At 43.3% G+C, this 72089-nt stretch overlaps 2 protein-coding genes across 3 annotated transcripts in view; one reads left to right on the forward strand and one right to left on the reverse strand.

Moving 5' to 3' along the window:
* The first annotated feature begins 2634 nt into the window (after positions 1 to 2634).
* LOC144673613 (adenosylhomocysteinase A) lies at positions 2635 to 53421 on the forward strand. The gene is made up of 9 exons (XM_078535362.1): positions 2635 to 2860; positions 4945 to 5020; positions 18268 to 18420; positions 19543 to 19655; positions 21774 to 21981; positions 37792 to 37879; positions 40212 to 40329; positions 45163 to 45357; positions 53074 to 53421. The coding sequence occupies exons 1-9, from the start codon at positions 2726 to 2728 to the stop codon at positions 53203 to 53205; spliced, it is 1218 nt and encodes a 405-aa protein (XP_078391488.1). The 5' UTR covers positions 2635 to 2725; the 3' UTR covers positions 53206 to 53421.
* An 11862-nt stretch (positions 53422 to 65283) lies between these two features.
* The window catches only part of fer1l4 (fer-1 like family member 4), a 291481-nt gene continuing 284675 nt past the window's right edge, over positions 65284 to 72089 (reverse strand). For both annotated transcript variants that reach the window (XM_078535361.1, XM_078535360.1), the window contains 3 exons: positions 71410 to 71510; positions 67686 to 67763; positions 65284 to 66743 (listed from right to left, as the gene is read on the reverse strand). In XM_078535361.1, coding sequence (XP_078391487.1) covers positions 66365 to 66743; positions 67686 to 67763; positions 71410 to 71510 — 558 coding nt within the window. In that variant the 3' untranslated portion in view covers positions 65284 to 66364. The remainder of the gene's footprint in view (positions 66744 to 67685; positions 67764 to 71409; positions 71511 to 72089) is intronic.

The following is a 72089-nucleotide window of genomic DNA, read 5'->3' on the forward strand; positions in this document are numbered from 1 at the left end:
ACTTCCTTAAGTACTCTGGGATGTAGATTATCAGGCCCTGGGGATTTATCAGCCTTTAACCCCATCAATTTCCCCAACACCATTTCCCTACTAATACTGATTTCTTTCAGTTCCTCCCTCTCACTAAACCCTGTGTTCCCCAACATTTCTGGTATGTTATTTGTGTCCTCCTTTGTGGAGACAGAACCAAAGTATGTATTTAGTTGGTCAGCCATTTCTTTGTTCCCCATTATAAATTCCCCTGTTTCTGACTATAAAGGACCTACATTTGTCTTCACCAATCTTTTTCCCTTCACATACCTATAGAAACTTTTACAGTCAGTTTTTATGTTCCCTGCAAGCTTACTCTCGTACTCTATTTTCCCCTTCTTAATCAATCCCTTGGCCCTCCTTTGCTGAATTCTAAACTGCTCCCAATCCTCAGGTCTGTTGTTTTTTTTTAGCCAATTTGTATGCCTCTTCCTTGGATCTAATACTATCTCTAATTTCCCTTGTAAGCCAAGGTTTGGCCACCTTCCCTGTTTTTACTTTTGTGCCAGACAGGAATAAACAATTGTTGAAGTTCACCCATGCGCTCTTTGAATGTTTGCCATTGCCTATCCACCGTCATCCCTTTAAGTAACATTTTTCAATCCATCATATCCAACTCGCGCCTAATACCATCGTAATTTCCTTTATTAAGATTCAGGACCTTAGTCTCAGAATCAACTATGTCACACTCCATCTTGATAAAGAATTCTATCATATTATGGTCGCTCATCCCCAAGGGGCCTCGCACAACTAGACTGCCAATTATTCCTTTCTCATTCCCCAATACCCAGTCTAGGATGGCCTCTTCTCTAGTTGGTTCCTCAGCGTATTGGTCCAAAAAACCATCCCGTATACACTCCAGGAATTCCTCCTGTACGGTATTGTTACTAATTTGATTTGCCCAATCTACATGCAGATTAAAGTCACCCATAATTACAGATGTTCCTTTATTGCATGAGCCTCTAGTTTCCTGTTTAATGCCATTCCCAACATCACCACTACAGTTTGGGGGTCTATATACAAACCCCACTAATGTTTTTTGCCCCTTAATGTTTCTCAGCTCTACCCATAGAGGCTCCACACTGTTGGAGCTAATATCTTTCCTCACTATTGCATTAATTTCCCCTTCAACCAGCAGTGCAACTCCACCACCTTTTCCTTTTTGTCTGTCCTTCCTAAATACTGAATACCCCTGGATATTCAGTTCCCACCCCTGGTCACCCTGCAGCCATGTCTCCTTAATCCTCACTATATCATACCTGTTTACATCTATTTGCGTGGTTAATTCATCCACTTTGTTGCGAAAGCTCCTCGTGTTAAGGCACAAAACTTTAAGGCTTGTCTTTTTAACATGTACAAGATGGTTTTTTAGTCCAATTTGTTGAGATGACTAGGGAACAGGCTATCTTAGATTTGGTGTTGTGCAATGAGGGGGGGGGGTTAATTAATAATCTTGTCAGGTGTCTTTTAGGGAACAGTGACCATAACATGATAGAATTCTTCATTAGGATGGAAAGTGAAGTAGTCCGATCTGAAACTAGGGTCCTAAATCTAAACTAAAGAAACTACGAAGGTATGAGGTACGAGTTGACTAAGTTAGATTGGGGAAATCCATTAAAAGGCATGATGGTGGATAGGCAATAGCTGATATTTAATCGCACAGAATCACAGAATTTTTAAAAAAACAGTAAGAGGCCATTTGGCTCATCTTGTCTGCACCGGCTCTCCAAATAAGCATTATGACCTAGTGCCATTGCCCTGCCTTTTCCCAGTACCCCTGCACATTGTTTCTATTCAAATAATCATCTAATGTCCTCTTGAATGCCTTGATTGCACCTGCTCCCACCACACTTCCAGGCAGTGCATTCAAGAGCTTTGTGTGAAAAGCTTTTTCTCACGTCACATTTGCTTCTTTTGCAAATCACTTAAAATCTGTGCCCTCTCGTTCTTGATCCTTTTACGAGTGGGAACAGTTTTTCCCTATCTAGACTGTCTAGCCCCCTCATGATTTTGAACATTTCTATCATATCTTCTTTTAGCCACCCTCTCTCCAAGGAGAACAGTCCCAACCTCTCCAATCTATCCTCATAGCTGAAGTTTCTCATCCCTGGAACCATTCTTTAAGGAACGAACGTTGAGTCCCATACTTTTGCATAAACCAGCTGATGCTAATAAGGGGGATTTTGTAGAGTCAACAGGACTAGTGTGCTGTTGTCATTTCTGTTGCCAAAGTCGATGCCAAGTGGCCTATCTGATTTTACTCCTTTTTGACTTTTCTATAACGGGTCGGTACAATCGAGTGGATTGCTCAGCCATTTCAGATGGAATTTGAGGTCTGGAGCCGCATGTCGGCCAGACCAGGTAAGGGCAGCAGATTTCCTTCCCTGAAGGGCACTAGTGAACCAGATGGGTTTTTACAACAATTGATAGTTTCATGGCATCATTACTGAAACTAGCTTTCAATTCTGAACTTCTTTTACTTATTGAATGTGAATTGCAGCAGTTGCTGTGGTGGAGTTTGAACCTGTGAACAGAGGGCATTAGACTGGACCTCCGGATTACTAGCCCAATGACTTTCTCGTTGTCACTGTCTCCCCGTATATGCCAGTTTTGATTAATTTTGTTTCTCTGCATTATAGCTGACATCACTTTGGCTGAATGGGGTCGCAAGGCAATTGAGATTGCGGAGAATGAGATGCCTGGTTTGTTGATGATGAGGAAGGAGCATGGAAATTCCAAACCACTGAAAGGGGCCCGGATCGCAGGCTGCCTCCATATGACTCTTCAAACCGCTGTTCTGATTGAAACCCTGACAGCACTTGGGGCAGAGGTAATGCCAGCAAATGGCCTTCAAATCTTGAGCAGCAAATGATTTATCCCAGCCAAGTTCTCCAATGGCTTAGAGTGTGAGGCATCACGTGGTGAGCAACTGCACCTTGCAGTCCAGAAAGGGTCCAGTAAGATGCTGCACAGGTTGCCTTAGTAGTCAATTTAGAGAACCTTTGAAATGTATTTTATGAATGGTTTAAATGATATTTTCAACAAAAATAAAGAAATCTGAATTTATTTGTAGAATCAAAATCCAAGAATCTCCTCTGACACAAAGTTTGGGGTTGGGGAGAAACTTGTTTGAAGGGTGGTAGGGAGGCTGCTGCTGGGGGAGTTGGAATAAAGTGTGAAGGAAACCATGTGCAGGAATGGGGACACCCTTGTAGAAAGCACAGGGGAAGAGTCCGTGCTGGAGGATGCAGGACAGTGTGTGAAGTGGGAGGCGGCCTGGTTGTAGGGCTGGAGGATGTAAGAGATGTAAGGTAATGCCATGAAAATGTTTAAACACACGAGAATTTTAAGTCTGAGATGTTGGATGCTTGGTAGCCAATGTAAACTATCCTGAAAACATTGTATGATTTCCTCATCTACGCTACCTTTGTCCATCTGATTTTTCCAGTCTATATGTAGTTTAAAATCCTCCATGATTATTGCTGTACCTTTCTGACAAGCTCCCATTATCTCTTCTTTCATACTCTGTCCTACCGTGTAGTTAGGTAGAGGGCCGGTACACCACTCCCACAAGTGACTTCTTGCCTTTATCATTCCTCAGCTCAACCCAAACTGATTCTGCATCCTGGTTTCCTGAACTTATGTCATCCCTCTCTAATGTGCTAATATCATCTGTAATTAACAGAGCCACCTCTCCACCTTTTCCTAACTTTCTCTCCAACATACCCTTAATATTGTGCAATCTATGTCATCCTGTAGCCATGCCTCTGTAATGTCTATCAGATCGTACTTATTTATTTCTATTTGCACTATCAGCTCATCAGTTTTGTTTCGAATGCTGTGTGCTTAGATCCAGAGCCTTTAGTTTTGTCTTATTATTTTTGTAGCATCTAGCCTTGTCTGCTGATTTTTTTTTCTCAGATTTGTCCTCTCTGTCCGTTCCTGTCACAGTCTGTTTATCATTTCCCATATTAATACCTGCCTCTCTTGCCTTGTTTCTACTCTTTGGTTTACCACATCTTCCCAAATTTGATCCCTTGACCCCACTATTCAGTTTAAAACCCTTTACTTTCTAGTTATGTGGCTCGCGAGGACACCAGCTCCAGCACAGGACACACGGATAAGGGGCCGATCATTTAAGACCGAGATGAAGATAAATAATTTCACTTAAAGGATTGTGAACCTTTGGAATTCTCAGCCCTAGTGTGTTGTGAATGCTCCATTGTTGAATTATGACGCTTGGGAAGTGGGTGAGAAAGTGTAGTTGAAGCCTGAGATCGGCCGTGATCATATTGAATGGCGGAACAGGTTTGACTTCTTGCCTTTATCATTCCTACTGCTGCTCCTATTTCTCGTGTTCTTGTATCCCCAGAACTATTCTGGCAAACACTTCCCTCGTTGCCTCCAGTGCTTTCACAACTTGAATGGTACCCAGAATTGGACACAGTATGCCATTTGAGGCCTAACCACTGTTTTTATAAAGGTTCATAATTTCCTTGCTTTTGTCAGGATCCCATATGCCTTATTAACCATGTTCTCAACCTGCCCTGTCACCTTTTAGTGATTCCTACACATATACCCCGGCTCCCTCTGCTCCTGCACCCTCTTTAGGCATGTCCTTGAATGTTTGAGAACAAGTTGCTAACGAACAATTTGTCATTGGAATGCGTAAGCAGTGTGCAACTTCCATTCGTGATTTTAAATAGACCTTTAAATGCTCATAGTGAGGAATGTTTGTCTTGGGAAAGGGAGGAATTCTCGCTTTGAGATTTTTAATAAAACACACATCTGATCCTGCTTCAGGGAATGGATGATCAAATGTAGTTGGTTTTTTCACCTTCTGTCATGTGCTATTGCCTAGTGCAGGTTGAAGTCCATATTGTCATTGTAACCAAGCCTTTGATGTCATTTCAGGTCCAATGGTCCAGCTGCAATATTTTTTCTACTCAGGATCATGCAGCTGCAGCAATTGCCAAATCTGGAGTTCCTGGTCAGTATCCCATCCTGTACACAAACTAACACAATTCGAACACTATTGAAGGACATAGACAGGACTTAGAACACTGTCACTAGGACTTCACTGAAGCATACTTGGTGTGTGACATCCTTGCTTTAAACTTGAAAGATTACCCAACAAGGTATAACATTTTGCCATCTAAACATACAGCCATGGGGAACCATAGATTGCCAGATAAAACAAGCCTTCAGGGCAACTGCTTTCCAACCAGGAACCTTTACTAATTGTAAACTTTTCTATTCCACTAATGTTTAGCTCATGTAGTCATAATCTGAGTGGAAGCACAGGAGGAGGCCATTCAGTACATTGGGCCTGTGCCAGCTCTTTCATAGAACTATTCAATTAGCCTCACTCCCTGGCTCTACATCCGTAACTCTGCAGGTTTTTTTCATTTTTCAGTATTTATGTCCAATTTTTAAAGTTGCTATCTAAACCAGCTTTCTCCACCTTTTCAGGCAGCGCATTCCAGACCACAAGAGCTCTTTCCAGCTTCGCCTGCTCCACCTCCTTAAACAGTATAAATTTAATCTAATTTCTACCTCTTTAGCTCTGAAGAAGGGTCATACAGACTCAATGTTAATTCTGTTTCTCTCCACAGATGCTGTCAGACCTGAACTTTTCCAGCATTTTCTATTTTTATCACAAGAGCTCATCTTTTTCTAAAGAAAAGCTTCCTCATCTCTGGTTCATTTACCAATTATCTTCAATCTCTCCCCTCTGATTACTAATTGACCTGCCACTGGAAACAATTTCTCATTTAGTACATATGAACATAGGAACATAGGAATTAGGAGCAGGAGTAAGCCACTCAGCCCCTTGAGTCTCCTCTGCCATTTAATAAGAACATGGCTGAAACCATATCAAAACCATTCGTAATTTTGAAACCCTTTAATAAATCCCCCCTTAACCGAAATAAAAAAACAAAATACTACAGATGCTGGGAATCTGAAATAATACTGGAAATACTCAGCAGATGTGGCAGTGCCTATGGAGACAAACGGGGTTAACATTTCATAAGAGTTGACGTTGACCTGAAACATTAACTCTGTTAACTCTCTTCACAAATGTTGCTAATCCTGCAGTGTATTTCCATAATTTTCCATTTTTGTAGATCTTCTCTGTTCTAAGGAAAATAACCTCAGCTTTTTAGACTCTCCAAATAACTGAAGTCCCTCCCCTTGGTGCCATTTATCTAAATCATCCCCACAAAGGCCTGAAATGTGATGCCCAAAATTGAACCCACAGCTGCAGTGTTTTTTTAAAGGTTCAATATAGTATTTTGCTTTTGTACCCCATGGGCTGGGCCTGCCCCCCACCCGATGCATATTCAGTGGGTGGGGTGGGAGGGCATGTTAAATATGTTGGGTGCCCAGTCCACCACCTTCCCGTCCACCCTCAACCTGTTCCCAACTATATGGGGGCGGCGGGGAAGGTGCCCACTAGGCCACCCACCCTTAGGCCTATTGAGGACCTTAACTGCCCGACTAAGTGGCAATTAAGGGCCTCAATCCCCCTCCATTGCTGTAGAACACTGGGCAGTGGCTGGCAAACCACAGTGTAAAGGCTGAAAAAATGGGAAGGAAGGGGAGGTCTCATCAAGTGGGAGGTGCCCTGTTGCGGGCATCCCCAGCTCCTCTCTTCCACCCCCCCCTCCACCACCAACCTTTGTTCCTCCCCACCTGCCCTCCAAAACAGGCCCCCCCACTCCAGTCCACATCTCACTCTAAAAGCCTTCATCCCAGGGCCTCTTTCCTGTCCCAGCAGTACCCACTACTGAGCACTGGTGCTGCTGGGACTGCTAGAGTTACCAATTCGATTGGCTGGCAGCTCTGGAGGGTAGGACTTCCTGTCTACTCACTGGCCCTGAGCCTGTTTAGGCTGTCTCCAGCGTATTATCACTGCAGGGTAGTCTTTTCTAGATATATATCACTCAAGTACAAGTCACATCATCCTGACATCTTGGATGCATCTCATCTGGTTCCTATGCTGTATCAACTTTAAGTACATACAGCTTATCCAATACCACCACATCCTTATCAATTGGAAATCTTTCTAGTGCTTGAACTATCTCCCCTTTCACCATGACCTGCTCAGGATGATCTTCCTTGGTAAAGACAGATGCAAAATATTCATTTAATACCTCAGCTATACCCCTGCCTCCATGTGCAAATCCCCTTTGCTTGTTAATCGGCCCTACTACTCTTTTACCACCCTTTTACTATTTGAGACTTTGGGATTCCTTTTTATGTTAGCTGCCTGTCTCTTTTCATACTTGCTCTTTGCTTCTCTTATTTGCATTCTCAGCTCCCCATTGAATTTTATATTCAGCCTGGTGCTCTGTTGGACATCTGTCATAAGCACAATTTTTCTTCTTTATCTTAATTTCTAACTCTTTTATCATCCAGGGAGCTCTGGATTTGTTTACCCTCCCTTTCCCTTTTGAGGAAATATACCTTGACTGTGCCTGAACACACTCCCAATTGAACGTAGTCCGTTGTTCAGCTTCCACTTTTCCTGCCAACTTTTGACTCCAATTTATTCGGCCCAGATCTATTCTTGAAGTTGGCTTTCCCCCAGTTAATCATTCTCACTCTGGGTTGTTCTTTATCCTTTTCCATAGCCAACCTAAACCTTATGATATAATGATCGCTGTTCCTAAAATATTCTCCTACTGACACTTGATCTGCTTGATTCACCTCATTCCCAAGAACCAAGTCTAGCCGTGCCTCCTTTCTCGTTGGACTGGAAGCTCTGCAGTAGACGATTTTCCTGAACAAACTCTAGGAACTCTTGTCCCTCACTGCCCTTTTATATTAGTACTATCCCAATCTATATTTGGAAATGAAAGTCATCCATTATAGCTACTGTATTTTTTGCACCTCTATGTAATTTATTTGCAAATTTGTGTCTCTACAATCTTCCCAATAGCTGGTGGTCTATAGATTACACCAAACAATGTAATTGCAGCTTTTTTGCTGCTTAGCTCTAGCCAAATGGATTCTGTCCTTGACCACTATGAGACATCCTGTTTCTCCAGAACAACAATGCTCTCCATCTAATAAACATCTCATGTCATTACTGTTAAAGAAAAAATGCATTCTGTGAAAGAAATCTTGTACTTGTAATCCTATTAACTTGTGTCAAGAAACCGTAAACCACATCAAAGGGGCAATCTGTAATTACAACTTCTTGAAACTGCCATTTATATTCAGATGAATGGAACACTACTGTGCTGAAACCCACTAACACCTGAAACTCAGCCAAACATTGATAATGGGCACAGCTGTCCAAATAATAGGTTACTCTTTGGGAAGGAATGTAAGGGTCAACTTTAAAGCTCAGATCCCTATGGTAAATCACTGTATTCAAAACACATCTATGTTACAATACAACACTTAATAGTCACATTTGAAGGTGTGAAAACGCTTTACACTTACCTTTCAGAATTTTCCAGACTCCTCAGTAGTCTTTCCATTTTCTTCATGAACTCTTAAACCTTACATGCTTTTAAAGGGCTTCCAAAGCCCTGCACTACCAGATGAAACTGGGTGTGTGGAAGGAAATTCTATTTTCATCCACTATATAAATTTGGGAACCTGACCTCAGTGGGGTCGGGTTTGCGTTTTGCACATGAGGCATTCCCAAACTTCAAAAAAGCCAGAGACAAGTGGCATGGTATCCGGAAAATCATTTTCCTCCAAAGAAAAACGTAAGTGTGGCCACTCATGCACTGAAAACACTCCTCCATACCCAGACAAAAGTTTTGCCCCATGTCTCTGTAATAGGGATTAGATATATTTATCTCTCTTTGTGCTGCTAGCTTGTCTATTTTGTGAATGCTCTGTGTATTCAAATAAAGAGCCTTTGGGACTTTACTGAATCACAGGATTGTTATGGTGCCAAAGGAGGCCATTCAGCCCATCGTGTCTGCACCAGCTCTCCAAATGAGCATTATGACTCAGTGCCACTCTCCTGCCTTTTCCCCATAACCCTGCACATTGTTTTCTATTTAAATAATCTATAATGCCCTCTTGAACACCTTGACTGAACCTGCCTCCACCAAACTTCCAGGCAGTGCATTCCAGACCTGAACCACTTGCTGTGTGAAAAAGATTTTTCTTGCATCACATTTGCTTCTTTTACAAACTGGGGTGAGGGTTTAAAGCTGCGGAGAGACTATTTATGGTCTTTTCATTAGAGTAGTGAAAGTTGAGAGATGCCCTGATAAAGACCATCAAAGGTCATGAAGGGTTGTGCCAAGTTAAATAGTGATGGATTGTTGCTACAGGTCAGCAAGCTAGTGACCAGAGAATAAGTTATAAGGTACTCAAGATAATGAAGGGAGGTTGTAACAATTTTTACACAGGATGGTTAGAATGTGGAATTCCCTGAAACACTGGGAATTAGTTGCCTGAAAATCCTTTTATTAAAGGGCATAGAAGCAGAGTGGCTTACACTTGTGAAGTGTGTCTAGATTGGTTGCTACTCATGAATACCTGGCTCTTTCCACTGAGAAAGGGGCATCCTATGAAATTCTGTGACCAGTAAACTATCCCTCCTTGGCCTTCTCAAACTTTCTGTAACATTTTTACACAATTGGCCGCACCATCCTCCTTCAGCACCTCTGTATTTCTCTCCGTCGGTAAACTGGGACTGCATTTGCCTGGTTCCAGAATATATCTGTCTATTCATAGCCAGGTATCACCTGCAATGGCTTTTATTCCTTTTCCTGCACCGTTACCTCTAGGGAGCACCAGAATTTATTCTTGGCTCCTTCCTAATTCTTGTCAATGGGGAGCAACATGTAGACATCAGCCAGAAACATATCAGTTTTCACGTGTACGTTGACGACACCAGTTCTTCACCACACCTCTCTTGAGTCCTTCACTGTTTCTGCAGCATCCAATATTAGATAATACCAGTGAGCAAGCAAAAGACATAAACTGCTCACGTGAGTGCACCTAGTCAGTGGGAACTTGGTGAGTAAGGGAATTTTAAGGGTTAAATTTAAGGATTAATCTCTTTCCAAAATCTAATCTAGTTTGCATTTAGAATTTAACTAAAGTTTACTGTTAAAGTTAAGTTTCTTTCAGTCAGCCAGGGATAACCAGCTTCCTACAGGAGAGGTAGCTGGAGTTGGTTAATTGTAGCTAGATTGAACTAGTTTCTCTAACCAGCAGTGCTGACTCATCTCTGTAAAATTTCAGCTAGTATAAATATAGGCAAGTGCCTGCAGCTTGAATAGCTTCAGCTCAGTGTCATTGAACTGGAGACTGAGCTGCAGACACTGTGACGGGAGGTGGACTGGGTGATGGGATCAGTGGGTAACAATGTGGTACTAGAGCAGGATAGCAATTTAGGTAAAGAATTCTGGCAGGCAGAGACTTTAGTGCACCAGCAGATAAGGCCAGAGATTGCAAAAACGGTAAAAAGATACAGTTAAAGGTTCTGTATCTGCACAGCATTCGTAACAAAATGAATAAATTGTTAGCACAGATAAATATGTGACCTGATAACCATCATAGAGACATGGTTGCAGGGTCACCAAGTCTAGGACCTGAATATTGAAGGTTATTTGACATTTCGTAAAGATAGGAAGCAAGGAGAAGATGGTGGGGTAGCTCTGTTAATTAAGGATGTCATTTGTACAGCCGTGAGAATGACCTTAGCTTGGAAGAGCAGGTAAGAGGTCACATGTCAGCATAGTTTATAGGCCTCCTAACAGTAGTTACGTTGTAGGACAGTGTATACAGGAAGAAAAAAAAATTAGGTGTGTAAGAAAGGTACCAAATTAAGTAGGGGTATATACACCCCACCCCGCCAATGCCATTTATTAAAACTTTGGCTTTTAATGCACTTTCTGGTGGAAAAGCAATGCCTTCCCCCAGTAAGTGTTTGAGTGGCTCCTGTACCTCAAGATAATTATAGATTTAGCTGTCTCGTTTGAGGGATAAGGAGTTACTTTTCCTCGCAATAAAAATTCTTTGTAACTCTCATGTATCATCTTCACCCCTCCTGAGCTCACAGCAGTGTTAGTTTCACAGTTGCAATTATTGCTGCAACTTGATCTGTTGTATTTTTAGTCAGGGTTCTTTTTCCTGAATCGCTTTTGCATATACCAATAAATCCCACCTTGTTACAATGGAAACACCTGGGCCTTTGAATATCACTTCCACCCTCAGCACCTCCCTTTCTGGCCTGAGGAGGGGTTTCCAGGGAATTCCCAGTTGTTCCTTCTCTTCCCTGGCTACTTGCCTTCCTTTCACCTTCCCATCTTCTATCCTTCTCGGGTTTGTCGGGGTGCTGTCCCTCAAATGAGACAGCTAAATCTATAATTATCTTGAGGTACAGGAGCCACTCAAACACTTTTACTGAGGGAAGGCATTGCTTTTCCACCAGAAAGTGCATTAAAAGCCAAAGTTTTAATAAATGACTACTTGATTTGGTACCTTTCTCTCTCTCAATTTTTTCTTCCTGTATACACTGTCCTACAACATAACTACTGTTAGGAGGCCTATGAACTACACTGACATGCGACCTCTTACCTGCTCTTTCAAGCTAAGGTCATCTCTCATGGCTGTACGAATGACATCCTTAATTAACAGAGCTTTTAGATTTATGGACCAGCTCATGATTGTCAGCCATCTCCGCTGCCTGTGTAGCTGTCACAACCCTCTGGTCTTCAGCATGGGTTCTAACTATTGGAGGGAGTGAATATTTAAATTTTTCCAGGAGAATTATTTTCCTAAGAGCTTCATATATTGTCTCTACCTTTAATGCCTGTATCCAACGATCAAAATTACTTTGCTTTACCCTCTCAAATTCAATATAGGTCTGCCCAGGCTGTTTCCTTACGCTTTGAAATTTCTGCCTATATGCTTCAGAGACCAACTCATACACACTAAGAATTGCCTTTTTTACTGCATCGTAATCCACAGAAAGCTCTTCTGAAAGTTATGCATAAACCTTATGAGCTCTACCCACCAACCTGCTCCATAGGAGAAAAAAGCAAAACACTGCAGATGCTGGAAATCCAAAACAAAAACAAAAATACCTGGAAAAACTCAGCTGGTCTGACAGCATCTGCGGAGAGGAATACAGTTAACCTTTCGAGTCCGAATGACTCTTCATCAGAACTAAGAAATATAGAAATGAGGTGGAATATAAGCTGGTTGAAGGGAGGGGTGGGACAGGTAGAGCTGGATTGAGGGCCAGTGATAGGTGGAGGCAAAGAAGAGATTGCCAAAAATGTCATAGACAAAAGGACAAAGAGGTGTTGACGGTGGTGATATTATCTAAGGAATGTGCTAATGGTGACATTAAGGGTAGAAAGCAGGGCGAGCAAGGTACAGATAGCCCTGGTGGGGTGGGGGGAAGGGATCGAAATAGGCTAAAAGTTAGAGATAAAACAATGGATAGAAATATATCTTAAAAATGGAAATAGGTGGGAAAAGAAAAATATATATTAAAAAAGTATTAAAATTATAAATTATTGGAAAAAGGGGGTGGGGATGGAGGAGAGAGTTCATGATCTGAAGTTGTTGAACTCAATATTCAGTCCGGAAGGCTGTAAGGTGCCTAGTCGGAAAATGAGGTGCTGTTCCTCCAGTTTGCATTGAGCTTCACTGGAACATTGCAGCAGGCCAAGGATGGACATGTGGGAATGAGAGCAGGGTAGTGTGTTGAAATGGCAAGCGACAAGGAGGTCTGGGTCATGTTTGCGGACAGACTGAGGGTGTTCTGTGGGAACTTAGCTACCTTTTCGAAATGAAGAATATCTCTATATCCCCTTCCTTAAACTTTGGGAGAACTTGTGCAAATTTAAACACATCCCCACTGGGCTTTGGGTTGGAGGTGGTTTTTATACATTATAACCTACCCCAATATCTGAGACTTTTTTTTAAATTCTAGCCTTTTAAGCTGCTATTCCCTTTCTCATTCCTTCTCTCTCCTTTGCCTCTCTCTATCCTTCTCCATTTCCTCCCTTGCTAACTTCTCTCTTTGTAGGTCAAGTTTCTGCATTTCCAATTCTTTCTTTTTCTTACCTTTTCTTCCCTTTCTTTTTATTTTCCTTTTGCCTCCAGTTCAAGTGTTTTGGGTTCCTTTTTCTGTTCAAGCTGTTTCGTTCGCAACAGAATCCTTGTTGACTCACCCCCTGGAGAAAGTGGTCTCTCTTGTATCCCTTCCAATTTCAAATGCTGCGCTATTACCTCAACCATGTGTCTGCTCTCCTCACACCTACAGTTAATTCTAACTCCAATTTATTCACCAATCTGTATAGCTTAGTCTTTGTTACTTCTTGTAAACCAGTCAAGGTTGAGTCTTCCATCCCTAGAAAAGTTTTAGCAACTTCCAAAGCCGTTAGGCTTACTAACGTATAAGAAACCTGGTCTCTGTCCTTTCACCCTTTTTTACCAATTATTATTCTGCATCCAATTACCCGCTGTCTGTATTCCAAATCCTTCAAGAGCCGCTAACCTGTGTTATGACTGGGGTGGGAGGAGTGTGCAGTTTGACTAGCCATACAACTCCACAGGTTGCGCCATTACTTTAAAAGTTTTTGTTTCACCCACTAAAATGGCCAATTGTTTACTTTCGTTACTGTTACCCAGAATAAGAGACTTTAACCAGGCTTCTTTCAATAAACAACAAACCTTTTAGTTTATTATAAAACCAGCCTTTTCAAAAAGAAAGGGAAAGCTTATTAACATACAGTATGAAATATGAAAGTCTACTAATTACTCTTTCAAGATACCCTAAGTCAGTCAGGTGCACGCATACCAAAAAATAATAAAAATCGAGGAATTCTGCCAAAGGTTAAAAATCAATGGCCAAGGGAAAAGGAAAAATTGAGTCTTTGAAATGGCGTCTGGGTTATATGGTTAGTGTCTCGGTGCTGATCTGCGAAACGGTCAATGACACGCGCACTGTTTTTGAGGCAGACTCGAGGAACACCTGTAGATACTCAATTCCAGCACATAGAGCAACTTAGAAGCTTCCGGCTTTGGACTGCAAAAAGGCTGCTGCCATCTTCTCGAGCAGTTGGTCCTCCTGCTCAAAGCAAAACCAAAACCAACTTTTAAACACAGATCCAGGTATTTTTTTTTTATTCAGAGCCATAAACTACCATGTGTCCCCTTTTGCACACAGTCCACCAGGGTCAAGAGATTTCCAGCTTTATAACTGCTTAATTACATTTTCTTATAAATGGATGTCTCTTCCAAGCAAAGCAATCCGAGTTATTGCATTTACCCTTTAAGGTAATGTCTATTAAAGCACAAATTCTTCCAGAATGTTCTTAGTCCTTGAAGATAAACCATTTTCTGTGATTAAGGTGTTCACCTCAAATTGCATATCCAGCTATCACTATTTCCACTTCCATAATGTCACTAGACTCTGCCTCTGCCTCAGATCATTTGATGCTGAAGCTCTCATCCATTACTTTGTTACCTCTAGACTTTAGAATTCCAACGTATCATGGCTGGCCTCTCATATTAAGGTATCCCATAATAGGCTAATGGCTAAGGTCAGGGAATGAAGAGTTGGGGACAAATAGAATGGATTGCTAGCTGGTTTCTGGATAGAAAGCAGAGAGTAGGAGTAAAGGGTAGTTATTCAGAGTGGCAGAAGGTGGAAAGTGGTGTTCCATAAGGATCAGTGCTGGGACCACTGCCGTTCACAATTTACATTTTTGATTTTAGAATCAAAAACACAATCCTCAATTTGTTAATGACACCAAATTGGGGGGAATAGTCAATACTGAGGATGACTTCAACAAATCATTGGAGGACATTAATTAACTTGTAGAAGTGTGAGGTGATGCATTCTGGTAGGAAGAACATGGAGAGACAATATAAAATGAGGGGTACAATTCTTAAGAGGGTGCAGGAGTAGAGGGACCTGGGCGTTTATGTGCATAGATCATTGAAGGTGGCAGGACAGGTGGAGAGAGCAGTTAATGAAGCCGATAGTACCCTGGGCTTTATCAATAGGGGCATAGAGTACAAGAGCAAGGAAGTTATGCTGAACTTATATCAGACATTAGTTAGACCTCAGCTGGAATATTGTGTACAGTTCTGGGTGCCACACTGTAGGAAGGATGTGAACACATTGGAGAGAGTGCAGAAGAAATTTGCAAGAATGGTTCCAGGGATGAGAAACGTCAGCTATGAGGATAGATTGGAGAGGTTGGGACTGTTCTCCTTGGCGAGGAGAAGACTGAGAGGAGATTTGATAGAAGTGTTCAAAATCATGAGGGGACTGGATAGAGTAGATAGGGAGAAACTGTTCCTGCTCGAGAATGAGAGGGCACAGATTTCAAGTGATTTGCAAAAGAAGCAAATGTGATGAGAGAGAAATTTTCCACACAGCGAGTGGTTCAGGTCTGGAATGCACTGCCTGGAAATGTGGTGGAGGCAGATTTAATCGAGGCATTCAAGAGCATTGGATCATTATTTGAATAGAAACAATGTGCAAGGGTATGGAGAAAAGGAGGGGCAATGGCACTAGGTCATAATGCTCATTTAGAGAGCTAGTGCAGACACAGTGGGCTGAATGGCCGCCTCCTGCATTGTAACATTCCTGTGATAATTAGCAGATGAAGTTCAACACAGAAATGTGAGGTAGTATATTTTGGTCAGAAGAATAAGGAAGTCACTTATTATTTGAAAGGTACGAGTCTGGATGAGGGTGGAGGAACAAAAAAATGTTGGGGGTACAAATATACCGATCATTATAAGTTGCTCCAGAGATTAACCAGGCCTTTTTAAAAAAAAAAACACTAGGCTTTATTACTAGTGGGATGGAATGGAAAATTAGGGAAGTTGTGCTAAATCTGTGTTGATCCTTAGACCACATTTAGAATGCTATATGCAGTTCTGGTTGCATTATTAAAAAGACATAGAGGTACTGGAGAGGATGCAAAGAAAATTTACACGGATGATACCAGAAATGCGTGGGCATGCACACCAGGAAAGAATCGATAAGCTAGGTTTCTTTTCTCTTGAAAAAAGAAGGCCGAGGGGTGCCTCAATAAGATATTTAAAATTATGCAAGTTTTTTGATAGAGTGGATACAGAGGGAATGTTTCTTTTGGGGAAGAGGCCATCAATAGAAGGTAGTCACCAAGAAATTCCGTGGTGAATTCAGAAGAAGCTTCTTTATGCATTTAAGTGGAAGTTAGACAAACATGTGAGGGAGAAGGGAATAGATGGTTATGCTGGTAGATTTAGCTGAGGGAAGATGGGAGGAGGCGCGAGTGGCATAAACACCATGAACTGATTGGGTCTGTTCCTATGTTGTATATCCTATGTAATTCTACCCTCCATAAACTTGAGGTAATCCAAAACTCTGCTGCCCATGTCTTGCTCACACTTGTTTAATTCATCACCACTGTGTTCAATAACCGACGTTGGCTCCTGGTTAAGCAATTCTTCGATTTCTAAAATTCTCATCCTTATTATTTTCAAATCCTTCCTGACTTTTCTCCTTGCTGACATTTTGTAATCGCAGGCCCAGAACCTTCCAATATCTGAGCTCATCTAATTCTGGCCTCTTGAGCATCCACAATTGTAATTGTTTCATGAGTGGCGGTTGTGCTTTGAGCTGCCTGGGCTCACAGCTCTGGAATTTCCTACATGACCTCTCTCTCCCTTTCTTTCCTCTTTTAAGATGCTCATTAAAACCTACCTCTTTGATCAATATCACCTTATATGGCTTGGTGTCAGTTTGCTTTATTCCTGTGAAACACCTTGGGACATTTTATTGTGTTAAAGGTACTATATTTATACAAGTTATTGTTGATGAATATGTTGTAAAATCCTTAAATGTTCAGTTGTGATTTGTTCTTTCACTCTCCCATCACTATGCTTTAATATTAGTCCTAGATTTGTACCCCTTTTAACAGTAGAGATGATCTTTTGCTAGTTATGTTCTCAAATCTTTTCACAAATTTGAACTCCATGCATCAATACAATTTGGCCTTTTCAATCGACTGTGCTCCAGTTTATCACTCTTTGTGATTGAGACTTCATTTGTTTTCTTCAAATTACTCTGGATTATGACTATACAAACTTAAACTGAGTTATTAGCATTAAGTTGAATTGCCAGTTCTACAAGCCTCTGCTTGCTAGCAGATTTCTGAATGGCTATCACCTGTGCATCTGCACAAATCTATTCGTTCATATGAAAATGCCAAAGATAACTAAAAATTTACACTTATGAAGTTGTGGACAATTCATTGATGGGAGTCTTTAATGATGGTTTGCTTTGCTTGATAAATGTGACAGGTTTTTAAGATCACTGGGCGGAATTTTTAGCTCGGTGTACAGGCGTGTGCCCGACCTGCTTGAGCATAAAATAGCGCGTGATGACTTCGGGCGAGCATCCCGACGTCGTCCCATGCTCACGTGATATTTTGGTCATTGCACGCGTGCAAAAGTTGGAAGCACGCCCACCAACAATTAAGAGGGCAATTAAGCCTATTAAAGTTCCAATTGTCCCCAATTTTTCATGGTCCATCCAGTCTTACAGTTGGCGGACTGGTGCATCTACCAGACGGGCTTTGCGTTTTTGATGAAACCTCATCCAAGGGCGAGATGAGTTTCTATTATTAAATTTAAAAAATTATATGGACAGAATTTTCATCATGTATATGTTCAGGTGACTGATTCTGACGTGTGGACATTTTTTTCCCAGATTTTAAAATAGTTATTTATTGGTTTTAAATTCTTCAACTCCCTGAGGCAGCTTTCTGCTTTCAGGGAGCTTTGATTCCGCACTCGCCCTGCGCCCACACTTTCTTTAGCGCCCACCTTCCTCCCGCCCTCACCCCAGCAGCGCTGAGCATTTCAGCATGCGTTTCATGCTGGCTGGCCGTTAATTGGCCAGCCAAAGTGAAATCATGGTCTGGAGCCAATTGAGTGGTGGTCTGTTCCCCGGCCGCTCCTGGGCCCACCAATCGTGCCCGCACGTCGACCAAAAATTCCTGCCCACTCCCGAGTTGCACTGCATCTGCTGTGCCATCCAACATGAAAACTGCAGCAATGCACAACTACAATGTAGTTGATATGAGAGTACAACTGTAATTGCAACTTTTTTGAAGTGGAACGGGTGAGGGAAAAGTAATGGTAAGTATGCTGCAGGCTTATTTACTGATAAGTGCATTGAGCTGCACGGTTTGTGGTTAGTGCCTCATTTAAGAATGTTTGTTTTATTTGCAGTGTACGCTTGGAAGGGGGAGACAGATGAAGAATACATTTGGTGCATTGAACAGACACTGTACTTCCGTGATGGAAAACCCCTCAATATGATTTTGGATGATGGCGGAGACCTTACAAACTTGGTTCACAATAAGCATCCTAAACTCTTACAAGGTGACTAACCTCTTCCATCATCTTTGGGTGACATATGTTGCTGTGGGTCATTTTATGTGACCTTTGGTGCCCATTTGCTGTTCATATCACACATATTGCAAGCTAACTGGTCTTTGCAGGTAGCAAAATGTAAGTCTGATAATGGATGTGCCTCCGGGATGAGGTCTGGAACTGGGCAGCCCCCAACATTGGAAAAGATCTATAGTCCATTGAGTTGACTCCTTTAGGACAATTATGCACATTCAATTCTTGTGTAGGCACTGTTATAGTTTCACTGCAGTCTCCAAATAATCACTGGAATGTAACTGAGACCAGTTTGAAAAATGAAGATGTTTCTTCATTTGGTTAAATGAAAGTATTTCTATGAAGAAATGGGTGTATGGTAGAGAAACAGTTCAGTAATACTGTCCACATCAGAATAAGATTATTTGAGGTCCTGGACATTAGCAAGTGCTGTTGTGCTGGGTTATTTGGAGTATAACAAGTATCAACCAAGCAGGGACCAGGTTCCAGATCATGCTAAAGGCAACAAGATTTCTACTCGTGCTCGGCACTGCCATTTGATTTTTAGTTGTTCTATGTTATGACTTCCAGAGAAAAGAGTGAAATAATTAAAGCTATCATGGCCTTAACCCCTGTGCTCTCAGCTACCTTGTTCCAGAGCAGGCCGGTCTTGTCCTGCCAAAACTTGCTCTGCCTGCAGTATCTCTTCATAGAATGGTTCCAGCACTAGAGACGATGATTCGGCCCTTTGTCTGTGCTGGCTCTCTGAAGGAGCAATTCACCTAGTGCCACTCTCCTGCCTTTTCCCCATAGTCCTTTTCAGATAATGATCCAATTTTATTTCAAATGCTTTGATTGAACCTGCCTCTACCACATTCTCAGGTACTGCATTGCAGATCCTATCCACTTGCTGTGTGAAAATGGTTTTCCTCGTGGTGATTGCTTCTTTTGCCAATTATCTTAAATCTGTGCACTCTGGTTCTCGATCCTTCCAATGGGAACAGTCTCTCCCTGCTACTTTGTCCAGATCCCTCATAACTGTAACTTATCATTGTTTATTTGATTATGGCATGCTTAACTAGAGAAAAATGGTGTGATTAGTGTCTGCTGATTCTGCAGATATCAAGGGAATCTCTGAAGAGACTACAACTGGAGTCCACAATCTCTATAAGATGCACAAGAACAAAGAACTTAAAGTTCCTGCCTTTAATGTGAATGACTCTGTCACTAAGGTAATGTGTTCTAATGAGATTTCTGATGTACTGTGCATTTAACTAACTCTGCATTTTTAGGGGGAGATGGTGTAATGGTAATGTCACTGGACTAAAAATCTAAACAATGGTTCAAGTCCCACCATGGCAACAGGTGGAATTTAAATTCAAATAATTAATCTGGAGTTGAAAGATAGTTTTAGTGATGGTGACCATGAAACTATTATTAAGTCATTGAAGATGGCAGGGCATGTTGAGAGAGCAGTTAATAAAGCTAATAGAATCTTAGGTTTTATTAATAGGGGCATTGATTGCAAGAATAAGGAGGCCATGTTAAACTTGTATAAGACACTTATTTAGGCCTCATCTGGGGAACTGCATCCAGTTCTGGGTGCCATAAATTGAGGAAGGATGTGAAGGCATTGGAGAGAGTACAGAGGAGATTCACAAGAATGATTCCAGGGATAATGAACTGTAGCTATGAGGATAGATTGGGACTGTTTTCCTTGGAGAAAAAAAGACTGAGAGGAGACTTGATAGAGGTATTCAAGATCCTGATGGATATGGACAGGGTAAGTAAAGAGAAACCGTTCCCACTCAAGAGAACATCAAGAACTAGAGGGCACAGATTCAAACTAATTGGCAAAAGGAGTAAAAGTGATGTGAAGAAAACTTTTTTCATCCAGAGGGTTATTGGTGTCTGAACTGAACTCTCTGAAGGTGGTGAAGGCAGGTTTGGTCGAGGTATTTAAAAGGGAATTGGATTGCTACCTGAAAAGAGAGAATGTACAGGTTACAGGGATAAGGCAGGGGAGTAGGACTAGGTAAAATGCTCTTTTTGAGAGCCAGGCATCTTTTGAGAGTTGGGCTAAATGGCCTCCGCTATAAAGATTCAGATTTCCTTCCCTAAAAAACATTAGTGAACCAAATAGGTCTTTATGACAATCGATGATTGAGTAATTTTTAAAAAATTCTTTCATGAGATGTGGGCATCGCTGGCTGGGCCAGCATTTATTGCCCATCCCTAATTGCCCTTGTTCAGAGGGCATTAAGAGTCAACCACATTGCTGTGGGCCTGGAGTCACATGAAGGACAAACTAGGTAAGGTCAGTTCCGAATGAATCCCGCCATGGCAGATGGTGGAATTTGAATTCTGTCTCTACCATTCTTTCAGACAGTGAGTTCCAGGCTCTCTCTACCTTCTGGATGAAAACATTTCTCAACCCTCCTCTAATTCTCCTGCCAGCGACTTTAATCCTCTGCTACTGACCTCATTGCTAACAGAAATAGGTCCTTCCTATTCGCTATCTAGGCCCCACACAACTTCATATACCTCAAATCTTCACTCGGCCTCCCCTGTGGTAAAAGAACCAGCCCCTATCTGATATGCCTATCCGACATTTCCACATAGTATTCATGGCAGCTTCCTTGTAATTTTTTTCTGTAACCTCTCCAGTGCAACCACATCCTTCTAGTATATTGTTTCAATGTGTTCATATATTATGGGGACCAGGTGGGTTAATTGGGTTATTTTGCTGGTGAATTCTAATCCAAAAATTATAACCAGACCTTTTAGGAGTGAAAGTAGGACACTACTTCATGCAAAGAACGATAGAAGTTTGGAACTTTCTTCAGAGCTGACAATTGATAGTAGATTGATAATTTTAAATTTGAGATGGGTAGATTTTTGTTATCCAAAAGATCGAGTTAGATCACAGATCAACCATGATCTAATTGAATGGTGGAACAGGTGTGTGTGGGTGTTTGATTGCTGAGTATGTTTAAGGCTGAGGTGGACAGATTTTTGATCTCTTGGGAATCCAGGGATATTGGGAGTGAGTGTGAAAGTGGATAGGGTTGAGGCAGATGATCAGCCATGATTGTATTGAATGATGGAGCAGGCTCAAGGGGCTGTGTGGTCTCCCTCTTTCTATTTCTTATGGTCTGCATAATGTGCAGCTTTTCTAGGGTCTCCTGGCCATTGGCCTATAAATTGAAGTGTTAATCTATCCTTAATGGAGTCTACCCCAGCAAAGAGTTGATGCCTAAGAGAGAACCAGGGAAGAATGATTGGGTGGAAGGGGCGGTGGTGGGCAGCAAAGTTTTGGTTTCTCATTTCTGTTTCAACCTTTTCTCCAGAGCAAGTTTGATAACCTGTATGGATGCCGAGAATCGCTTATTGATGGTATCAAGCGCGCCACAGATGTTATGATTGCTGGAAAAGTGGCAGTGGTGGCAGGATACGGTGATGTTGGCAAGGGCTGTGCCCAGGCTCTTCGAGGTTTTGGAGCCAGAGTTATTATAACAGAAATCGACCCCATCAATGCTCTTCAGGCTGCTATGGAAGGTAAGCAGGAAAGGAGGCTAGAGTCCACTGGACTGTGAAGGTTAAATGTGAGAAATATCCTTTCCCCTCTACTCTATTTCTTGTAACTGAGAGGTAGTGCGTTTGCATGTAGTGTATCTATTTCCAATGTAGAATCACCAGAATGTTATAACGACTCCCAAAGTTTAGATTATCAGGAGCGATTATAAAAACTCGGCTTGTATTCCCTGAAAATTGAGGTTTTGAGGATTTTGGAAGGAATTGCTGGGGAAGATAAAATCAGAGCCTGGTCATTCAGAAAAGTTAGGTAAAGTTTCTTCATGTAAAGAATGGTGGAGGGATGATTCTCTCAAACAGCAGCAGATGCTGGCTTAATGATCATTGTAATTCTGAGGTGGATAGATTTTCTTGTGAGCCAAGTGTAATAAGGGAGATGGAGCTAATGTTGGAAAGTGAGAATGGGTTGAACTTGGGTGTGATGTCTGCATTGTCAAACAGTCTCATACTCGCTGGCTTTCACATGGAGATTGAAACATACCAGCAATTATCAACAGACTGACTTTGGCACAAGACAGCAGACCTTTGCATCCATGTAAAAAAGAGTTGCATTTCTATAGCACTTTTAATGACCACCAAGCATCCCAAAATGTTTTACAGCCAATGAAGTACTTTTGAAGTGCAGTCACTATTGTAATGTAGGAAATGTGGCAGCTAAGTTGCACACAGCAAGCTCCCACAAACAGGAATGTGATGATGACCAGATCATTGTTTTTTAATGATGTTTGAGGGGAAGCTATTGGGCAGGACACCAGGGAGAAAATCCCCTGCTCTTGTTCAAAGTAGTGCCATAGGATCTTTTACATGCACCTGAGAGGGAGGTCAGGGCCTCCTTTTAACATCTCATCCCAAAGAAAGCACCTTTAACAGTGCAATTCTCCCCCAGTGTTGTACTGGAGTTGAGATTATATCCAGGTTAAGATAAGGAGCAAGGCAGAGACAAATAAGAGAGTTTTACCAGGATGTAGTGTGAGGGTATCAAATGGACGCACACAAGGATAGGATCTTTGCACGGACACAATGCTGGCTCTGACCAGGCTTTCAAAGGCACAGGCAGTAATTTTGATTTTAATTGCTTTATGAGAAAATAAATAATATTGGACAATAAGACACCTTGTCAAAACGGGTACAGGACAAGGTACAGACCAGACTGCCCAGTATAAAAATGAATAAATGGCCACCCTAGGTGGTGGTGAAATAAAAACAGAAAATGCTGGAAAAACTCAGCAGGTCTGACAGCATCTGTGGAGAGAGAAACAGAGTTAACGTTTCGAGTCTGTATGACCCTTCAGAGGGAAAGAGAAGTAGAAATGTGATGAAATTTAGTGTTTAAGATGGTGGAGCAGGTGAAGCTGGATAGAAGGCCAGCGATAGGTGGGGACAAAGGGGAAGTTGACAAAGATGTCGTGGACAAAAAGACGAAGGGAGTGTTAATGGTAGTGATCAGGGCTAAAGAAGGTGCTGATAGTGGCATAAAGGTAAGAAAGCAGAATGTTTTAAAAGCAGAACAAGGGTCAGTGCTCTGAAAGAACAACATGGAACAGTAACATAAAATAAAAGCAAAATAATGTGGATACTGGAAATCTGAAACAAAAACAAAAATAGCTGGAAAAATTCAGCAGGTCTGACAGCCTCTGTGGGTTCTGATGAAGAGTCATACGGACTCAACATTAACTCTGTCTTCCTCTCCACAGATGCTGTCAGACCTGCTGAGTTTTTCCAGCTGTTTTTGTTTCTGATTTTGTTATGGAATAGTAACAGGTGGCCTTTTTGGGGGTGGGGAGGGGGCTGCGGTGGTTGGGGAAAAATGATGGAAAAAGGGATAAAAAGCGGGGATAAAACAATGAAAAAATAAAAATAAGTGGATAAAAAACAAATAAAAATGCAAAGGGTTTTTGAAAAGGGGGTACAGATAGAGGAGAGAGTTCATGGTCTGAATTTGTTGAACCCAAAGTCTGGAAGGCTGTAAAGTGCCTAGTCGGAAGATGAGGTGCTGTTCCTCCAGTTTGTGTTGAGCTTCACTGGAACAATGCAGCAGGCCAAGGATGGACATGTGGGCATGAGAGCAGGGTGGAGTGTTGAAATGGCAAGCGACAGGGAGGTCTGGGTCATGTTTATGGACAAACCGAGGGTGTTCCGCAACATGGTCACCCAGTCTGTGGTTTCCGCAAACATAGAGGAGACCACATTGGGAGCAGCGAATGCAGTAGACCAAATTGAAGGAGGTGCAAGTGAAATGCTGCTTCACCTGAAAGGAGTGTTTTGGACCTTTGATGGTGAGAAGGGAGGAGGTAAAGGGGCAGGTGTTGCACCTTCTGTGATTGCATGGGAACGTGCTGTGGGAAGGGGATGAGGTGTTGGGAATGATGGAGAAGTGGGAATGGTCCCTGCGGAATGCTGACATGGAGAATGAGGGGAAGATGTGTTTGGTGTTGGCATCATGCTGGAGTTGGTGGACTTGCACTTCCTTCAATTTAGTCTACTGCGTTCACTACTCCCAATGCAGGAGACCAAATGCAGACTGGGTGACCGCTTTGCAGAACACCTTCTGTCTTTCTGCGAGCATGACCCAGACCTCCCTGTCGCTTGCCATTTCAACACTCCACCCTGTTCTCATGCCCACATGTCCGTCCTTGGCTTGCTGCAATGTTCCAGTGAAGCTCAACGCAAACTGGATGAACAGCACCTCATCTTCCGACTAGGCACTTTACAGCCTTCCGGACTTAAAATTGAGATCACCAACTTCAGACCGTGAACTCTGTCCTATCTATACCTCTTTAAAATTTATTTTTATTTTTTTACCCACTTATTTTCATTTTTATTCATTGTTTTATCCCCTCTTTGGCTCCCTTTTTCCATCCCTTTTCCCCAACCACTGTCCCCTCCCCCCACCCCACCCCCAAAGGGCCATCTGTTACTTGTTCCATGTTGTTCTTTCACAGAGTGCTTACCCTTATTCTGCTATTAACACACCCTGATTTCTTACCTTTATGCCCATGATCAGCAGCTCCTTTAGCACTAACATCTGCCATTAACACTCCCTTTGTCTTTTTGTCCATAACATCTTTGTCAATCTCTCCTTAGCCCCCACCTATCACTGGCCTTTTATCCACTTCACCTACTCCACCCCCTTAAATAGTATAAATTTCATCACATCTCTTTATCTCTGAAGAAAGGTCATACAGACTTGAAACATTAACCCCTTTTCTCTCTCTACAGATGTTGCCAGACCTGAGTTTTTCTAGCATTTTCTATTTTTGTTTCAGATTTCCAGCATCCGCTGTATTTTGCTTTTATCTAGGTGGTGGTGAGCTACCTTTGTGAACTGCTACAATCCATGTGGTTTAGGTTCACTCACAAGTGTTGAGAGGAAATTCTAGGTTTTTGACCCAGTGACAATGAAGGAACAATTGTATAGTTCCAGCACAGGAGGTTGTATGACTTGGTGGCTGGGGGGAGAACATTAAGGTGGTGGTGTTCCCACCTTGTTCTTCTAGGTGGGTAGAGTTCGCAGGTTTGGAAGGTGCTGTCGAAGGAACCTTGGTGAGTTCCTGCATGCATCTTGTAGATGGTACACACTGCTGCTACTGTGTTGGTGTTGGGGGAGTGAATGTTTGTGGATGTGGTGCCAATCAAACAGGCTGTTTTGTCCTGGATGGTGTCAAGCTTCTTGAGTGTTGTGGGAGCTGCACTCATCCAGGCAAGTGGGGAGTATTCCATCACACTCCTGACTTGTGCATTGTAGATAGTGGACAGGCTTTGGGGAGTCAGGAGGTAAGTTACTCTCTGCAGGATTCCCAGCCTCTGACCTGTTGTTGTAGCCACAGTATTTATATGGCTAGTTCAGTTTCTGGTCAATGGTCATTCCCCCCCCACCCCCCAACCGAATATTGATAGTGGGGGATTCAGTGATGGTAATGCAATTGAACGTCAAGGGGCGATGGTTAGATTCTCTCATTGGAGATGGTCATTGCCTGACACTTGTGTGGCATGAATGTGACTTGCCAATTGTCAGCCCAAGCCCTGATTGTCCAGGTCTTGCTGCATTTGGACATGGACTGCTTCAGTATCTGAGAGGTCGCAGATGGTGCTGATCATTGTGCAATCATCAGCAAACATCTCCACTTCTGACCTTATGATGGAAGGAAAGTCATTGAAGCAGCTGAAGATGGTTGGGCTGAGGACACTACCCTGAGGAACTCTTTCAATGATGTCCTGGAGCTGAGATGATTGACTTCCAACAACCACAACCATCTTCCTTTGTACTATGTTCTCCCCCTGATTCCCATTGACTCCAGTTTTGCTAGGGCTTCTTGATGCCACACTCGGTCAGATGTGGCTTTGATATCCAGGGCAGTCACTCTCACCTCACCTCAGGAGTTCAGCTCTTCTGTCCATGTCTGAACCAAGACTGTAATGAGGACAGGAGCTGAGTGGCCCTGGCGTAACCCAAACTGGACGTCAGTGAGCAGGTTATTGCTAAGCAAGTGCCTCTTGATCGCACTGGTGCAGAAGATGTGGGCAGGGTTCTCAATGAGTACTTTGCCTCTGTCTTCACTAAGTAGAGGTATGAAGCCAATATTCTAGTAAAAGAGGAGTGTGAAATATTAAATACAATAAGCATAGTGAGAGAGGATGTACTTGAGGGAATGACCTCCTTGAAGGTGGATAAGTCACCAGGGCCAGATGGATTGTATCCCAGGCTGTTGAAGGAAGCCAGGGAGGAAATAGCAGATGCTCTGAGGAAAATTTTCCAATCCTCACTAGATACAGGCGAGGTACCAGAGGATCAGAGGTCTGTGAATGCTGTAGCATTATTTAAAAAGGGTGCGAGGGACAGACAAAATAATTTTAGGCCAGTCAGCCTGACTTGTGTGGTGGACGAATTATTAGAATCAATTCTGAGATGGGATAAACTGTCGCTTAGAAAGGAATGGATTAATCAGGGATAGTCAGCATGGCTTTATTAGGGGAAAGGTCGTATCTTACTAATTGAATCTAATTTTTTGGGGAAGTAACAAGGAGGATTGATGAGGGTAGTGCAGTGGATATTGTCTACATGGATTTTAGTAAGGTATTTGACAAGATCCCACATGGCAGACTGGTCAAAAAAGTAAGATCCCATAGGATACAGGGAATGTGGCGAGTTGGATTCAAAATTGCCTCAGCGACAGGACACAAAGGGTAATGGTCGATGGATGTTTTTGGGAATGGAAAATAGTTTCCAGCGGTGTTCCACAGGGCTCAGTGTTGGGTCCCTTGGTGTTTGTTGTAAATATTAATGATTTGGACTTAAATGTGGGAGGCATGATTGGAAAATTTATAGATGACACAGAAATTGGCCAGGTAATTGATAGTGAAGAGGATAGCTGTGGACTCCAGAATGATATCAATAGTTTGATCAAGTGGGTGGGAAAGTGGCAAATGGAAATCAATCCAGAGAATTGAGGTAATGCATTTCGAGAGGGCAAACAAAGCAAGGGAATACACAATAAATGGGAGGAAATTATGAGGGGCTGAGGAAGTGAGAGACCTTGGTATGCATGTCCACAGGCCCCTGAAGGTAGCAGGACAGGGATAAGATGATAAAGAAAGCTTATGGAATGCTTTCCTTTATTGGATGAGGTATAGAATACAAAAGCAGGGATGTGGTGATGGAACTGTATAAAATGCTGGTTAGGCCACAGCTGGAATTTTGTGTAAAGTTCTGGTGACCATATTACAGGAAGGACATAATTGCTCTGGAGAGAGGGCAGAGGAGATTTACAAGACTGTTGCCAGGGCTTGAAAATTGTAGCTATGAAGAAAGATTGGATAGACTAGGGTTGTTTCCTTAGAGCAGGGGTAACCTGAGGTGTACAAAATTGAGGGGCCTAGATAGGGTGGAAAGGAAAGACCTGTTTCCCCTAACTGTGGGGCAATTACAAGGGGGCATAGATTTAAGGTGATTGGTAGAAGGATTAGAGGGGACATGAGAAAAAACCTGTTCACCCAGAGGGTAGTGGGCATCTGGAATTCACTGCATAAATTAGTGATTGAGGCTGAAACACTCAACTCATTTTTTAAGGTACCTAGATTTGCCCTGAAGTGCTGTAACGTGCTAAGTGGGATTAAAAATGAGTGGCTAGCTTCTTTTTCTTTTTTTATGACTGGTGCAGACATGATAGGCTGAATGGTGCTGTAACTTTTCTGTGGCCAGAATTTTTAGCTCGGTGGGTGGGTATGCCCCCAACCCAACCGAGCTTGAAATGACGGCCAAGTGTGCCAATGTCAACACGCACTTGCGTGATAGTTTGGTCGGCGGGTGCACCGGCAATTAAAAGGCCTATTAAGGCCATTAAGTTGTTAATCGAGTTTAATTTTTCACTGACCATTCAACCTAACGGTTGGCAGACAGGCGAAAAGGCCAAGCGGCCTTTGTAATTTTTTTGGAAATCTCATCCATTGGCAGGAACGGGATGAGGTTTCTAAAAGCAAATACAAATAAAATAAAAACTTTATGTTTTAATTAAAAACATGTCCCTGCTCATGTGACAGAGTCACACGAGGGGACATGTCTTGTTAAATTTTTCTGATGTTCAATAATTTGTTCAATATATTCATCATCTCCCTGAGGCAGCTCCGTGCCTTAGGGAGATTATTCTGCGCTGTCAGTGCGCATGCATGAAGTTCGCGCTAGGCCTGCTCGCACTCTTTTCCTCCAGTACCTCCCCCAGCTCTGCCGCTCGTGTACCATGCTGGGTGGGCATTAATTGGCCTGCCAGTGTAAAATCGCTGAGCGCCTCCAATCACAGGTGGCTTTCCGACCGTCCCTGCCCATCCCGTATGTCAAGGGCAAAATTCTGTCCTATGGTTCTATGTAGACTGGAAAAATTAGATGAGCAAAGGTAGCCTAGATGAGTTCATAGAATATTTTCAGGATAGTTTCTTAGAACAGCACGTTCTGGGGCCAACAAGACAGCAGGCTATACTAGACCTAGGATTGTGTAACGAGAAAGGATTAATTATTGATTTCATAGCAAAGGCATCCCTAGGTAGTAGCGGTCATAATACAATTGAATTTTACATTTAGTTTGAGGGAGAAAAGAGTGGGTCCAAGACTCTTATTTTAAACTTAAATTGAGGCAATTATGAGGGCATGAAAGCAGAAGTGACCCGGTAAATGAGGTTAAGAGATAGTCAATAAGAGATGCAGTGGCAGACATTTAAGGGAATAATTCAGAATACACAGAATAGAGGTTCCAACGAGAGAGAGAAATTCCAAGGGAGGATCCACCGTCCGTGATTAACTAAAAATGTTAAAGACAGTTACAAGCTTAAAGAAAAAGCATATAATCGCGCAAAGATGGGTGGCAGGTTAGAGATTGGGCAGGATATAAACAACAGCAAAGAATCACAAAGATTAAGGAGGGAAAAGTAGAATATGAGAGAAAGCTAGCTAGAACTCGAAAGACAGACAGTAAGAGTTTCTGTAGAGACTTAGTGAGTATGGTCCTATAGAAAGTGAGTCTGGGGTTTTAATAATGGAAAATAAGGAGATGGCAGATCAATTGAACAGATATTTTGCATCAGTCTTCACTGTAGTGGATACAAGTAATCCCAGAAATAGCTCTAAATCAGGAATTGGAAGGGAGGGAGGAACGCCAGGGAAATGGTACTGAGCAAATTGTTGGAGCTGCAGGCTGACAAGTTCCTGGACCCTGGTGGACTTTATCTTAGGTTCCTAAAGTGGCTGGTGAGATAGTTGATGAGGTGGTTTTAATTTTCCAAAATTCCCTAGATTTGGGGAAGATTCCTTAAGATTGGAAAATAGCAAATGTAACTCCTTTATTCCACAAGCGAGGGAGACAAAGCAGGAAACTACAGGCCAGCTAGCTTAACATCTGTCACAGGGAAAATGTTAGAAGTTTTTATTAAAGATGTTATGGCAGGGCATTTTGAAAATTTCAAGGTAATCAGGCATAGTCAACATGGTTTTGTGAAAGAAATCATGTTTAACCAATTTATTGGAGTCCTTTGAAGGTGTCACATATGCTATGGATAAAGGGGAACCACTGGATGTACTGATTATGTCATTTATCACATTGCTGTTTGTGGAAGTTTGAGCACAAATTGACTGGTGTGCTTTGCTGAAACAGGAACTGCACTTCAAAGATACATCATTGGCCATGAAGTTCTTTGGGATGTCCAGCGAATGAAAAACATTATATAAGTGGAAGCTTCTTAAGCAAATGTTGCTGTTTTTCCTGAGTTCATGTGTAGCTCCATGCTGTAGAGCAGGTTTCACAGGACACTGTAGTTCCTTTGTGCCTGTAAGGGTTGAGTTGTATAACAGCTGTAGAGGGAAGGCGGTAGATCCAGCTTAGTGTCAAATCTTGTGTTTCAACTGAGCAAGGTTTATTGATAGTTAATCTTTAGTTCTGAAGTTGGTTTTGGTGTTTCAGAATTCTGATTGTGATATCGAAGCATTAAACATTGTTGCTGCTTCACTTTTCCTCTTCTACAATGTCACCTTGTTTGTAACTTTGTAACTGAAGTTGCATCACTTCCATCCCCACTCCCACAGTCCAAGTTCAATAACTCGTTGCTCAAAAAGAGAGTCATAAAAATGACCATTAAAGCTCTTTTCAATTGTATAGCTGGGTATTTTGCACAGATTCAAGGTATACGTATTTGGTCAGACTTTTTTTTCACTCCTACCCTCCTTGTGTGACAGTGCCCTTCCTGTATCCACTGAGCCTATTCACTGATAGCTCTTCTGTACCATACCCAAATGTCTATTCTTGATGTGTGCTGATGGCTATATGACTGAAGGCGTGACAGCCAGGCCCCAATCCTACATTTATTACCTAGAAAATTCAAGGCAATCAGGCAGAGTCAACATGGTTTAGTGAAAGGGTAATCATGTTTAATCAATTCATTGGAGCCCTTTGAAAGTGTCAGAAGTGCTGTGGATAAAGGTGGATGTACTGTACTTAGATTTCCAGAAGGCATTTGATAAGGTGCCAGTTCAAAGGTTATCATGGAAAATAAAAGCTCACGGTGTAGGGGGTAACATATTGGCATAGATAGAAGATTGGCTAACAGGAAACGGAGTAGGGATAAATGGGTCTGGTTGGCAGGATGGCGTACCACAGGGATCAGTGCTGAGGCTTCAACTTTTTATAATTTATATAAATGACTTGAATAAAGAAACTGAAGGTAAGGTCGCTAAATTTGCTGATTGCACAAAGATAGGTAGGAAAGTAAGTTATGAAGAAGACATAAAGCTACAAAGGGACACAGGTTTAGTGAATGGGAAAAGATGTGGGAAAATGTGAAATTGTCCATTTTGGCAGGAAGAATAAAAAAGAAGCTTATTGTCTAAATGGAGAGAGATTGCAGAGCTCAGAGATTCAGAGGGTCCTAGTGTATGAATCGCAAAAGGTTAGTATGCAGATATAGCAAGTAATTAGGTAAGCTAGGTAACATAGAATGTTAAAGTTTAATGTGAGGGGAATTGAATATAAAAGTAGGGAGATTATGCTTCAGTTGTGAACAGGGCACTGGTGAAATCACATCTGGAGTACTCTGTGCACTGTTGCCCTCCTTTTTTGAGGAAGGATGTAAATGCATTGGAAGCAATTCAGAGAAGGTTTACTAGACTAATATCTGGAGTGGGCAGGTTGTCTTAAGAGGAAAGGATGGGTAAGCTAGGGTTGTATCCACTGGAGTTTAGAAGAGTAAGAGGCAACTTGATTGAAACAAAAATCCTGAAGGATCTCGACCGGGTGGATGTGGAGAGGATGTTTTCCTCTTGTGGGAGAATCTAGAACTAGGGGTCACTGTTTAAAAATAAGGGCTCGCCCATTTAAGATAGAGTTGAGGGGAATTTCTTTTGAGGGTAGTAAGTCTTTGGAACTCCCTTACTTAAAAGCAGTGGAAGCAGAGTCCTTGGATATTTTTAAGGTAGAGGTAGGTAGGTTCTTGATTTTAAAAAAAGGGGTGAAAGGTTATTGGGGGTAGGCGGAAGTTACAGTCAGATCAGCAATGACCTTATTGAATGGTGGAGCAAGCTCGAGGGGCTGAATGGCCTACTCCTCATATGTTCCCCCATTCTTTCACTGGTACATTTCCAACGGGGGAAAAATGCACAGAACAAAATTTATACCACACAGGAAGCTGATTATTTTATTCTTATTATTTGTTATATTCAAATTATGCAAAAGACCACTGTCCTTTTGATGCTTCAGATCAAGCTCTGTAATAGTAGCTTAGCTAACAGGCAAAGTGGCAGAAGGCAAGAAGGACTACCTGACAATATGAGATGGGGATGGGAAAGTTGAGTGGAGTGCAGTGGAAAGTTATGCCAGAGCCCCCTGATCTGCACACACAACCTGGACTGAGTTTTAGTGCCAGTTAACTAAGATTGAAGATGGGGGAGCAGAAGGAGTCAGAAGGCCTTCGGTCTGTCCGCAAGCATGACCCAGACCTCCCTGTCGCTTGCCATTTCAACACTCCACCCTGCTCTCATGCCCACATGTCCGTCCTTGGCCTGCTGCATTGTTCCAATGAAGCTCAACGCAAAATGGAGGAACAGCACCTCATCTTCCGACTAGGCACTTTACAGCCTTCCGGACTGAATATTGAGTTCAATAATTTTAGATCATGAACTCTCTCCTCCATCCCCACCCCCTTTCCGATCCCCCCTTTTTTCCCAATAATTTATATAGATTTTTCTTTTCCCACCTATTTCCATTATTTTTAAATGTATTTCCATCCATTGTTTTATCTCTACCTTTTAGCCTATTTCGATCCCTTCCCCCCACCCCACCCCCACTAGGGCTATCTGTACCTTGCTCGTCCTGCTTTCTACCCTTAATGTCACCATTAGCACATTTCTTAGATAATATCACCACCTTCAACACCTCTTTGTCCTTTTGTCTATGACATCTTTTGGTTATCTCCACCTATCACTGGCCCTCTATCCAGCTCTACCTGTCCCACCACCCCCCTTAAACTAGCTTATATTTCACCTCTTTTCTATTGTTCCTTAGTTCTGTTGAAGAGTCATACGGACTCGAAACGTTAACTGTGTTCCTCTCCGCAGATGCTTTCAGACCTGCTGAGTTTTTCCAGGTATTTTTGTTTTTGTTTTGGATTTCCAGCATCCACAGTTTTTTGCTTTTACCTTATCAAATCATGTTGACTTCTTGATTATTCCATGCCTTTCTGTTGGGGGGAAATAAAGGGATACAGTAATTATTAGGGAGAATATAGGGGTACAGTAATAACTTATTGAAAGGGAATAAATTACTTAAAATCTCCAAGCACATTGGCAGTTAAACGTTACCAGATGAACCTTGTACAGCCTTAGGGCCTGCAAACAACAGAAAGGCCTTGGAGCCGGACTGCAGTCAGAGCATTGGCAATAACAACTAAGATTAAGTGTGCTCTTCAACAGATAGGGGAAGTACAGATGGCCCCGGAGGGAAGGTCTCTGCCTGGGTGAAAAACAGGGACACGCGATGCACGTATCTGTTACGAGATGTCTGTTTAATGTAAACCTATATGTTGATGAGATCGGAATCTGGAAACTGTTCTTGTACATGACCAATAATGGATAAATATGTTGAACATTTGTAATTTAGCACAGTGCTATCTCAAGCTGTATTGAGATGGTGTTCTCCTTGCAATTGCTTGAATAAACGATCGTAACCTGTACCTGAGTCTCCCGTGGTCCGTTCATCAAAGTCACCACATCGATTTGGCGTAGTTGGCAGCATACTTGGATCGGATCCTCGGGACAGCTCTGCAAAGTGGGTGAGTACATTCATTTACCACCCATAGTTAGTGCAGTAAGCCTACCCGAGAACGGTCCGGTCAAGTATCAAAGAATCAGGAGGAGGGCTCAGGACAGGAGATAGGAGGCGCCAGGGGTAAGAGGCAGAGCCGTGCAGATGGGCTAGCGGGGACAGAGCCGCGCAGGGAGGGCCAGTCATTACCGGAGAGAGGGCGGAGCCGTACTGGCGGGTTCCGGTTTGAAATATAACCTTAGCCAAAGCCGCGCAGGGAGGCCAGACCCTAGTGAAACCGCACATACCTCAGATAATTAAGTTGTTAGGACCGTGCGAACGTACCGCGCAGAGATAGACAGAAAATAGGAATAGAATGCCGTTAGGTAAACAGAATAATGCTATGGAATTCGACTGGGGAACCGTGGACTCTATTACGAGGTTCATAGCGGAACAGCAGTCAAAACTAATCACTAAAAATGCAGAAGGAGGGGTGGAACCCACAGGGAAAAGTAAAGTCAGGAAAGGCGAATTAAAACCCGAAGGGAGAAAGGGGGCTGGGGAATAGTGGGAGGAGGAGGAGATTGAGAGGGTTACGGAGAAGGTTAAGCAGGTACCATTCAGCCCGGGGGAGAAGCAGGTTTTGCTTAAAGAACTGCTGAGACTTAAAACTCAGCATAACAACCCAGATGTTTGGACCAAGCTGCAGGAAATGCAAGGTTTCCATGCAATGCACCCACATAGGTTTCTCCTATGTTCTCTGGGGGTTCCACCCCTCCTTCTGCAGTTTTAGTGATTAGTTTTGACTGCTGTTCCGCTATGAACCTCCCTGCGCGGCTTTGGCTAAGGTTATATTTCAAACCAGAACCCACCAGTACAGCTCTGCCTCCTCTCTCCGGTAATGACCGGCCCTCTGGTCCTGCTAGCCCATCTGCACGGCTCTGCCTCTTACCCCTGGCGCCTCCTATCTCCTGTCCTGAGCCCTCCTCCTGATTCTTTGATACTTGACCGGACCGTTCTCGGGTAGGCTTACTGCACTAACTATGGGTGGTAAATGAATGTATTCACCCACTTTGCAGAGCTGTCCCGAGGATCCGATCCAAGTATCCTGCCAACTACGCCAAATCGATGTGGTGACTTTGATGAACGGACCACAGGAGACTCAGGTACAGGTTACGATCGTTTATTCGAACAATTGCAAGGAGAACACCATCTCAATACAGCTTGAGATAGCACTGTGCTAAATTACAAATGTTCAACATATTTATCCATTATTGGTCATGTACAAGAACAGTTTCCAGATTCCGATCTCATCAACATATAGGTTTACATTAAACAGACATCTCGTAACAGATACGTGCATCGCGTGTCCCTATTTTTCACCCAGGCAGGGACCTTCCCTCCGGGGCCATCTGTACTTCCCCTATCTGTTGAAGAGCACACTTAATCTTAGTTGTTATTGCCAATGCTCTGACTGCAGTCCGGCTCCAAGGCCTTTCTGTTGTTTGCAGGCCCTAAGGCTGTACAAGGTTCATCTGGTAACGTTTAACTGCCAATGTGCTTGGAGATTTTAAGTAATTTATTCCCTTTCAATAAGTTATTACTGTACCCCTATATTCTCCCTAATAATTACTGTATCCCTTTATTTCCCCCTAACACTTTCTAAATGATGGTACATACAATTCCTCTGTTTTTCTTACAATCTGCCCACCGCCAAGGTTAGGCTGACTGACCTGCAATTTCTCGGGTTATCCCTTTATCCCTTTTTAAACAAGTGTACAATGTTAGCAATCCATCAGTCCTCTGCACCATGCTTATAGCAAGAGAGGGTTAGAAAATGGTGGGCAGATCTTCTGCTATTTCCTCCCTTCTCTTATTAGCCTGCGATACATTTCATCTGGGCTTGGCGATTTATCTACTCTCGAAGATTCTATGTTTTCCCCCTCACTGTTTATCCCACCCAGTGCTTCACACAAACAACTTGGGCCTGAAGGCACTTCATAGAAACACCCTCCTCTTTAACCACAATGTGTACATCACCCCCTTTTGTGAAGACAAACAAACTATTCACAAGAGCCTTGTTCAAGTGTTTTTACCTCCATACACAATTTATGGTTTTGCACTGATAGGCACTACCTTTTCCTTTGTTATCCTCTTGGTCTTTATGCATTTATAAAACATCTTTTCATTTTCAGCATTTTTTCATACCCTCTCTTTGCTTTCCTAATTTCATTTTTAGTTTCACCCTTGCGCTTTCTATACTCCTTTAAGCTTTCTACAGCATTGTACCCTTTCTACAGTACCTGTCAAATACTTCCCTTTTTTGCCATATCCTACTTTGTGCGCTCTTTTGACATGCAAGGCAGTCTCTCTCTCTCTGAGTTTCGCCCTTTTTCGGGGAGCATATTTGTTCTAAACCCTCTTTATTTTCTCCTTGAATACCTCCCACTGAATCTGATACTAGCTTACTTTGAAGTTGCTGTTTGTAGTCACTTTTGCCAAACCACATCTTAGCTGAATAAAATTGGCCTTTCTTCAGTTTAAAACTTTTACTCCTACCTTTTGTCCTTTTGCACAACTACATTGGGTCCAACTGAATTATGATCACTACCAAAATGCCCTCCCATTGATGCCCCTTCCACCTGCCCAGTTTCATTCCCTAAAACCAAGTCCAGAACCTTATTTTCTTAAACAAAAACAGAAATATCTGGAAAAACCCAGCAGGTCTGGCAGCATCGGCGCAGAAGAGCAAAGTTGACGTTTCGAGTCCTCATGAACTTTCAACAGAACTAAGTAAAAATAGGAAAGGGATGAAATATAAGCTGGTTTAAGGGGTTTGGGGAGAAGGGGCGGGTGGCTGTTGGAACAAGCAAGCGGTGATAGGGGCAGATAATCAAAAGATGTCACAGACAAAAGAACAAAGAGGTGTTGAAGGTGGTGATATCTAAAAGAATGTGCTAATTAAGAGTGGAGAGCAGGACAAGCAAGGGACAGATAGCTCTAGTAGGGGAAAGGAGGGGGAAGAAACGGGAAGGGGGTGGGGATGGAGGAGGGAGTTCAAGATCTAAAATTGTCGAACTCAATATTCAGTCCGGAAGGCTGTAAAGTGCCTAGTCGGAAGATGAGGTGCTGTTCCTCCAGTTTGCGTTGAGCTTCACTGGAACAATGCAGCAAGCCAAGGACAGACATGTGGGCAAGAGAGCAGGGTGGAGTGTTGAAATGGCAAGCGACAGGGAGGTCTGGGTAATGCTTGCGGACAGACCGAAGGTGTTCTGCAAAGCGGTCACCCAGTCTGCGTTTGGTCTCTCCAGTGTAGAGGAAACCGCATTGGGAGCAGCGAATGCAGTAGACTAAGTTGAGGGAAGTGCAAGTGAAAAGCTGCTTCACTTGAAAGGAGTGTTTGGGCCCTTGGACGGTGAGGAGAGAGGAAGTGAAGGGGCAGGTGTTGCATATTCTGTGTTCGCATGGGGAGGCGCCGTGGGAGGGGGTTGAGGTGTAGGGGGTGATGGAGGAGTGGACCAGGGTGTCACGGAGGGAACGTTCCCTACGGAATGCCGCCGGGGGGGTGAAGGGAAGATGTGTTTGGTGGTGGCATCATGCTGGAGTTGGCGGAAATGGAGGATGATCCTTTGAATGCGGGGGCTGTTGGGGTGATAAGTGAGGACAAGGGGGACCCTATTCTTCCTGCCAAAGTGGACAAGTTCACATTTTCCTCCATTACGCTCCAAATGCCAAATTTCAAAATATTAAAACATTTTACACGTAAGCCACAGACCACGACTTTCCTCTTTGAACTGGATTTGAATCCAAGGAACAGAATGATTTTCTCTTCTCCCCTTCTAACTCCCAACTAACTTAAACTGTGGGCTTCAGCACTTAATTGAATAACAGTAATCGAGACTTGTGCTAGATCAATAGTTGAGCTTTGCTAAATTAAAGCCCTTGCGCTGCTTCTTTGCCTCATTGATTCCTGTGTAAATTATCCAATTTTTTTTTTTAGGTTATGAGGTTACAACTATGGATGAGGCATGTAAAGAGGGAAATATCTTTGTGACAACAACTGGCTGCAAAGATATCATTGTGGGAAGGTAGGAATTGACGTGCTGAACTCCTCTGATTTTCATCAGTCAGCCTAGTTTCACCTGAGTAACTCATTGGATCGTAGGTAACCATTCAGCTTGTGTTAGCTCCAGGTCCAGTTTAGTCAAGTCCCTATCCAACTGCGATAAAAGCAAAATACTGCGGATGCTGGAAATCTGAAACAAAAACAAAAATAGCTGGAAAAACTCAGCAGGTCTGACAGCATCTGCGGAGAGGAACACAGTTAACGTTTCAAGTCTGTATGATTCTTCATCAGAACTAAAGAGAAATAGAAATGAGGTGAAATATAAGCTGTTTAAGGGGGTGGAACATGTGGAAGGCAAAGGAGAGATTGCCAAAGATGTCATAGATAAAAGGACAAAGGGGTGTTGACGGTGGTGATATTAGCTCAAGGATGTGCTAATGGTGACATTATGGGTAGAAAGCAAGATGAGCAAGTGGCAGACAGATAGCCCTAGTGGGGGTGGGGGGAAGGGATCAAAATAGGCTAAAAGGTGGAGATAAAACAATGGATGGAAATAAATTTAAAAATAATAATAGAAAAAGGTGGGAAAAGAAAAATAAATTAAAAGAATATAATAACTATTAGAAAAAAGGGGAATCGGAAAGGGGCTGGGGATGGAGGAGAGAGTTCATGATCTGAAGATGTTGAACTCAATATTCAGTCCGGAAGGCTGTAAAGTGCCTAGTCGGAAGATGAGGTGCTGTTCCTCCAGTTTGCGTTGAGCTTCACTGGAACATTGCAGCAAGCCAAGGACTCGAAACATTAATCCTGCCTTCCCCCTCCACAGATGCTGTCAGACTTGCTGAGTTTTTTCAGCTATTTTTGTTTTTCCCGATCCAACTGCCTTTGGAAAGTTCCAATGGAATCTGATTTTACCCTTTTCAGACAGTGTTCCAAATCATCATAGCCCCCAGGAAAAGTTTCTCCTCACTTCCCCTCTAGGTTTTGCCAATTATTTTAAATCTATGATCTCCTCAGTTCCCCTCTAGGTTTTGCCAGTTATTTTAAACCTATGATCCCTGTTTATTTGCTTTTTCAAAATCCCTCATAATTTTAAATACTTTTATTAGGTTGCCCTTTAACCTGCTCTGTTGTAAGGACAGCCTCCCCAGTGTGTCAACATAACTACCCTCATCACATCCCTGGTTAGCCACATCTGCCACCCTCTCCAGGGTCTTGACATCCTTCCTAAAATATTGCACCCAGAATTGTCCACAATACTCCAGCTGAGGCCTAATTAAGGATTTTTGGAAGTTTATCATGACTTTCCTGTTTGGCATTAAACCCATCTTTACAAAGCCAAGCATCCAATGCACTTTCTTAAACTTCATATCAGCTTTATCTGTCACCTTGAAAGATTTGTGAATATGCAGCCCTAGTTCCCTTTGCTCTTTCATCCCCATAGCATGGGGGTGGTGGTTGTTGAGGATCTCATATTGGAAGCAGTGTTGATGAGAGGGATGAAGGTAAGCATGGGAGCTGGGTGGGGATGATGAGGGTCCTTTTTAATGTGTGATCACAAAGGGAACTGTTAGTTCTTCAGCTTCACATCATGTTATTACCTTTGGTTGCCACTGATTCCTGGATGTGTTTCCCCTACTATTGGCCCGCACTAGGGCTGGCTGTAAAAGCAAACCATGGTTGTGCCAGATCTTCCAGACCCTTTGCAGATAAAGGACTAAACAGTTGCTCAGGTAGAGGCAGAGGTCAACTCATTCTTGTCCTGAACCAAATGTTGCAGGTGCACACTTCCTATCCGCCCATTTTGGGTCCTTGGGTGTCCACGTATCAACTGAAAAACGTAAGATTATTGGTGAGTGAAACGTAATGGCCAATAGCCTTAGCCTGAACCATTCCGTTGCATTCCTGCTATGCTTTTATATTGAACAGCCAATGCATTTAAGCACAAATGCCCAGAGTAGAAAATAGAATAGCCAGAGATTGTGACTAAGGGGGCCCCTCTATCACCGGAAAGGAGATGTCCTGCTGTCACATTGCCTAACTTTCTGGGATAAGAAGAGGTAATTGGTGTGGAACAGACAAAAAGTAGATTTTTGACCATCTGACAGATTTTGAGTATCCTCCTAATTCTTTATCAGCAGCACTTCTGTCTAATTGTTTAAATTGCCTTGGACTACAGCAGTTCTTGAAGGCAGCTCACCACCATCTTAAGGGCAATTAGGTGATGGACAATATATGCAGGTCTAGCCAGCGATGCCCACACATCCCATGAATGAATAAAAAAAATATCCTGATGAATGTTTTGTTTTTGTCTCCTCATCCCTTTTTTCCCTTTTTGTCTCTGCCCCATTCAGACACTTTCAAGAAATGAAAGATGATGCAATAGTTTGTAACATTGGCCATTTTGATATTGAGCTGGATGTAAAATGGCTGAATAAAAACGCAGCCAAGATGGTGAACATTAAACCCCAGGTAGGTGACAACTTTGGTTGATTTTACTCCAGAGCTTCAACTGTGAAATGGGTTTGTGCAGCTCTGATCCAGTTCCTATTGACTATTGGGCCCTCAGCAGACACTGGCCCTACTTTGTTACCAAGATGGCTATCTTAACCTGGAGATCACAGAATAAGTGAGGGAGATAGCAGTGTCATGGTTGTCCACTAGATGGTGCCCATGTTCCTTTGAGGCTGAGACCAAAGCACATTGGAGAGTTAAGGGAGCAGCAGCTTGAATGGCAGCTTCACAATGTTCAAAGCACTGATCTATATGAATTAATCTCACAGGCCAAAGTTAATTGGCATTTGAAAAAGTATGGGCTAGTATCTGAGAGTGAGGCAGGTATGGGACCAGCAATGGGGGAACCTCAGCCCCTGCAGTTGTCCAACAGGTTCGAGGTTCTTGCAGCAGGACAAGAGCAGGGACTGCAGGAAGATGAGCAAGCTGACCATAGCACCGTGGTTAAGGACATCAGCCCGTGGCTGGAGCAGAACTTGCAGTGGGAGGGGGGGGAATCCAGTTGTCGTGGTCCATGTGGGTACCAACGACATTAATAGGACTAAGAAAGGAGGTCTGCTGAGGGAGTAAGTGCAGCTTGGGTCCAAAATCAGAACCACAACAGTTGTAATCTCTGGGTTACTATCTGAGCCACAAACAAATTGACGTGGGGTAATTAGGATCAGAGTTGGATGTGTGGCTGAAAGATTGGTGTGGGAGAAATGGGTTTCAATTCATGAGGCACAGGCACCAGTACTGAAAAAAGAGGGAGCTGTACCATTGGAACAGTCTCCACCTGACCTGCGCTGGGACCTGTGTCCTGGCAACCTGTAATTCAAGAGCTGTAGAGAGGGGAGATTTGGAAAGTTGGAGAAAGGACAAGACAATGTTGCAGGGTAGAGCGATACAGCTAATGGTAGCCAGAGTGTCACGGTGAGGGACAGAGGGTATCAACATAGACTGCACCAGCAAATAAGGGCAGGGTAGGGAAAAATATTGCTTTAAACTAAGAGGGGGAGGAAGGTTCAGATGAAGGGAGATTTAGAAATCCAAAGATAAAAGTTGAGGCAATAGATAAATATTTTGATGTGGGTAAAGAGAAGGTGAGCGGGACAGGAAAGGTAATAAGGTTTAACGGTAATAGTGCATCAGAGGGTAAGGTCCATGTAGATAATAATAATAAAGTGAATTCAATTTTATGTTTTTTTTAATCTGAATGTGTGGATCATCTGCAATAAGATAGAAGAACTGTTGGCACAAATGGAGATCTAACTACCATATGGTTGCAAGGTGACCAAGATTGGGAAATAAATATTCCAGAGTACACATGTCAAAAAGACAATAGAAGAGGAGGAGGGGTAGCCCTGGTAATAAAGGATGACATAAGGACATGAGTGAGAAAGGCTCTTGGCTCAGAAAATAAGGAAATAGAATCTGTATGGGTGGGGATTAGGAACAAACAACAAAAATCAGAAACACTGGTGGAAATAGACGATAGGCCCCCTAATAGTAGTTATACCATTGGACATTAACCAAGAAATTATTGAAGATTGTAACAAAGGCAATGTAATGGTTGTGCAGTGGGACAGCTTTAATGTTCATATAGTCCAGACCATATTGGCAAAGGTGGTCTGGAAGGTGAGTTTGTATAATGCTTTTGTGACAGTTTCCTGGAGCAACATGTTCTGGAACCAGATATTTTTGATCCAGTATTGTGCAATGAGGCAGGATTAATTAGTCGTGTCATAGTAAAAGATCTACTGGGAAATAGTGATCATAATACAACTGAATTCCACATTAAGCTTGAAAATAACAAATGCCAACCGCAAAGAAGAATCTCAAATTTAAACCCAGTCGATTACATAGGTATGAGGGGAGACCAGGCTAAGGATGATTGGGTAAATAGGCTAAAAGGTGGGGTGCTAAGACAGTTGGAAACATTTAAAGAAACAATTCAAAATGTTCAGCAAAAATATATTTCATTTAAGAAACATAACCACAGCAAGAAAGATCTATCTGTGGTGAGCTAAATAGATCAGATTAAAAGAGGTGGCTTATAATTTTGCAAAGAATAATAGAAAGCCCCTTTATTTAAATTGCCCCTGTTTTTCCTACCTACCAAAATGAATCACTTCACATTTCTGTGTTAAATTTCATCTGCCACTTATCCACCCAGTCCAACAATCTGCCCTTTTGAAGTTTAACGCTATCCTTCTCACAGTTCACAATACTTCCAAGTTTTGTTTAAAAGAACATAAGAAATATGAGCAGGAGTAGGTCATTCAGCCCCTCAAGCCTGCCCTGCCATTCAATAAGATAAAATTTTGAAATTGTGCCTTGTACACCAAGGTCTCAGTCATTTATATATCAGGAAGAGCAAGGGCCCTAACATTGACCTCTGGGGAACATAAAAGGAAATCCCAAAGTATTCTATAAGTACATCAGTAGTAAAAGGGTGGTAAAAGGAGGAGTCGGGCTGATTAGGGACCAAAACGGGGATTTAAACATAGAGGCAAGAGGCATGGTTGAGGAATACCTTGCATTTGTCTTCACCTACGAGGTAGATGCTGTCCAGGCCATGGTGACAGAGGAGGAAACTCAGTCACTAGAAGGGTTTAAAATTGATAAGGAGGAGATGTTTTTTCTTAATTCATGGGATGTGGGCTTCGTTGGCTGGGCGAGCATTTATTGCCCATCCCTAGTTCACAGAATCACAGAGTGCAGAAGAGGCCCTTCGGCCCATCGAGTCTGCACCGACACAGGAGAAACACCTGACCTACCTACCTAATCCCATTTACCAGCACTTGGCCCATAGCCTTGAATGTTATGACGTGCCAAGTGCTCATCCAGGTACTTTTTAAAGGATGTGAGGCAACCCGCCTCCACCTCAAGGGATATAGGGGCAGGGCAGGATGGGTTATTGAATGGTTGAGTAGGCTTGAGGGGTCATGTGACCTGCTCTTGTACCTATTTTTTAAGTTATGTCCTTATGTGATCTGGAGTGCACTACCTAAAAAGGTGCTAGAATCAGATTCAAAAGCAAATTATAAGAACTTAAGAAATAGGAGCAAGAGCAGGTCATAAGGCAGCTCAGGTCAGCAAATAAGATTGTGGCTGATCCTCAATCTCAGCTCCACATTCCCACCCCATCCCCATATCCTTTAATTCCCTTGGAGTCCAGAAGTCTACCTACCTGGGTCTAGAGTATATTCAACAACTGAGCTTTTTCTATGCCTCTATTTATTAACCCAAGTAACCAATATGCTTTTTAACCACCTTATCAACTTGCCCTGCTGCCTTTTTAAGATTTCTTTAGATCGTAAAATTTATGAATGTGTCTCCACTATTTAAGAGAACTCGAGGGGGAAACCTAGTTCGTCCAGCATCTGTTGGGGAAATTAATGTAATTAAGGATAGAGGGACTGGATCCCTTGGAAGTTTTCAGCTGTTCAGAGAATCAGCATGGATTTGTGAAGGGTAGGTCATGCCTGACGAATCTGATTGAACTTTCTTTAGAGGTGACAGGATGTCAATGGATGTTATTTATATGGACTTCCAGACATTATTTTATAAATCCTTCAAGTCACTGTTAGCTAAAGTTGAAGCCCATGGAATTGAAAGCAGCTTCTTGACCTGGTTAGAAAATTGGCTGAGTGGCAGGAGCCAGAGTTGGGATTAAGGGCTAGAACTCTATAATTGAAGGATGTGACTAGATCCTACTGGGATCTGTAAGGAACTTCAATTCATATTTATTAATGACTTAGAGAGCCAGATATCCAAGTTTACTGATGACCAACAACATTTTTAAGTAGTGTCACTTGATACTTCTCTGCATTGAACTCCATCTGCCATTCTTTTGCCCATTATTAACATGCTGTCTGTTATCCTTGAGTCTACAATTGTCCTCTTTCATTATCAACTCTGCTGCCAAGTTTATGATCCTGCTCCCTAAACCTGAAACTGGGCCATTTATAAAAATTGAAAAGCTGAAGAGCCAGAAAGAGAGCAGGGCATTGTATAAAACACTGGTGAGGCCACAACTGGAGTATTGTGTGCAGTTCTGGTCAACACATTGCAGGAAGGACGTAATAGCTCTGGAGAGAGTGCAGAGGAGGTTTGCAGGAATGTTGCCGGGGTTAGAAAAGTGTAGCTACGAGGAGAGATTGGATAGGTTGGGGTTATTTTCCTTAGAACAAAGAAGGCTGAGAGGTGACTTGATTGAGGTGTACAAAATTATGAGGGGAATAGATAGAGTGGACAGGATCAAATTGTTTCCCTTGATGGAGAATTCTAGAACCAGGGGACATAGATTCAAGATAAGTGGCAGAAGGTGTCAGGGGACATGAGGAAGAACTTTTTTACGCAGAGGGTAGTGGGTGTCTGGAATCCGCTGCCCAAGTTGGTGGTCGAGGCAGAAACTTTAAACTCTTTTAAAAAGTACCTGGATCTGCACCTTAAGTGCTGTAAGCTGCAGGGCTATGGGCCGGGTGCAGGAAGGTGGGATTAGAAAGGGCGCCTGGGTGTCTTTGAGCTGGCATGGACAAGATGGGCCGAATGGCCTCCTTCTGTGCTGCAACTTTTCTATGGTTCTATGGAAGGTGGCAAGCAACTGTCTTGAAACTTGGCTGTAACTCCTGACCCATGGACACCACCTTATTTGTAGTCTGTGCCCCTGAGGTGGAGCTGTTGCAGGAGGTAGTCCTGTGACATGCATAGAATGTGATGGGCTTGTTTTGTTTACATAGCTTTGGGGGTAACCCTGTTATCCACTAACCTTTCAGTTTGTTTCAAGCTCTGTGTTCTGGGTCACAGGTGGATCGCTATCAGCTAAAGAATGGTCACCACATCATTATTCTTGCTGAGGGTCGTTTGGTGAATCTTGGCTGTGCAATGGGCCATCCCAGCTTTGTAATGAGCAATTCTTTTACCAACCAAGTTCTGGCACAGATTGAGCTGTGGAGCAACCCTGGCAAATACCCAGTGGGTGTACACTTCTTGCCAAAGAAGGTGAGATCTGTCTTTTATCTGTAGCTGAACCTAGAGACAAATTTTATCTATAGACTCTGTTAGATTTGGATTTGTGAACTTTTCATCCTGCTCATAGCTACTTTAGGTCTTGGAATATGGAGAAGACTTGAACCTGTGTATATGTTTTCACATTGCTCAGTTATCTCGAGTGTTTCATGTAAAGTTAACATTTGAAGTGCGGTATCTGCTATTCTGTAGATAAATGGGGCAAGCATCGTGCACATAAACAGCAATGAAATGCATGGCCAGCTAATCAGTTTTCAATGGTAGCTTGGATTGAAGGAGGTGGCTGGCCTGCTTGAATAGTGCCATAGGATCCTCAGCACCTCTGATCCACTGGAATGATATGGGTGGGGTTTCAGTGCAGTTTGGCCTATAAATCAGAATAAATGCTTTCAAATCTCAAACTCATTTAAAACTCTTGCTTGTATCCCACTTCACACCAAGTTTTGGGTGGAAGATTTCCATAGCCTTTGTGAGGAAGTGTTTTCTACATCACTCCTGAATGGCCCAGCCCTAACTTTTAGGTTATGCCCCCTTATTCTGGACTGTTCCAGCAGAGAAAATAGCTTCTCTCTATATACTCTATCAGATCCTTTAATCTTTTATTCTTCTGTGGGATGAGTGTCACTGGCTGGGCCAGCATTTATTGCCCATCCCTAGTTGCCCTTGAGAAGGTGGTGGTGAGCTGCCTTCTTGAACCGCTGCAGTCCATGTGGTGTAGATACACCCACAGTGCTGTTAGGGAGGGAGTTCCAGGATTTTGACCCAGCGACAGTGAAGGAACAGCAATATATTTGCAAGTCAGGATGGTGTGTGGCTTGGAGGTGAATTTGCAGGTGGTGATGTTTCCATGCACCTGATGCCTTTGTCCTTCTAGGTAGTAGAGGAAAGTGCTGTCGAAAGAGGCATGGTGAATTGAACACCTCAGTTAGATTACCCTTTAATCTTCTATAATCAAGGAAATACAAGCCTAGTCTTTGCTACCTGTTCTCACAATGTAGCCTTTTTAGCCCGGAATCATTCTGGTGAATCTGCACTGACTCCCTCCGAGGTCAAAATATCCTTTGAGGTGCGGAGCCCAGAACTGAAACCAGTGATTCCAAATGGAGTCTAACCAGAACTTTGTACAGTGTAACCTAACATCTATTCCTTTGTATTCCTGTTCTCTCTAGATAAAAGCTAACATTACACATGCATTTTTATTTTTTCTCTATCTGTCCACTAGCTTTACGATTTCTGTACCTGGGCCCCTGGATCTTTCTGCTCATTTAATTCTTAGCTTCTCATCACTGAGGGAATATTCTGATCTATCTTTATGGGTCCAAGATGAATGTGCTCACACTTTCCACACACTAAACTCCATCTCCCACAGTTTTTCCCATTCACTTAATCTATCAATGTCTGTTTTAAACTTCCTGCTCCCATCTCCGTTTTTTTTTATTGTACCACTTATCCTCATGTCATTAGCAAACTTGGATGAAGAAATCGCCCTAAATCCAAGTCAATTATAAAATAGTGAAAAGCTTGGTCTCAATACAGATACAAAAGCAAAAATACCTTGGATGCTGGAAACCTGAAATACAAACAAAATGCTGGAAAAACTCAGCAGGTCTGGCAGCGTCTGCGGAGAGAGAAACAGTTAATGTCTTGAGTAGGTATGACGACTCTTCAGAACCAAAGGGAGGCAGAGATGTGAATTTCATGCTGTTGAAAGGGCAGGGGGGAAGGTCAGGTAGAACAAAAGGGAAGGTCTGGGATAGTTTAAAGGGTGGGAGAGGTTAAATAACAAAGATGCCATGGAACAAAAGGCAAAGGGAGTGGGAATGGTTGACATAGTTATACAGCACAGGAACAGGCCCTTCAGCCCATCGTGTCCATGCCGGCCATCAAGCACCTATCTATTCTAATCCCATTTTCCAGCAGTTGGCCCGTAGCCCTGTATGCTTTGGCATTTCAAGTGCTCATCTAAATATCTCAAATGTTGTGGGGGTTCCTGCCTCTACCACCCCCTCAGGCAGTGTGTTCCAGATTCCAACCACCTCGCAGTGAAAAGATTTTTCCTCAAATCTCCTCTAAACCTCCTGCCCCTTACCTTAAATCTATGCCCCCTGATTATTGACACCTCCACTAAGGGGAAAAGCTTCTTCCTAGCTATGCCCCTCATAAATTTTCTTCCTATCTATGCCCCTATCAGGTCCCCGCTCAGCCTTCTCTGCTCTAAGGAAAACAATCCTAGCCTATCCAGTCTCTCTTCAGAGCTGAAACGCTCCAGCCCAGGCAACATCCTGGTGAATCTCCTCTGCACCCTCTCCAGTGCAATCACCTCCTTCCTATAGTGTGGCAACCAGAATTGCACACACTACTCCAGCTGTGGTCTAACTAGCGTTTTATACAGCTCCAACATAACCTCTCTGCTCTTATATTCTATGCCTCGGCTAATAAAGGCAAGCATCCCATATGCCTTCTTAACCACCTTAGCTACCTGTGCTGCTGCCTTCAGGGATCTGTGGACATGTACACCAAGGTCCCTCTTATTCTCTGTACTTCCTAGAGTCCTACCATTCATTGTGTATTCCCTCGATGTGTTAGTCCTCCCAAAATGCATAAGGATTAAAAGTCCATTTGCCACTACTCTGCCCATCTTACCAGCCCATCTATATCATCCTGTAATCTAAGGCTTTACTCCTCACTATTTACGACACCAATTTTTGCGTCATCTGTAAACTTACTGATCATACCTCCTATATTCATGTCTAAATCATTAATGTACACTACAAACAGCAAGGAACCCAGCACCGATCCCTGCGGTACACCACTCGTCACAATTCCAATTGCAAAAAACAATCTTCGACTATCACCCTCTGTCTCCTGCCACTAAACCAGTTTTAGATCCAGTTTGCCAAATTGCCCTGGATCCCATGCAGGAGAATGCCTTGTCAAAAGCCTTACTGAAGTCCTTGTAGACTACATCAACTGCACTACCTTCACTACACAACCAGTCACCTCCTCGAAAAATTCAATCAAATTTGTTAGACATGATCTCCCCCTGACAAAGCCATGCTGACTATCCCTGATTAATCCCTGCCTCTCCAAGTGGAGATTAATCCTGTCCCTCAGAATTTTTTCCAATAGTTTCCCTACCACTGATGTTAGACTCACTGGCCTGTAATTACCTTGTTTATCCCTACTACCCTTCATGAATAATGGCACTTCTCCTGTGGCCAGAGAGGATTTGAAGTTGTCATAACGAACCAAAGCATTGGTCTAGAGTAAGTGTTAATGGCAGAATAATGGGCAGCTCTGAAAGCAAAAGCATGAAAATAAGATGCAAGCTGGTTACTTGGCAAAAAAAAGTAAAATAGAGGACAGAGTTCATGGTCTGAAGTTGTTGAACTCCATGTTGAGTCCAGAAGGCTGTAAAGTGCCTAATCGGAAGGAGAGGTGCTATTTCCCCCAACGTGCGTTGGGCCTCACTGGAACATTGTAGCAGGCCAAGGACAGAAATGTGAGCGTAAGAGCAAGGTGGTGAATGAAAATGGCAAGCAACCAGGAGGTTGGGGTCATGCTTGCAGATTGAATGGAGGTGCTCTGCAAAGTTCACTCAGTTTGTGTTTCTGTCTCCCCAATGTAGAGGAGACCGCATTGTGAGCAGCGAATATAGTTTACTAGATTGAAAGAAGTACAAGTGAATCAGTTTCACCTGGAAGAAATATTTGGGGCCTCGGACTGAGGAGACAGGGTGTAAAGGAGCAGCTCTTGCAGCTCCTACAAATGCATGGAAAGATGCTGTGGGAAGGGGATGAGGTGTTGGAGGGTGATAGAGTCGACCAGGGTGTTGTGGAGGGAGGAGTCCCTTTGCTTTGCTGGGAGGGGAGGGGTAGATTAGTTTGGTTGTGGCATCACACTGGAGGTGGCAGAAATGGCAGAGGATGGTCCTTTCAGTTTGGAGGATGTTGGGGTAGAAAGTGAGACCAAGGGGTACCCTAGCACAGTTCTGGAAGCGAGGGGAAGGGCTGAAAGCAGAAGTGCGGGAAATGAGTCGGACACTGTTTAGGGTCCTGTCAACCACAGTGGGGGATGGGGTGAGGGTGTGGGGGGAAAAAGGAAGACACGTCAGAAGTGCTGTTGTGGAGGTTAGCATCATAATAGATGTGACGGAGAAACTATGAGAATGGAATGGAGTCTTTAGAGTGTGAGGAGGTGTAGTTGAGGTGGCTGTGGGAGTCAGTGGGCTTGTAATGAATATTGGTAGACAGTCTATCACCAGAAGTGGAGAAAGGGAAGGGAAGTGTTGAAGATTAACCATGTGAAGTTGAGAGAGGGATGGAAATTGCAACTTAAATCAACTAATTTTTCCAGTTCTGGGTGAGAGCGGGAAACTGCACTGATGTTCCACAGACCCCACAAAAAGACAGACATAACTAGGGCCCATGCACCACCACCTGGAAGTTCCCCTCCAAGTCACTCACCATCCTGACTTGGAAATATATCGCCATTCCTTCACTGTCACTGGGTCAGAATCCTGGAACTCCCTCCCTAACAGCACTAGGTGTAACTACACCACATGGACTGCAGCGGTTCAAGAAGGCAGCTCACCACCACCTTCTCAAGGGCAATTAGGGATGGGCAATAAATGCTGGTCCAGCCAGTGACACCCACACCCCATGAATGAATAAAAAAAATATATGCAGGTACCTTTTGCCACACCTTTTATTTGGAGGAAGTGAGACAAGTTAAAGGAGAAATTGTTCAATGAGAGAACGTTCAGCCAGGTGGAAGATGATGGTGGATGGGGACTGTTCCGTCCTCCGTTCAGGGAAGAAGCATATGAACATTCGAAGTAGGAGTAGGCCATTCGGCCCCTCGAGCCTGCTCTGACATTCAATAAGATCATGGCTGACCTGATTGTAATCTCAACTCCACGTTCCCTCCTATCCCAATAACCTTTACTTTTCCACCCACCCTTGTTTATCAAGAATCTATCTAGCTCTGCCTTAAAAAATATTCAAAGACTCTGCTTTCACCGCCTTTTGGGGAAGGGAGTTCCAAAGACTCGACCCTCAGAGAAAAAAATTCCCCTAAATGGACAACCACTTATTTTTAAACAGTGACCCCTGATTCTAGATTCTCCCACAAGAGGAAACATCTCTCCACATCCACTCTGACAGGACTCCTCAGGATCTTATAGGTTTAAATTAAGTCACCTCTTACTCTTCTAAACTCCAGTGGATAGAAACCTAACCTGTCCAACCTTTTTTCATAAGACAACCTGCTAATTCCTGGCATTAGTCTAGTAAACCGTCCCTGAACTGCTAACACATTTACATCCTTTCTTAAATAAAGAGACCAATACTGTACACAGCACTCCAGATGTGGCCTCACCAATGCCTATGTAATTGAAGCATAACCTCCCTACTTTTATATTCAATCCTCCTTGCAATAAATGATAACATTCTGTTAGCTGTTCCATGATGTTTTGCAATTCATGCACTAGGACCCTAGATCCCCTCTGCATTTCAGGGCTCTGCAATCTCTCACCATTTAGATAATAAGTTTTTTTTTTCTGGTAGGGGGTAGAGGTGTGGAGGGATTGGATGTCCATTGTGAAGAGGTGGTTAAGGCCAAGAAACGAAATTGTTGAAATGACATAGACCGTCGGTGGAATCTCAAATGTAGGTGGGAAGGGACTTGACAAGGGGAGAAAAAATAGTCAAGATAGGAAGAAATGAGTTCAGTGGGGCAGGAACAGGCTGACACGATGGGTCTACCAGGACAGTACTGTTTGTGGATTTTGGGAAGGAGGTAGAAGCGGGCTGTGCGGAGTTGAGGGACTATAAGGCTGGAGGCTTTGGAGAGAAGATCTCCAAAGGCGATGAGGTCACTGATGTTCCTGGAAACGATGGCTTGATGTTCGGTGGTGGTGTTATGGTCCGGGGGAGGTAGGAAGAAGTGTCTGAGTCCACGTTCATCCTCTGCAAGGTAGACGTCGGTACGCCTTACAACAACAGCACCATCCTTATCAGCAATGTCGGGATTGCCCCACTACAGATTCCTGGGGAACATCACTCATCACGCTCTGCCAATTTGAATACATAACCATGACCCCTTACTGTTTTCTACCTTTCTAGTCAATTCCTTATCCAAGCCAGTAAGCTGTCCCCAATTTCAGCTGTCTCATTTTTGTTAACAGTCTCTTTATGTGCAGCCTCATTGAATACAAACATATGAATTAGGAGCAGAAATAGGCCATTCAGCCCCTTTGACCCTGCTCCGCTATTTAAAAGATCATGGCTGATCCGATTGTGGCCTCAGCTCCATATTCTTGCCTACCCTTGATAACCTTTGACCCCCTCGTTAGTCAAGAATCTATCTACCTCTGCCTTAAAGATATTCAATGACCTGCTTCCATTGCTCTCGAAGGAAGAGTGTTCCAAAGATTCACAATCCTCAAGAGAAAAAAATTCTCCTCATCTCCTTAAATGGGTGACCCCTTATTTTTAAACTGTCCCCTATTTCTAGTCTCAATGCTTTCCAAAAACCCATATAAATAACATCTTATCTAGCAGGTTAATTACCTCCTCAAAAATTCAACAGGTTCCTTAGAAACGTTACAAATCCATGCTAATCAGCTCATATTTTGTCCAAATGCCCAGTTACTTGGTCCTTAATAAGATTCTAGTATCTTCCCCACAATTGACATTGGCCTAATAGGATTGGAATTTCCTGATTTGTCTCTCTTACCCTTCTTAAACATTGTTCATTTTCCAATTAAGGGCACACTTTCTGAATTGGGTGTTTTGGCAGATAGTGACCAGGGTATCTAAAATTTCCTCACCCTCTACCTTGAATACTCTGGAGTGGAAGCCAGTTGGTCCTGGAGATTTGTCTCTTTAATCTCATTAGCTCCTCTGTCACCATGTTTTTCGACTTGTATTAAATCTAGTCAATTGCGCCACTTGGTTTATGTTTAATTTTCTTCATATCTCATTTTATCACATCCTCCGCTGTGATTGATACAAAGTCGCTATTTTGTAACTCTGCCGTTTCCTGATTTCCAATTGCAATATTCCCTGGGAGCCCACTTTAAAAATGTTTTTTTTCCTGTATTAAGTTGTGTCTCATAATCTCGCAAGGTTTTTCTTTTAATCCTTTCTTCGCAGCACTATTTTCTTTGTATCTGTTCTTTCTATTTCCCAGTCTGTAGGATCTCTATTGTTTTCTGCAGCATTGTCACCTCTCTCCCTCCTCCCTCATTGCACCTGACTTTTCTTTCAGCATGCTCTCACTTTAAATTATCCAAAACTCTGCCATATCCCAAAATAAGTCCTGTTTGGCCTTCACCCCAGGCCTCATTGGCCCAAGTCCTCTACAAATCTCTCCATGGCCTCTACACAGTGTACCTCAGCCCTATGTCTTCCTACAGCCTCCAATCCCTTTTCATGTGTATCCTGTCCTCCACTAATCCACCTTTGGCAGAGCCATCAGCTGCCTTGGTCCTACTACCCCTGCCTCACTTTAAAAAGCCGCATTAAATCGATCTCAAATTAAACTTTTGATCATCTCTCCAATTGCTGCCCACACTCCTTTGTTTCCTGCTGAAAAGCCGTGCACCATTTTTCTACTCGGAATGTCTTTCTGAAGGATTGCTCCAGCTGTGTTGTCTTTAACATGCTACCTTTCTGACTTCCTCAGCTGGACGAGGCAGTGGCTGCTGCCCACCTGGAGAAACTGGGAGTGAAATTAACCAAACTGACACCAGATCAAGCGTCTTACCTTGGAATTCCTGAATGTGGGCCCTTTAAATCGGATCATTACAGATACTGAACACTTGCTTATTTCCATGAAAACCAAAGCATAACAACATTCCTCTGAGGGGTTTAACTTGTTGGCATTTGTGATGGATCTTCATTGTGCATCAAATGGTTACAAAATCCCAGGAAAATTATTGCTCTGTTCTTAAGCAGTTGTGATCATTTAATCACCAAAGCTTCTTAATTTTGTACCTGCATTGATGTTGAAATAAAATCCTGCTGAAACATTCTTGTATTTGAGCTTTCCTGATTTTAAACTCAGGGTTTTTTTTCCTGAAATAGCTGTGTGTAAATTCATTACCTAGTGTAGAGCTTCTGTTTTGTTCTGTGGATGTGGGTGATTCATCTATAGAAGCTTCAAACCCGAGCTCAAAATCTACACCGACACCAGATTGCAGGAGAGGGAGCACACCACTGTCAGAGGGTCAGGGCTGAGGGGCTGTGTGGTGGACCTAGGTGGGGAATGTCTGGCTGCACCCATGCTGGAATGCCCCAGTTTGCACATATTGGGCAAGGCCAGAATCTGGTTCATCTGCAGTGTCCTCTGTTGCTAAATAGCCTAGACTGTGAAAATTTTCATGCTAACACCAAGAATAAGTATTTGGGTGAATTATCAGAACATTAGTATCTTTTGGGAAGTTAAATTAACTTGTCAGGGATGCGGGAACCAGGAGATAATCAGGAACACCAAGGTGCACAGAATATCGGGAGAGACAGATAGCACTAGAATATGGAATGATAAGTTAATAGGTGAGGTCAGAGTACGGGAGAAAGTAATAAAGTCTAAATCGGGGTTACTGTGAACGCATGGAGTGTGGTAAGTAAGATTGGTGAGCTACAGGTGCAGATTGCCATGTGGAAATATGGAGTTATAACAGAGATCTGATTCAAAGAAGGGCAGAACCTGAAGGGGAGGTCGTGTCTCACTAACTTGATCGAGTTTTTCGAGGAAGTGGCAAAGATGATCGATGATGGAAGGGCAGTGGATGTTATCTACATGGATTTCAGTAAGGCCTTTGACAAGGTCCCTCATGGCAGACTGGTACAGAAGGTAAAGTCGCACGGGATCAGAGGTGAGCTGGCAAGATGGATACAGAATGGGCTTGGTCATAGACAGAGGGTAGCAGTGGAAGGGTGCTTTTCTGAATGGAGAGCTGTGACTAGTGGAGTTCCGCAGGGATCAGTGCTGGGACCTTTGCTTTTTGTAGTATACATAAATGATTTGGAGGAAAATGTAACTGGGTTAATTAGTAAGTTTGCAGACGACACTAAGGTTGGAGGAGTTGCAGATAGTGAAGAGGATTGTCAAAGGATACAACGGGATATAGATCGGTTGGAGACTTGGGCGGAGAAATAGCAGATGGAGTTTAATTCGGACAAATGTGAGATAATGCATTTTGGAAGGTTTAATACAGGCAGGAATTATACAGTAAATGGCAGAACCCTTAAGTGCATCGACGGGCAGAGGGATCTGAGTGTGTAGTTCCACAGGTCACAAAGTGGCAACGCAGGTGGATAAGGTAGGAAGGATTATGGCATGCTTGCCTTCATCGGCAGGGGTATTGAGTATAAAAGCTGGGAAGTCATGCTGCAGCTGTATAGAACCTTGGTTAGGCCACACTTGGAATATTGCATGCAATTCTGGTCACCACATTACCAGAAGGATATGGAGGTGTTGGAGAGGGTGCGGAGGAGGTTTACCAGGATGCTGCCTGGTCTGGAGGTTATTAGCTATGAGGAAAGGTTGGAGAAACTCAGATTGTTCTCACTACAGCAACGGAGATTGAGGGGCGACTTGATAGAAGTTTACAAAATTATGAGTGGCATGGACAGAGTAGATAGTCAGAAGCTTTTTCCCAGGGGGGAAGAGTCAATTACATGGGGACATAGATTTAAGGTGAGGGGAGAAAACTATAGAGGAGATGTGCGGGGCAAGTTTTTTACGCAGAGGGTAGTGAGTGTCTGGAATTCGCTGCCAGAGGAGGTGGTGGAGGCAGGTACGATAGTGGTGTTTAAGAGACAGCTTGACAAATACATGAATAGAATGGGAATAGAGGGATACGGACCCCAGAAGTGCAAAATGTTTTAGCTGACGGGCAATATGATCGGCGCAGGCTTGGAGGGCCGAAGGGCCTGTTCCTGTGCTGTACTTTTCTTCGTTATTGTTCTTGTTCTAGGACCAGGTATTAAATATTCCTGGATACAAGGTGTTCAAGAAAGATAGAAAAGGAGGAGGAGTGGCAGTATTGCTTAAGGAGAGCATTGCAGTGTTGGAGGAAGAGAATGTTCTGGAGGGGGAAAAGACGATCTATTTGGATTGAGCTAAGGAACAAAAAGGTGCAGTTGCATTGCTCAGTGTAGCCTATAAGGTACCAGCTATTGGGAAGCATAGAAGAACAAATTTGCAAGGAAATTTAGAGGTGCAAACATTATATAGTTAAAATGGGGGTTTCCATCCAAATATAAACTGGGATAGCGATAGTGTAAAGGGCAGAGAGGAGCAAGAGTTCCTATCACAAGTTCAGAAAAAAAATTCTGTGTCCATTCTGATGAGAAAGAAGGCACTGCTAGACCTGGTTCTTGGGAATGAGGTGGGCCAAGTGGATCAAATGTTAGTTGGAGAACATGTAGGGGACAGTGATCATAGTCAACCTAAATCTTATGATACAATGAGAAAGGACAAGGAACAATCCAGGGTAAGAATAATTAACTGGGGGGAAATCAATTACTTCAATGGGTAAGAATGAGTCTGGTAAGTATTGCTGAAAAAAGGTTGAGTGCAAGACAAAAAGCTTGGACATGTCTCTTTCTTCAGTATTACTCAGGTTCTATATGACCAAATGACCATTACTGAAATAAAAGCAAAATACTGCAGATGCTGGAAATCTGAAACAAAAACAGGAAATGCTGGGAAAATGTTAACTGTCTCTCTATAGATGCTTGTCAGACCTGAGTTTTTCCAGCATTTTTATTTCCAGCTGTTTTTATTTCAGACTATTACTGAATTTGGATCTAGTAAGAACAAATAAGTTAGTGTCAAAGATTGGCAGGAAAAATAGTAGCTAAACAATGTACTACCTTCAAAGATAAAAGTTGAGGCACAGTGAAGGTATATTCCCTCAAAAGGGAAAGGTAGGATAAACAAATCCATTGCTCTCTGGATTACAAAAGAGAGAGAAATTAAGATTAAGAAAACGTGTGCTTATTGAGCAATTGAGAACCAGGCTGAATTTTTTTTATTTTTATGGGACATGGGCTTCATTGGCTAGGCCAGCATTTATTACCCATCCCTAATTGCCCCTGAGAAGGTTCAGAGGAAGGTGAAAAGGTAAATAAGAAGCAAAGACAGTATGAAAAGAGATTGGCAGCCAACATAAGGGGGAATCCCAAAGTCTTCTATAGGCATATAAATAGTAAAAGGAGGAGTAGAGCCAATTAGGAACCAAAAAGGGGATTTACGCATGGAGGCTGGGGAATTGACTGAGGTATTAAATGAATACTTGACATCTGTCCTTACCAAGGAAGAAGATACTAACTAGCCCATGGTGAATGATGAGGGAATTCAGACACTAGAAGAGTGTACAATTGATAAGGAGGATGTATTGGATAGGCTGCTTGTACTTAAAGTTGATAAGTCACAGGGAATAAATAATTACACCCAAGGATACTGAGGGAAATGAGAATGGAAATTACAAAAGCACTGGCCATAATTTCAGTTGCCTTTACACTAGGAACTACTATCTGAATCATGGGTTAACTGGCATAGGGTAAATAAAGTTGAGTTAAATGCGCGGCTCAAAGATTTGTGTGGGAGGAATGGGTTCCAGATTCATGGGGCACTGGCACCAGTACTGGGGTAGGATGGAACTGTTCTGGTGGGACGGGCTTCACTTGAACCATGCTGGGACCATTGCCCTGGCGAATTGAATAACTAGGGCTGTAGAGAGGGCTTTAAACTAAATAGGGTTCTGGAGAGGGGATAAGTAGATTTACAAAGCAAAAGGATGTGGCATTGCAGGGCAGCTACTTAGGTAATGATACCCAGAGTATGACAGGAAGGGACAGAGTGTACAAATATTAAAAAAAACAGCAGCAGGGTCAAAGAGGGGAGGGGAATGGTAAAAAGGCAAAATTAATGCTGCTTTACTTAAATACACGTAGTATTCAGAACAAAATAAATGAATTAATGGCACAAATAGAGATTAATGGGTATGATCTTATAGCCATTACGGAGACATGGTTACAAGGAGATCAAAGCTGAAAACCAAATATTCAGGGGTATATGATTTTTCGAAAGGGCAGGCAGGAAAGAAAGGGTGGTGGGGTAGCTTTGTTAGCACGAGATGGAATAAGTGTAATAGCCAGAAATGATCTTGGATCGGAAGATGTGGAATCCATATGGATGGAGGTAAGAAATAACAAAGGGAAGCAAACATTGGTGGGAGTAGTCTATAGGCCCCGAACAGTAGCTATGTTGTAAGACAGAGAATGAATCAGGAGATAATGAGGGCATGTAAAAAAGGCAGCATATTAATCATGGGTGTCTTTTCTTGTAGATTGGGAAAATAAAATTGGCAGAGGTACCATTAGCAAGAATTCATGGCGTATCTGGGACTGTTCCCTAGAACAATATGTTGTGGATCCAACCAGGGATCAGGCTATTTTGGATCTGGTAATGTGTAATGAGGCAGATTTAATAAATGATCTGAGTAAAAGATCCCCAAGAAACAGTGACCATAACATGGTAGAATTTAGCATTCAGTTTCACAGTGAGAAACTTAGTTCGGAACTAACTGTGCTAAACTTAAATAAGGGTAATCATAAAGGAATGAGGGCAGAGTTGGCTGGGGTGGACTGGGAAAGCAGAAAAGATGGTTGATGAACAATGGCAGACATTCTTTTTTATAATTCATAATTCACAATAAAGATATATCCCAGTGAGGAAGAAGGATTGAAGGAAAGGAATAAACCAACCATGGTTAACAAAGGAAGTTAAGGACAGTAACAAAGTGAAAGAAAAAACATACAATGTGGCAAAGATTAGTGAAAAGCAGGAGGATTGAGAAAGTTTTAAAAAAACAACAAAAGATGGCCAAAAAAGTAATAGAGAGGGAGAAAATAAACATTGAGGGTAAACTAGCAAGTAATATAAAAACAGACAATAAGAGCTTCTTTAAATATATAAACAGGAAGAGAGAGGCCAAAGTGAACATAGGCCCCTTAGAGAATGAGGCTGGGGGAATAATAATGGGGAACCAAGAAATGGCAGAGGAGTTGAATAAATACTTTGCATCAGTCTTCATGGTAGAAGATACTAATAGCATTCCAAAAATATTAAATAATCATGGGGCAAATGGGGAGGGAGGAAATAAATGCAATAACTATCACTAGAGAAAAAGTCCGAGGGAAACTAATGGGGCTAAAGGCTGATAAGTCACCTGGACCTGATGGGTTGCATCCTAGGATATTAAAGGAAGAAGCTACAGAGATAGTGGATGCACTGGTAGTAATCTTCCAAGAATCCTTAGATTCTGGAAAAGTCCCAGAGGATTGGAAAACTGCCAATGTAACACCCTTATTCAAAAAGGGAGGGGGAAAAAAACAGATAACTATGGACCAGTTAGCTTAACATCTGTCATTGGGAAAATGTTAGAGTCTTTTATAAAGGATGTAATAGCAGAGAATTTAGAAATGTGTAATCTAATCAAGCAGAGTCAGCATGGCTTCATGAAGGGGAAATCATGCCTGACAAATTTATTAGAGTTCTTTGAGGAGGTAACAGGCAGGATAGATAAAGGGGAACCAGTAGATGCAATTGTATTTGGATTTCCAAAAGGTGTTCGATCAGGTACCACACATAAGGCTACTTAATAAGGCTACAGTGTGCTTGCACACGAACAGGAGAGAGAGCAGTTCCTGAGTGGGGCACAGCCAGAGTGGGTATTGGCACTTGTTGCAAAGTGGGAATTGAACAGCACAGGGGACGAGGTGCTCTTTGCATTTTTTCCTTGCTATCCAACTTCTTAAATCTTCAGAGCGTGCTGCCACAGGAGAGGCCTCAAGGTAAAGGAATCTCTGGTAAGTAGTGGGTAAGGTATTTATTAATTTAATCGCTTATAGTTTAAGGTCTTTTTGTGGTTTACAGTTTGTATATTCTACAGTAACGAGGATCAGGAAAGAAGAGCCCTAGAGTAATTGACTCAATAGGTTTAATTTAAAGGGATAAGTCATGGCAGGAGCGCTCAAAGCCATGGTGTGGTCCTCGTGCTCCATGTGGGAAGCCGGGGACATTTCCAGTGCCCGGGACCAGCATGTGTGCAGGAAGTGTGTCCAGCTGCAGCTCCTGGAAGCTCGGGTTTCAGAGCTGGAACGGCGGCTGGGGACACTGTGGAGCATCCGTGAGTCTGAGAGCATCGTGGATAGCACGTTTAGAGAGGTGGTCACACCGCAGATGAAGGGACTTGAGGAAGGAAAGGAATGGGTAACCACCAGGCAGTCCAAGAGGAACAGGCAGGTAGTTCAGGAGTCCCCTGGGGTCCCGCTCGCAAATCAGTATTCCATTTTGGAGGCTGATGAGGTTCCTCCAGGGAGTGGGGACAGAGCCAAGCTTCTGGCACCACAAGCAGCCAGTCTGTACAGGAGGGGAGGAAGAGCAATAGTAATAGGGGATTCTATAGTCAGGGGAACAGATAGGCGCTACATGACTCCAGGATGGTATGTTGCCTCCCTGGTGCCAGGGTCCTGGATGTCACTGAGCGGCTGCAGGGCATTCTGAAGGGGGAGGGTGATAAAGCAGAGGTCATGGTACATGTTGGTACCAATGACATAGGTAGAAAGAGGGATGAGGTCTTGCATCAAGAATTCAGGAAGCTAGGAAGTAGACTAAAAAGCAAGACCTCTCGGGTTGTAATCCCAGTGCCACGTGCTAGCGAGCTCAGAAATAGGAGAATAACGCAGATGAATACGTGGCTTAAGAGTTGGTGCAGGAGGGAGGGCTTTAGATTCCTGGATCACTGGGACCATTTCTGGGGAAAGTGGGACCTATACAAGCGGGACGGTCTACATCTGAAGCAGAGCAGGACTAACATCCCTGCGGGTGGGTTTGCTAGTTCTGTTGGGAGGAGTTTAAACTAATTCGGCAGGGGGAGGGGACTCAGAATGTTAGCAGAATAGGGACACATCATAATACAGTAAAACAATCAAGTCAGAGGGAGTACAGCTGCATTAAGCTTCAAGGGAGTAAGGCAAAGCTGAATGGCCTCTACTTTAATGCCAGGAGTATTACATAAAAAACGGATGAGTTAAGGGTGAGGATTGACACGTGGAATTGTGATATAGTAGCCATCACTGAGACGTGGTTGAGGGAGGGGCAGGATTGGCAGCTCAATGTCCTGGGATATAGAATCTTCAGGCGAGACGGGGAGGGGGTAAAAGAGGAGGAGGCGTTGTATTATTAGTTAAGGAGTCAGTTACTGCAGTGAGGAGAGGTGATATCTTGGAGGGGGCATCGAATGAAGCTTTGTGGGTAGAGTTTAGGAATAAAAAAGGGGCAGTCACATTATTAGGCGTTTATTATAGACCCCCAGATAGTCAGCGGGAAATTGAGGAGCAAATATGTGCACAATTTGTGGAGGTGTGTAAAAACAATAACAATAGGGTAATTATATTAGGTGATTTTAACTTTCCCAACATTAATTGGGATAGACATAGTGTTAAGGGCTTGGACGGAGTGGATTTCTTGAAATGTGTACAGGAGAACTTTTTAGGTCAATATGTAGAGGGTCCAACAAGGCACGGTGCAGTGCTGGACCTAAGTCTGGGGAATGAAGCCGGACAGGTGGCTGAGGTGGTGGTGGGCGAGCATTTTAGTGATAGCGACCACAACATGGTACAGTTTAAGTTTGTTATGGACAAAGAAATAGACAAGTTGCAAAAAAATGTTTTGGATTGGGGGAGAGTGGATTTTAGTAAAATAAGACAGGATCTGGCCAAGGTGGACTGGGAACAGCTATTTGTGGGGAAATCTACAGAGGAACAGTGGGGGGTGTTCAAAAAGGAAATGGGGAGGGTTAAGGCTCAACATGTTCCCTCTAGGGTGATAGGAAGGAGTAACAAGCCCAGAGAACCATGGATGACCAGAGATATTCAGGTTACGATGAGAAGGAAAAGAGAGGCTTTTAGCAGGTACAAGGGAAGCAAATTAGTGGAGACATTAGTGGAGTACAAAAAGTGCAGGGTGGAGCTTAAGAAAGCAATTAGGAGAGCAAAGAAGGGATATGAGAAAGCTCTGGCTGGTAAAAGTAGGGAAAATCCCAAGATATTCTATAAGTAAATCAATGGGAAAAGGATAACCAGGGAAAGAGTAGGGCCCATAAGGGACCAAGGGGGCAATCTATGGGTGGAGCCAGAGGACATCGCTAGAGTGATGAATGAATACTTCACATCCGTCTTCACCCAAGAGAATGAGGATGAAGGTATCGAACTCAGAGAGGGAGACTGCGAGGTTCTTAAGCAAATTGATATAGGGAGTGACAAGGTATTGGAGGTGTTTTCAGGCTTAAAAGTGGACAAATCTCCAGGTGCGGATGATTTGAGTCCCAGACTGCTGAGGGAGGCAAGGGAGGAGATCGCAGGGGCTCTGACCCAAATTTTTAATTCCTCTCCGGCCACGGAGGAGGTGCCAGAGGACTGGAGAACAGCTAATGTGGTTCCGCTATTTAAGAAGGGTTGTAGAGAGAAGCCAGGGAACTACAGGCCAGTGAGTCTCACGTCAGTGGTAGGGAAACTATTGGAGAAAATTCTGAAGGAGAGAATCTATCTCCACTTGGAGAGGCAAGGTTTGATCAGGGATAGTCAGCATGGCTTTGTCAGAGGGAGGTCATGCCTAACAAATTTGATTGAATTCTTTGAGGAGGTGACCAGGCGTGTAGATGAGGGTAGTGCAGTTGATGTAGTTTATATGGATTTCAGCAAAGCCTTTGACAAGGTCCCACATGGGAGACCTATAAAGAAGGCAAATGTACATGGGATACAGGGTAATTTGATAAGGTGGATTCAAAATTGGCTTAGCTGTAGGAGACAGAGGGTGATGACAGAAGGATGCTTTAGTGACTGGAAGCCCCTGTACAGTGGCATACCACAGGGATCTGTGCTGGGTCCCCTTTTATTAGTCATTTATATAAACGACATAGATAACTATGTGGGGGGTAGTATTAGTAAGTTTGCGGATTGCGCAAAGATTGGCCGGGTGGTTAACAGTGAGGTTGAGTGTCTTGGGCTACAGGAAGATATAGATGGGATGGTCAAATGGGCAGATAAGTGGCAGATGGAATTTAACCCTGAAAAGTGTGAGGTGATACAATTTGGAAGGAGTAATTTGACAAGGAAGTATTCAATGAACGGCATGACACTAGGAAGTTCTGAGGCACAAAAGGACCTTGGCATGTGTGTCCGTAGATCTCTGAAGGCGGAGGGGCATGTTAGTGGGGTGGTGAAAAAGGCATTTGGGACACTTGCCTTTATCAATCAAGGCATAGATTACAAAAGTAGGGAGGTCATGTTGGAGTTGTAGAGAACCTTAGTGAGGCCACAGCTGGAGTACTGTGTGCAGTTCTGGTCGCCACATTATAGGAAGGATGTGATTGCACTGGAGGGGGTGCAGGGAAGATTCACCAGGATGTTGCCTGGGATGAAATATTTAAGTTATGAAGAGAGGTTGGATAAACCTGGGTTGTTTTCATTGGAGCAGAGAAGGCTGAGGGGCGACCTGATCGAGATGTACAAGATTATGAGGGGCATGGACAGGGTGGATAGGGAGCAGCTGTTCCCCTTAGTTGAAGGGTCAGTCACAAAGGGGCATAAATTCAAGGTGAGGGGCAGGAGGTTTAGGGGGAATGTGAGGAAAAACCTTTTCACCCAGAGGGTGGTGACGGTCTGGAATGCGCTGCCTGGGAGGGTGGTGGAGGCGGGTTGCCTCACATCCTTTAAAAAGTACCTGGATGAGCACTTGGCACGTCATAACATTCAAGGCTATGGGCCAAGTGCTGGTAAATGGGATTAGGTAGATAGGTCAGGTGTTTCTCATGTGTCAGTGCAGATTTGATGAGCCGAAGGGCTTCTTCTGCACTGTGATTCTGTGATAGTGATACTTGGAAGGACCACTTAAAACAATTAGAATCTCTGTTTAGAAAACTGCAGTCAGTTGATTTGGTAATAAGCCTTGCCAAAATTGGGCATATTGTAGGGCAAGGACAAGTGCTGCCAAGAAGGTACAGGCATTGGCGGAGTTCCTTGCCCCTAATACTAAGCAGAAGATCATGAGTTTTTTGGAAATGTGTGGGTTTTACCACAAATTTGTACCAAATTTCAGCACTACAGCTGCTCAACTGACGGACTTGCTACAAAAGAAATCTAAGGCAGTGTGATTGGAGAGAGCCAAGCAATTTTTGAAAGGCTGAAAACAATTTTGATCAATGAACCAATGTTGACTGCTCCAAATTACACTAAAACTCTTCAAAGTAGCAATTGATGCTAGTGATCTGGGGGTAGGCGCTGTCCTGTTACAAGAAGACAAATCGGGCATAGAAAGGCCAGTGGGCTGCTTTTCCAAAAAACAAAACCAAAAATGATACACTACAGTGGAGAAGGAAACCCTGGGCTTGCCATTGGCTCTTAAAACATTTTGACATGTATGTCTGCCACAGGGAGACACTGGTATACACTGATCACAGCCCACTAGCCTTTATGGAAAAATTTACAAACCTGATTGCCAGACTATTTCATTGGAGTTTATTACTAAAGATTGGTTCCTGGGATGACAGGGTTGTCTTATGGTGGGAGGCTGAGTAAAAAAGGGCTATACTCTCGAGTTTAGAGGGACGAGAGGTGATCTCAGTGAAACAGACAAGATTTTGTTTTTAATTTATTCTTTCGTGAGGTGTGGGCATCACCACCAAATCAGCTGGTGGCTTGAGTGGTTTGCTAGGCCATTTCAGAGGGCAGTTAAGAATCAACCACATTGCTATGGATCTGGAGTCACAGGTAGGCCAGACCAGGTAAAGACAGCAGATTTCCTTCCCAAAAGGTCATTAGTACACCAGATGGGTCTTTACAACAATCAATGATAGTTTCGTGGTCACCATTACTGAGACTAGCTGTTATGTTCTTGATTTTCCAGATAGGTTTCTCATTTGAGATATCAAACTTTAGTTACAGGCTGAAGCAGCAGTTACACACTTCCATCAAACTCCATAACTAGAAGAACTCCCACTCTAAGGCTCCCTGTGGTTAGAGCTGATTCATTCACACTGTCACATGATACTATACAATAAGGCTTAAAGCTAAAGTTACTACATTCCTTAAAGCTACAATCACTACACTAGCTTTTTTTAATTCCAGATTTTTCATTAATTGAATTTGATTACAGCAACTGTCATGGTGGGATTTGAACCTTTGCTTCCAGAGTATTAGCCTGAGCTTCTGGATTACTAACCCAGCAACATTACCATTATGCCATTGCTATTCTGAAGGGGCTTGGCAGGGTAGCCTTGAGAGGTTTCATCCCCTGGCTGTGGCATCTAAAACATGGGGCACAGTCTCAGTATCAGGGCCAATCATTTCAGACTGAGATGAGGCAAAATTTCTTCGCTCAAAGTGAATCTTTGGAATTGTCAACCCAGAGTGTTGTGGATGGTGCATCGTTAAGTATATTCAAGACTGAGAATGACAAATTTTTGATCTCTCAGGGAATCAAGCAAAATAGGGAGCAGGCAGGAAAGTGGAGTTGAGGTAGATCAGCCATGATCATATTGAAAGGTGGAACAGGCAGGTACTCCCATTCCGATTTCTTATGTTATGCAACTTGCGTGGCAGTGTGTCGTCCGAATATTGTTTGAAAAGCACAATTAGAATGCTGTTTGCTACTGAGTCCGAATGATCAGAAATCATTTGCACCACTAACAGAACAGGCTTACAACATTTCAACCTGGGTTTGGTTCAAATTCAGAGGTGAGTAGCCACTAGACATTGCTTCTTGCTTTCAAATATTTGCATTTCCAACCTTGCCCTTGTGAATTTAGAGAATCTACACGTCTTATCTGTCTGAGAGTTTTATTGCATCATTTTGCACATATTTGATATATTTTTGAGAGCAATGCAGCTTAGAAATATAAAATAAACCTTCAAAATCTTAATTCATCCAGCACAATATATGTATCTCATCAAATAACATTCGATCATGGTGCAAGAATTATAGATTACAATTGATAGGGATGAGACAAGATATTACAATTAGCAATCAAAATTGAGTATAACAAATACAGAATTACATAATTCAATATGGTTAATAACTAAAATATATTGAAAAATTTCTAATAAAATGCAGATCAGAATTTACAAAATTCTATTGAAATAAAGAACTCCCATTAATCTGCTGTATTGGAAAGTGCATAAATGATTCTTGAGTCAAGGAGTGTTTTTAGTGCCTTTCACTACTTTCCTTTTTGGGTTGTACTGTTCAGTTACTTGTCATTGTGTTGGATATTTTAAGGTCACAATTACATGTTGCTCCCTAACAGATCATTAGCTGCAGTCAGCAAGACTCGCTTTAACTTGTACGTTTGTGAAAACTAACTGCTGCTTACATCACACTGAGCTGCTTCCAGTTCATTACCGTACAAAGAAATCTCCAGTAACTTTATAGATTGCCTACAAATAAGTGAGCATTTTGCAAACTCAGTCTCATATCATTTTGCTGTTTTATTTCACAGGATGTGGGCTGAAAGGCGAATGTCTCAGAAACCTCAGCGAGGATGTAGTGATCTCCTTATTTCACATCCCTGATTACCCATAGTTGAGTAACCCACACTTACCTTTAATTTTGTTCCATCCTTTACTCACAAAGACTTAACAGCAGAGATTTAACTGTATAAAGTGAGACAGTAGGAAAGTTAAACCCTAGGCTTGCTGTCCTTTCCTGCTTTGCTATCATTTTTTTCCCCAGACTTTCAACAGTTGGATCCTCGGTCCAAGGGAGCTTTGCTCTTGACCAGACCTTGGCCCAGAAATGCTTGCTGTTGACACCAGATCTCGAGGGCTCACTTTACCGAGTTACACTCATTTCCCTAGTACAGCAAATATCAAAAACAGGTATGGATTTATGGCAGGTTTTGGTCTCACTGCATTTCTCCAGGACTTCCTGGATGGGTGGTACTCAAGTGCCTAGTGTAGATTGAAAGTAGATAGAGGATTCGCCCGATCTGATAATATTCTTGGTCTACAAATTCACTTCTTGTTATTAAAAGATTTGGGAATTCTGGAAAAGGCATCAGACACAGGACGGCATTAGACCTTGTTCTGGGACTCTTGCTCACCCTGGGGCACATGGCCACCTGGAAGATTGTTGAAAAGGTGCAAGGCTCCTCCTGCCCCGGGACAATGTTCAGTCTCTTGTAACGGCTGGAGTGGATGAAATACTTGTAGTGAGGAATATGGCTCCGTGCCGACACTTCAGCTGGCAACAGCCAAGAATCACCCACTGGTAGGAACATTATCCTATCACATTAAATTAAACAGTTAGGGAAGACATTGGTAGTAATAGCTTGCCTCAACTTTCCTCACCCTATAGGCATCTGTTACCTCTGATATGATATTCATGAAAGATGTCCATATTTAATGTAGGCAGCTTTCCTGAAGCTGCTGTCCAGTATACGCAGTCCTGGCACTTCACCTTGTTGGAGACGTCGGTGTGTCGGGGAGGTCAGGGAGGTTGGGGAGGTCGGCGTGTCGGGGAGGTCGGGGAGGTCAGGGAGGTCGGGGAGGTCGGTGTGTCGGGGAGGTCAGGGATGTCGGTGTGTCGGGGAGGTCAGGAAGGTCGGGGAGGTCGGTGTGTCGGGGAGGTCGGCGTGTCGAGGAGGTCGGCATGTCGGGGAAGTCAGCGAGGTCAGGGAGGTCAGTGTGTTGGGGAGGTCGGTGTGTCGGGGAGGTCAGGGAGGTTGGGGCTGCCGGTGTGTCGGAGAGGTCGGGGAGGTCGGTGTGTTGGGGAGGTCGGGGAGGTCGGTGTGTCGGGAAGGTCGGGGAGGTCAGGGAGGTCAGAGAGGTCGGCGTTTCGGGGAGGTCGGTGTGTCGGGGAGGTCGGGGAGGTCGGCGTGTCGGGGAGGTCGGCATGTCGGGGAGGTCGGGGAGATCAGGGAGGTCGGGGAGGTCGGCGTGTCGGGGAGGTCGGCGTGTTGGGGAGGTCGGGGAGGTCAGGGAGGTCGGGGAGGTCAGCGTGTCGGGGAGGTCGGCGTGTTGGGGATGTCGTTGGGGATATCAGGGTGTTGGAGATGTCATCCTGCTGGAATTATCACCGTGCTGTAGCTGTGGATCTGCTGGAGTTGTGCGGGAGTGAGGAGTCAGCCATTGATGATCTTCTCACTAATGAACTGCGGCATTGTGTAAAGGATCAGGAAGATAAAGAGAGCCAGGATGACTATGACCAGCAGGCCAATTATATACCATTTGTAGTTCTTCCAGATAAAGTAGACAAAGGATTTCAAAGGGTTCGTGAACCAGTTGAAGGATGTGTTGGGTCGACTGGAGAATGATACAAAGACACAAATTAGCCAAACAGCTAATAGCAAGAACATTAAGACTATTAAGCAAGCAGCGATGCCATATTTGTTGTATTGAGGGTCTGATGTGTGAGAACTTTCAAAAAATGTGCAGGCTGGTGTGTCTCTCAAGCATTACTACACACTTTCCCATTCACCCTTTCCATGTCAGTAACCCCGGTGACAATCAGTCTTTATCTTCCTCCAATGTTGCCCTTTCTCCACAGCCAAAGGTTCTTTTCTGTTGTGGTAAGAGCCTGACTGAGACCATCACACAACCCTCACTTTCACCTCACCCATTCCCCTATGGCAGAACAGGAATAAAGACCCCACAGCCTACAATTCAATTAAGGGAAAGGTGAGGTCAGCTACTTTGGCTTTGGGAAAATCCAGTCAGAATATTAGGTGGAATTGTGTGGAGGCAATGAGGGTCTCGGCTGCTGGCCGGAGAGCTGGCGAGACCCCCCCCGCATTGTCTCTTTTTGGGAAGACCTGTCGCACCTGTGTCACTCAGGCACTTGACAGGCCAGCAATGGGCCTTCCCACAGGGTAGAAAACCTAAGGTGTAGAAGTCCTGCCCATCGAAATGTGCCAGCCAATCGGAAGCAGACAGCTCTTCTGTGTTCAGCAGCTGATCGAGAAGGGGCCTCGGCACAAGTGAGTGATGGCTGGAGGGGTATTGTAGGGTTGGGTTCACAAAGGAGGGGGCAGGGGGATTGGCAGGGACACAGGGGTGGGTCTCATCATGGCACCCCCCCCCCACCCCCCCCGCTGCCTTTGAACGAGAGACCCATTCAGGGAGCCCGCAAACAAATACACCAGAGTTTGCCTATTGTGCTCCCTGCTGCTTGGGTAATACCAACAGTGGCAGGAAGAAGCCTTTAAACGGGCATTAATTGTCCACTTAAGGGCTTCAACTAACAGCAGGGTGGAAAGGCACCTCATGGGCCTCTCCACCATGGACTTCATCAGAGTGGAGGTGGAAAGGTGTCAGGGAGGTTGCCATCTGGCCAGCTGCCATCCTACCATCCAATTAAATGCTCCCTGCTACCAATCTCACCATGCAGGAGGTCACAAGATTCTGCCCATTGATTTCATGGAGAGAGACTTGGAGTTGTGGATTTAGGGGTCCAGGGATACATCAGTAAAAGCTAGTGAACATGTACCACAAAGAAATGCTTTATATCTCAAAAATGCTGGAATATAAAGGGGAGGAGGTTATATTACTGTAGAGTTCAAGTTAGACCCCATCTGGAGTATCTACAGTCAATTCTGGCCACCAGACCTGAGGAAGGGGAGATTGGCCTTGCAGTGGGTGCAGTGCAGAGTCAGCAGAATGATAGTAGGGTTAAATAATAATGTTAAACTTGTCTTTGTATTCTCTTCAGTATAGAAGATTGAAGATGATCTAATTAAGGTAATCAAAGTGATAATGGGAATCAACAGAGGCCAATGCCATAAGATTGGATCTAGGCCATATAGAAGGGAAATCACACGAGGGGAGTGGAAGTTTGGAACTCTCTACAAAATGCTGTAGATGCTGGGGCTCAATGGAAATATAAAAACTGGGATTGGTCGATTCCAATTGGGGAAGTGTGTCGAGTAGAGGTGATCAATGGAGTTAAGGTATTAATCAACCGCAATCTGACTGAATTGTGGAACAAGTTCAAAGGGCTGACTGTGCCTCATCCTTAAGCCAATCACATGCTCATGATGTCTGGTATTTCGATAATCTTTCCTATTGTCTAAGGATATGGTCACCTTTGACATTTAACCACATCCTTTTTTCCACTTAAGCCCTTTACATATCATTCTATCTTGTGTGTCTGCGTGTGTATACATGTGTGTGTATATGTGCATGTATCTACGTATGTCTGTCCACATTTTATTGTGCATGTGTGTCTGTCTGCATGTGTGTTAATGTATCTGTTTGCCTGTGTCTGTCTCTGTGTGTGTTACTCCCTCTCCTTCCCATCTCTTGCTTCCTCAATCCTACCTCCACTGAACTGTTAATCACACAACTTTCCCCCTTGGTCCCACTATTAGCTGCCATTGTTAACGGTTCTCTCTCCTCAGTACCCCTCCCCTACAAATCTGCCATCATCAACTACTCCTCGAAAAATAAACCCTTGACCCCACCATGCTTACCAACTGCTACCCAACCTTCAACCTCCCTTTCCTCTCAAAGTCCTTGTCACCTTCCAAATCTGTTCCCATCTTTCCCAGAACTCCATGTTTGAATCCCTCCAATCAAGTTTCTGAAATGGCCCTTATCAAAGTTACAAATGGCATCCTTTGTGACTGTGACTGTGACAAAGGTAAACTTTCCCTCCTCACCTTTCTCAGCCTGTCTGCATCCTTTGACACAGTTGACCAGGCCTGCTTCCGTTCTTATCTACCCAAACATTACCAGAGAATCACCTGCAATGGTTTCTCTCCCTGCCCCCGCACCGTTACCTCTGCTATCCCCAAGGATCGATCCTTGGCCCCTCCTATTCCTCATCTACCTGCTGCCCCTCGGTGACATCATCCAAAAGCACAGCATTAGCTTTCATGTGTACACTGACAACACCCAGCTCTACCTCACCACCACCTCTCTCGACTCCTCCACTGTCTCCAAATTATTAGACTGTTTATCTGATATCCACTTCTGAATGAGCAGAAATTCCAATTAAATGTTGGAAAGATGAAGCTGCTGACTTCAGTTCCTGCACAAACTTCATTCCCTCGCTACTGCCTTCATTTCTCTTCCTGGCTACTGTCAGAGGCCGAACTAGACCGTTTGCAACCTCAGTATCATGTTTAACCCTGAGGTTCACTTCTGACCACATCCCACTACATGATCATCATTAAGATCACCTATTTCTACCTCTGTAATATCTCCTGTCTGTACACCTACCTCAATTCATCAGCTGCTAAAACCCTCATCCATGTCTTTGTTACCTCGAGACTTAACTATTCCCACACTTCTAGACAGCCTCCAATGTCCCACGCTCTGTAACTTTAGGTCACCCAAATCTCTGCTGCCCACGTCCATTCCCCTATCACCCCTGTACTTGCTGATCTACATTGGCTCCCAGTTAAGTAATGTCTTAATTTTAAAATTCTCACCCTTTTTTTCAAAGCTCTCCACGGCCTCACCCCTATCGCTGTAATCTCCTCTAGTCCAATTACTCTTTGAGATATCTGCATTCAACTAATTCTGACCTATTCAGCATCCCTGTTTTGCATCGACCCACAACTGGTGGCCGTGCCTTCAGCTGCCTGGGCCTTAAGTTCTTGAATTCCCTCCATAAATTTCACCACCTCTGCCTCTCTTTCCTCTTTTAAGATGCTCCTCAAACCCTACCTCTTTGCTCAAGCTTTTAGGCATCTTCCCTAATATCATCTTATGTGGTTCAGTGTCAATTTTTTTTTGATAATCGCTCCTGTGAACTACCTGAGCATGTTTTACTACATCAAAGGCACTATACAAATGCAAGGTGTTATGCATCATATTCCAGTTCTCATAATGTTGACACCTGTAATGTTTATTCCCCAATGTCTCTACAGACACTGACAGGCCTATTGAGCATTTCCAGGATTCTTTTGTTTCAGATTTGCAGCATTTGTAGTTTTTATTCACTTACTTGGGCTTTTCCAGTGGTTCCGGTTCCTTGCGACCAAGGCCAACAGGACTTTTTTCTGCTTCCTCTACAGTCAGCAAGTGCATCTCAGCTTCTACTTTACCCTGTCATAAACAAGAATAAATATTCGCAAAGCACCTTATTTTGTCACTCAAAATTGCCTCGCCTCATCTCCCTATGATATCAATGTAGTCTCAGTTTAGCTGCCACTGTTTGAGGGATGAACATTAGCCAGGACACCAGGAAGGTTCTGTGTTCTTCCCTGAATAGTGCCATGGCATCTGCTTCAGATGGTTAGGGCCCATGTTTAACATCTCCAAGAACGCAGCTAACCTTCAGCCTTGCTCTAGAGCGTCCGTCCAGACAGGAGCGGGGCTCAATCCCACAACTTTCTGACTCACAACCAAGAGGCTTCCCCACAGAGACAGAAAACTTGAAACAACAATAAAAACTTGGAGGATGAAAGTCTGTCCCTTAAAGACATGACATAACTTCCCCAAAATCTTTTCTGTATTGATGAAGATATCACCATTACTGAAAAGAGATAGTACTGTGTAAAGAGAAAACACACTGAGTCATAAACCAGAGTTTTATGGGCCTCCGGGGGTGGGATGGTAGGTGGGGGTGCCATAAAACTGGGTGCCATGGCAGTGGCTCAGTACTTGCTGCCTCACCCATATGCC

Source organism: Cetorhinus maximus, unplaced genomic scaffold (genome assembly GCF_964194155.1).
Source record: "Cetorhinus maximus unplaced genomic scaffold, sCetMax3.hap1.1 HAP1_SCAFFOLD_409, whole genome shotgun sequence".
NCBI classification, from domain to species: domain Eukaryota; kingdom Metazoa; phylum Chordata; class Chondrichthyes; order Lamniformes; family Cetorhinidae; genus Cetorhinus; species Cetorhinus maximus.

Coding starts and splice junctions, on each gene's coding strand:
- LOC144673613 (XM_078535362.1), top strand. CDS start 2,726: ATGCCTGGTTTGTTGATGATGAGGAAGGAGCATGGAAATTCCAAACCA. Junction 2,861..4,944: donor TGACAGCACTTGGGGCAGAG/GTAATGCCAGCA, acceptor ATGTCATTTCAG/GTCCAATGGTCCAGCTGCAA. Junction 45,358..53,073: donor TACACTTCTTGCCAAAGAAG/GTGAGATCTGTC, acceptor TGACTTCCTCAG/CTGGACGAGGCAGTGGCTGC.